This window comes from Fringilla coelebs (genome assembly GCF_963513975.1).
Source record: "Fringilla coelebs genome assembly, chromosome: 3".
NCBI classification, from domain to species: Eukaryota; Metazoa; Chordata; class Aves; order Passeriformes; family Fringillidae; genus Fringilla; species Fringilla coelebs.
Genome location: NC_140030.1, coordinates 55,313,998 through 55,378,786, shown reverse-complemented (window position 1 = coordinate 55,378,786; position 64,789 = coordinate 55,313,998). Strand labels below are relative to the sequence as shown.

Sequence of the window (64,789 nt, the reverse complement as noted above, 5' to 3'; positions counted from 1 at the left end):
GTAAAATGCTCATTGAGTTCCCTTCTTCCATGACCAGGGTACATCCTCTTGCGGTGATTGCTCAGGACAGGAGGTGTGTTGTGAGGAGCTACTGGTTGCCAAAACCTATTCAGGTTGGGTAAAACCGGTAGGTTGCGAGTTTTGCCCTCTGCTCATGTGGCTTCTGCTATAGTGCTTCAAATAAAACACGTAACTACAACAAGGAGTTGCAACACTAAAACATTGTATCCACTTCAATTTCCACACGTGGGCCCCTTGAAGGAGGCTACAAGGTTCTTTAATTAACGCCTCCACTTACCATAGTGGTATGGACTTACTCCCAGGTTGCAGACTTTCCCTTGGTTGGAAGACTGCTCTGCAGAAGAGGACCTCAGGGTGTTGGTCAACAGCAGCTGGACACGAGCCAGCATGTGCCCAGGTAGCCAGGAAGGCCAGTGGCATCCTGGCTGGGATCAGCAATAGAATGGCCAGCAGGACCGGGGCAGGGATCCTCCTCCGGTACTCAGCACTGGTGAGGCCACACCGCCAGTGCCCTGTCCAGTTCTGGCCCCTCACTATAAGAAAGACATCGAGGTGCTGGAGCATGTCCAGAGAAGGGCAATGGAACTTGGGAAGGGTTTGGAACGCAACTCTTACAAGAAACAGCTGAGGGAGCTGGAGGTGTTTAACCTGGAGAAAAGGAGGCTTAGGAAGGAAATTTATCACTCTCTGCAACTACTGAAAGGAGGTTGTAGCCATGCGGGCCTCTTCTTCCAGGTAACAAGTAACAGGACAAGAGGAAAAGGCCTCAGGTTGCTCTTAGGAAAAATTTCTTCCTCGAAAGTATTGTCAAGTATTGAGGCATGGCTGAGTCACCATCCTTGCAGGTATTTAAGACATGTACATGTGATGCTTAGGAACATGATTTAATGGTGTACTTAGCAGTCTTTTCCAAACTAAATGATTCTATGATTCTATTATTCAGGGGTATAATTGCTCCACTATGGACATATCAACAGCCTCAGACACTTTGGGGTTTACCTGCTCCAGCCTGGTGTTATTCAGAGCTCACCTGAACCTGAGTTCAGACTATAGTTACAACATGCCTACAGCACTACAGGAACAGCAGCAATGACCAGGTCATCTGACAGCCCCAGCAAGTGGCCAGTGGTGTTATCAAAATGTTCCTAGGCACAGGAAAGATATGATAAGCACTACAGCATATGGCAACCACAATCACTCCATTTTAATATAGAGCAAAGCAAGCAGGTCCTCTGGTGAGAGCAGCAGCCTGCCAATAATTAGCTCAAACAGCTGTAACAGCTGTAAATCCATTGGAGTGCATTCCTATCAAATCTGCCATTATCTTCAACCCCTCTGGCCTCACACTGGGTGCCAAAAAGCACACTCGTGGGTTAATCTGAGCAGGCAGCTCAGCCCCACACAGCCATTCACACAGTTCCCTACTGAGGGAAGCAGGGAAGAACAGGAAAGATAAAAAAAATGAGAAAATGTGTGAGTTGAGACAAAGACAGTTTAATAGGTAAAGCAAAGATACTCACATAAACAAAGCAAAATCACTTCATGGCTACTTCACATCAGCAGGCAGGCGTTCAGTCACTTTCAGGAAGGCAGAGTTCCTCCACATGTCATGATTACTTGGGAAGGCAGACACCATCACTCTGACCATGCCTTCCTTTTTTTTCCCTAAAGTTTTTTTGCTGAGCACAGCATCATATGGTGTGGAGTATCTGTTTGGTCAGCTGGTGTCTGATGTCCCAGCTGTGTCCCCTCCCAGCCTCTTGTGCACCCCATGCTACTCAGAGAGAAGGTTCTTGGTCTGTTTAAGCACTGCTCAGCAACAGCTACAAGGAACAGGATGTGATCTCATATACCTGATTTTGCTACTTTTACTGAATTTGCTCTAACTTGACATAATTTATTGTTCTCATGATGAATTACAACATTCCAGAATATTTCTCACCAATAAAATCTAATTATGAAACTTAATAAATATTAACCAAGAACCCAAATTTTCTGTTTCAAGATAAAGGGCCTCATATATTAAAAATACTTACTTTCATCCCTACCAAAAGAAAATTCACATTAAAAAAACCAAACAATCCATATGATCAATACATAAGACTAGAAAAACAACAAGAAAGAAGGAAATAATTACCCTTTCTGCTCCCACTTACTAAATCATAACTTTGAGTGACTGTTCTGTATACAGACTGACACTATACCAATGCAGAGTGAGGGTATGAAAAAACCCATTCCCCCATAGTTACACTGCAGTCCTCAGTTCATCTGACACTTTCAGGAAGAAGAAGGAGTTTTCAAAGAACACAGGCAGGACATGACCGCCATATATATGTTAACAAGCATGTCAGGAAAATGGGAAGAGTCATTTCTGAATAGCACTGTGTTGTGGACACTTTCAATTTTCACTGCTAAGAAGCTACAAGTCTTCCAAGAACTAGACAGTCTCTATACACCATGACACTAATTTGTCATCTGTCTTCTAAAATGAATGGCACTCACTCAGGAAAACACATTTCAAAATTTAACCATTTTTCTCATAAACGTTTCTTGTCACCCACAAGCATAAAATGGTTATTTTGTTGAAGGTGGTTTTGCTAGAGTAATATGATATTTACAATAATTTTGAAAAGTGCATTGCTTTTTCTGTGTCTGGGTGAAGAGGGTGACTTCATCCTCACCCAAATGCTGCTCTTCTGCCTTGTTTGGTGAGGTGTGTGGCTCTGTTACTCATTACAGAGTCTCATAGTGGTTCGTGCCTTGGCAGACACACCAGGGTGCAGTCACTCTAGGGTTAATTAGCTGTACTGTTTCTCCCCCTGGATACTTGGCTCCCTTAGGCAAAGCAGGATGAGCTTTGCTTAAGGCCTGACCTGCCCCAGCACCCCTTGCTCCCAGCTCCATGGAAATAACAAGATTCTCTGCCAAAGTGTGACCGAGATAAGTCAGTCAGTTCCTCAAATGTGCCCTTCCCCATACACGCCCCTCTCCTTTACAATTGTGTCCCGATGGGATATATGATTTGTCCTAAGATAAGAATACCGAGTGAGAATGGTGCTAAGATAAGAACACCCAGTGAGCATTCCAGGAGGAACTGTCTGGATGTTCCCATGTTGATGAATTTCAGAAACAGGGAGGTGTAATGATTTCAACTGACTTTGGCACACATCAGCCTGCAAAACTGTTTAAAATACTGCTGGAGACTGGGCCAACTGGGCAAACTGGTCTCCCAGGCTGCAGACAGCTTCCAGGTAGATCCCCCTGTCCTGGAACGGATGCCTGCAGGGTACATCCAGCCCAAAGATGAGGAACACTCACTTTTGGGCAGGTGAAAAATCCAGTCAGATAAAGAGATAAAATCCTAAAGCAGCTCCACAGGTGCTTTGATGCTTTGCCATTGTGCATTCTGTAAGGCTGTACAACATTTCTAGCTGGTTATAATATAAGCTGGTTATAGTAGGCTTATATATTATTACATGCTTATACTGTGTACTGCTTTGGCAATATTTAGATACTGTATTAGCAATAAATCTAATCATAATCATCTACATAATGTGCCATACTTCTTGTGCCTGACCAAGAGCCTTTTTTCTACTACTCTTCTACACAAAGGTAAGATCATAGGTAGTTCAGTTTTGTTAAAATGAGATCTGGTTAGACAAGATGCTCATTCAGGACAGAAATCACCAAATTGGGGGGTTCAAGGCTATTACATGGTTGAGTGGTTCAGTTTTAAAATTTGAAATTTATTATAGTATTTGGGACAAGTTGTGAACCAGGACCCTAACTAGGATTAGACCAAGTCTGTCTAAATATGACCAGCTAGATTTAGGCTTGCATGCTAAGTGCTGTCTAGAATGTATGTTGGCTAATGACTTAAAATCAAGGTAAAGTTTTATTAGGCACAAAGTAGTAGAGAGATTGTATGTTGGTACAGGTATGTATGTTGGAATTAGGGTTGGATAGGAATGACTGTTTGCCCAGGAGTGTGACAGAGCAGTAAGGCAGAAAAAAAGTAAGAAAATTAGACTGGTCCTCAAAATAATAATTAGACATTATGATGAGTAAAGCAACTCCTTTTTGGCTTAATTACCAGTCCTCTTATGGGTCACTGTGGGAATGGATTAGGAGCTTGGCACGAAATTTGAGTAGACTCTTACCCTTTGCATTGTCATTTTAATAAAATATGAGGTGGTCTGTCCAAGATGGACAAGTACTGGGTCTTGATGGGACACACATGGGCATGTCAGATTGTTGTGCAACATTTTTAAATAAACATACAATGAAGAGTAGAAAGCACAAGTCTTATAGAATTGTGCTTAACTCCATGTTAAGACCAAGGGTAACCCAATTCTAAGAGCAAGACAAGCAAGCACAAGCAGACCTTCAATTGCATCCCCTCCGTTTTCAATGACCATCTGTTACATGTATACTTAGGTAAATAATACACATGTAAGCATTATTTGTTTCCTAACCAGGTACTTCCCATTGCTGGAAAGAAAGTACTGACTTCACAGCATCCTGTGCCTTTTGGCTACAATGCACATCTCTGCTAGCTGTGCAAGCACTGATGCCCCATGTATCACTGCCTTCCGTTGTACTTCTTAAATTTACCAATACTATTTCTCATTGTTTACGTTATGTATTCTTCCAGGCCTATTTACACAAAAACTGTTTACATTTAAAACAAGTAATTGTCTGTCCAATTCTATGTGATCATTTCCCCCACTCTGCTATTTTGCACTCAACTCCAAGACTGAAAATGTTAATTTTTCACTGCTCTAAGGCCTCTAGTTATCAGCTTGATAGTTGATCAGACAGGGAGTTGATCAGCTTTATTTTTCTGTTGAAGACATAAGTATGTATTTGTTTACCAGCACTAGCTGGTTGTTTGCAGCCAAACATCCACAGACGGCTCAGAAAATACAGTGTTAGCATGTTAGCATCAAACACACACACAATTTTAGAACTGTCTCGATTTAGCTTTTTACATTTCTTTCTAGTATAAAAACCTCTGCATATATATATATATGTAATGCTTTCTGCCCGATAGAAGGCTGTGGACAGGTGGAGATCAGCTACATCTCCCAGATAGCAAGTTATAGGACAAAAGGAAATGGCCTCAAGTAGCACCAAGGGAGGTTTAGATGGGATATGGGGAAAAAATGTCACTGAAAGTGTATTTAGGCATTGAAACAGACTGCTTAAGGAAGTGGTGGAATCACCATCCCTGGAAGTGTTCAAAAAATGTGTAGATGTAGATCTTGGGGACATGATTTGGTGATGGGCTTGGCAGTTGGATTAGATGTTTTTAGAGGTCTTTTCCCACCTTAATTCTGTGATTCTAATGTAATACTATTGTATCATTTTTTAAATGCAATACTATTGCATTTTACTGCGTCCTGTTCTGGCAAGAGTGACATGGAGCCCCTGGAGTGGGTCCAGTGGAGGCCTGAGAGGATGGCTGCGGGACTGGAGCACCTCTCTTATGAGGAAAAGCTGAGGGAGACTTTTCAGCTTCAAGAAGAGATGACTGAGAGGGGACCTCATCAATGTCTATCAGTATCTGAAGGGAGGGTGCCAGGAAGATGGAGCCAGGCTCTCCTTGTGGTGCCCAGCAATAGGACAAGAGGCAATGGCAGAAACTGACGCATGAGAAATTCCAGCTGAACATGAGGAAGAACTTCTTCACTGTGTGGGTGACCAAGCACCAGAACAGATTGTCCAGAAAGGTTGTGGAGTCTCCCTCACTGGAGATACTCGAGAACTGTCTGGATGCAATCTTGTGCCGTGTGCTCTGGGATGACCCTGCTTGATCAGGGAGCTCGGAGCAGATGATCCACTGTGATTCCTTCCAACCCGACCCATTCTGCAGTGATTCTCTGTTCCTGGGTGTCTTTAGATAAACGCATTTTCAGATTGTTCTCTGACTTCATTACTCCAGGAATGAATAACTCCACAGTAATTACACCAAACTGGGGGCAGCTAGAAATAGGGAGAGTAGTGGCTGGAGATCAGCCCGGCAGAGAGGGATCTCATAAGAACGTAAGAGTGCTTGCCGGAAGAACCAGAACCAGCATTTCGACAAATTATTCTAAGAAAAGATTATTCAAAGAATGGATTATTCAAAAACCAAAGAAGCCTAAGCGAATATTTTTGTAAAAAGAAAAACAAAACGAAGTGACGCCCCGGTTTTAATACGCCGTTGCCTTCCCCCCGTTGCGGGCGGCGCCGCCCGGAACGGCCGGGCCGAGCAGCCGCTTCCCGGGGAGCGGGATCCGGCGCGGAGCTTCCGGCGGGGCGGGACAAGGCGGGGTGGGCGCCGCCGCCTGCGCCTGACAGAGGGCCCGGCGGGCCCGGCCGGCCCCATGGCGATCCCCATGGTGCCCATGGAGACCCAGCTGCAGAGCATCTTCGAGGAGGTGGTGGTGAGTCCGTCCCCGGAGCGCCGCCGCTGCCGGGGCCGCGCAGCGCTCCCTCTGGGGTGGGACCGTCCTGAAGGAGATGAAAAGGCGGTGCGAGAGCTGCTTTTGATTTTCATGGCGGTGGGGCCCCACCGCCGTTCCCGGCCGTGTTTGGCGCTGTTCCCGACGGTGGGGGAGCCGTGAGGGAAGGGCCCTTCAGGGCTGCCGTCTGCCCACGCTGGGCTTCACAGGAAAGCTGGGACAGAGTAGGACTGTGCGTGAAACAGTTTGCTTGGCCAATACCGAATTACAGAGTGCTCGGTTTGCTGTAAAATAACCAGTTTTAGGAGATTCGAAGGAGGTTAGAAGAAGATGGATGTCCCGAGCAGGCGAGCCAGCATAATGGCGTGATCAGATGGTGGGAATACATGAGCATGATGCTGCCTCCAAAACGCAGCACAGTTAGCTCAAAGGCCTCCTCCATTTTCCCTACAACATTCCTTCCAACACTTTATGCAGCTTTGCTGCCTATCCACGGATGCATTCAAGGCCCCAGAACTGCTCACAGTACTCGAGGTGTGGCTGTACCAAAGCTGAGTGCAGCAGGATAATCACCTCTTGTGTTTGAATGGTTGAACACAGGGTTTGATGCATCCCAGGTTGGGGTTTGCCCTCCTGGCTGCCCGGGCTCTCCCTGCTGGCTCACACTAAGCTGCTGCTGACCAGCACTCCCAGATCCATTTCTGCAGGGCTGGTCTGCAGCCACTCCTCTCCCAGTCCATACTTGTGCCCAGCATTACTCTGTCCCAGGTATAGAATCTGGCATTTGCTGCGTTTCACGCCACTGAGTCCTCAGTGCTCCAGTCTGTCCACATCCTTTTGCAAGGCCTCTCATCCCTCAAGAGAGTCAACAGCACCTGTCCATTTAGTAACATCAGGAAATTTGCTAATGGTGCAGTCACCTCCTGCACCATTATATAAATATATTGAACTCTAGAACTGAGCCCAGAGGCTCAGCCATCACCAGGCAGATGCAGACCCACTGACTGCACCCATTTGAGCCACTTCTTCACCCAGCACACTGCAAACCTGCTTATCCCACAGTTCAAAAGCTTGTCCAGAAGGTTGCTGTGAGGAAAGCATTGTCCAGAAAAAGTACTTCCACTGCCTACTCTTTGTCCTCTCTAGATGGGAGATCTTATGATAGAAAGATGAAGTAGTTAAACAGGACTTTCCCTTTGGGAAGCCAAGTCAGTGGGTCATTAATCACACTTGTGTGGAGCACAAATGAATGAGCTTCTTGCTAGATAGGAGACATTCACAGTTGGAAACACTGGGGTGACAGGAGCTGATCCTGAATGGGAGCCTGACTGACATTTCAGACAAAAAAGCTGATTGAAATGTCTGAAGTAGAAAGAATCTGTAGGTCTCAGAGCAATTGAAAATTATTTCCATGTGACGAATTTCAACCTTTCTGTTTTAAATTGGCATTATAAAATGCATGATGTACTTTTCTTTGTGTGGTGTTTGGTTGCTTGTAGCATATTAGTTGTCCACGCGTGACTGGTTTCTCATTTTGGCATTGCCATTCAGATTGTTTTTGCATTTTTAGCATTGTTATTTGCCTATGTTTTTATGTACTGTTATTTGCCTAAAATTCATAAGGAACATCAACAAATTTGTTCCTGAGAAAATTTCTTTGGTTTTTTTTGGAGCCATAACTGATGAAATAGCAACTTACTGCTGCTGGTATGGACTTGGTGGACAGCAGCAAACCTTACCTTACTTGCTGTGTAGATCAGATGAGTGTCAGCTTCTGCTTTGCTTCTTGAGTAGCACTAACAGACAATTCTGGGCCAAATGATGGAAAAGGAACACCAGCAAGCTGATTTTGTTACATGTTCTTATGTCTGTAACATGACAATGAAAATACATAATGGTCAGTGATAGATCACACCCGAATACAGTATGAAATTCTTAAAAAAGGTAGGAAAGGTTTTAGGATAATATTTTCGAAAACTTATTTGCTGAAGTTTTGGAATAATGATGTAGAAGCCTTTGAGCAAAATGAAGTTGAAAAAGGTGGGGGGGAGGGGATAAAGCAAGGTCTTACAGGAGATAAATTGAATATTCATGTTTAGTTTTTTTACCTAGTACAAGACCGTTACATTAGTCAATAAAATTTAAAAAGCAATGGATCTAAATTTGGATGAGAAAGTAATTGTATTTCATTGATTTGTGTAACTGAGTGTCACGAAGCATAAGAAGGGCAAAAACTTAACAGAATTCAAAAATACTAATTTTTCAAATGATGAGAGGAGAGCTGTAATAATACAACTGAACAACTTCTCCAGTTTTGAGAAGTGAATTAATCTCTAAGTGTTTAGAAGAGAAAAAAACAAAACAAAACAAAACAAAAAAACACCAAAAAAACCCACCTGAAACAAAGAAATAAAGCCTTAATCTTGATCCACAACTTTTATATGTCTGTAAGAAAACAAAGCAATTTCATCTTTGGAATAGTGTGATTTAGCAGAAGACACCTATCATTCTCTGGTACAGTCCCATAGCAATGTGACTTGGTCTTTTGTGCTTCATCCTGGGGCCATGATATTCATACAAACCTTCTAACAGTAGCTCACTTGGGGTTTTTCTCTTGCAGAAAACAGAAGTAATTGAAGAAGCTTTTCCTGGGTAAGTGTAATACTGCTTTATTTTGCAAGGTTTTATGTGTAAATGTATTTTTCAACTTGTTTCACTGGGTACTGCTAATAACTAATGTTCTTTTTTGCATTAGGATGTTTATGGACACTCCTGAAGATGAGAGAACCAAACTGATCAGCTGCCTGGGAGCTTTTAGACAGTTCTGGGGCAGTCTTTCCCAGGTTAACATTTGATTTGTTGCTTACGTCTTTGTACTTTATATAATTTTTTAATATAAAGATACGTTTTTTAGTAGACAAACACTTAAGCTGTAAGGTCTGTGTCCAGTCATTCAGAATCTGGTTTCAGACATGGCATAGTAAAAAATATAGGAAGACTTTGCAAGAAAAAAAAGGTAATTTTGAGATTTGTAAGGTTAAATAGTTGTTCAGCAGAGGTTGGTGTGGGGTGCAAATAAAAATTAGCAAATAGAAGTGTAACAAATCGCAAATAGAAGTGTAAAGAAATAAACAATAAAATTTAGTTTGTTACAGAATTTTTGGTAGAAGTGAATAAGTAGGTAAAAGAGGAAAAAATAAAATAAGATGGTTAAACAGTTTAAAAATCACCTTTCAAAAGCTAGATACCTTCAGACACTGTTCCATAATTGGAGGCCTATTCATCTTTTGTTTTCACTGAATTTGATTATAACTGTGAAAGGGAAATAGTAATGTATAACAGTTCTATTTTAATTTAGTCTATGCTAACTTGTGAAAACCAAAGTTGACTATAGAAATCAGTGGTTAAGCTAGGAAATGTTTCCTCTACTGGACAAGTGACCTCAACTTCTGCTGGACAAGTGAGCTTCATCAAAGTAAGATCAAAAGACTTGTAGGAAAAACTATAGGTTGGGCAACTGGATCACTTCTACTGATTTATAGTCCTGTTCTTGTGTTAGTTTCATTTTTTCATAGTAGCATACTATATGAATTTTATGATTTGTTTCACTACCTGTAAATACATTCTTTCTCCCCTCTGTTGTTTTTTCAGGAGTCCCATGAACAGTGTGTCCAGTGGATTGTAAGATTCATACATAGCCAACATAGTCCTAAAAGAATTTCTTTTCTTTATGACTGCCTAGCAATGGCAGTAGAAACTGGACTTTTGCCACCCAGGTGAGCCATGTTGGAGTAATTGGTTAGCTACATGGAAGATATTATATTGGAGGTATTTTTGCAATGACATTGTACAGTTACTGCTGGAAAACATGTGCTTATTATCTGCCATTCATTCTTGCATTGTCTTCTTCTGCTAGGATGGTGTGTGAATCTCTGATAAACTCTGATACACTTGAGTGGGAAAGGACTCAGCTGTGGGCATTAACATTCAAATTGGTTCGGAAGATTATTGGAGGTGTAGACTACAAGGTATCTTCCACTCATTCCTTTCTCTTTGCAAAGACATGTTATTTACTACCTTTGTTTTTATGATTTTATCTAAGAGACATCCAATTTTTCAAAGCCTGCTTTTCTTACAAAATTCAGTGAGCACTTTTAATGCTTTTTAAACTTTACCCTAAGAGATAATTTTGTGTTTACAGTGTGACTCTTCATACACTTTTCTGTACAGTCCCTTTCCTCCATTTTCAGTTACAAGCTAAATAACCCTAATGCAGTTGCAGAAGTGGTAAACACTGGAAAATAAAAACTATCAAGCATTAAGGCTGGAATTCTGTCATCTACTTTACCTGTCTTGCTACACAGCAGAAAAGCTTCTGAAACCTGAGTCCTTGGCATGGTTCAGCTCCACCTGAAGGAATAGGAGACCATGCATGTCTTGCAGAGAATCACCTCACTGCATTGTTGATGTTAGAGCAGAAAACACAAAATACAGCATTGTGCTCTGGTCAGGCTGCAGAAGGCTTTGTAGGTTGGATGTCTCTGGATGCACATCAAAATACCAACAGTTACTTTCTCTTCTGGAGCATCCTAAGACTGAGACATTCCATAAGGAATTTAATGTAGTTAGTGTTAAATTTTAATGTAATCAGCATTAATATTCTCAGTAGCAGTTTGTCTTCTGACGCTTAGCAGCAAGAACTAATTTTTCTGTCAAAATATTGTCTGACCATATTGATTGTGTAATCTTTCTGCCAGAAATAAAGGATATCTAGGAACATTAATTTCTGTGCTTTCTTTCAGGGTGTGCGTGATCTGCTGAAAGTCATCCTAGAGAAAATCCTAACAATTCCAAACACTGTGAGCTCAGCTGTTGTACAGCAGCTTTTAGCAGCAAGAGAGGTAACTATATGGATTTTATACCGCTACAGAGGAAGATAGGCCTCATTCTCTTGTTGTTAGTGAGTTTCTGGATGGTTGGGATAGCTCTGATTGTTGGTATAGTTCAACAGGAAAGTCTTACTCTTACTCTTTGTGTTCAAATTCTTTACTGCAATTGCAGTTTATGCAGTAAACAGAGTGCTTTTGTGGGATAGTAAGAGAATCAGGCCCAATACTTGACTTTCTTAAGGGAAGATGTATAGGATATAATAATGATTAATAGTTTTTCCTTAGTGAATCAAAATAGTAATTTTCTTCTGTACTTTATGGGCAGACATAGAGGCGTGATCTTAAGGCTCAAACAGTCTAAGTTATGCTTGTACAATTAAAAACAGGTTTGAGAATTATTGAAGAATTGCTATCAGAATACAACCTAAGAAAAAGTATTTTAATTCTTGTATCTGTTTTAGTAGGCTGTCTCAGACTATTAGACAACACATTCATTTATCCTATCCAGGGTCTTTTACACTGATGTATTTTTTTATTTATAGGTGGTAGCCTACATCTTGGAAAGAAATGCTTGTTTGCTGCCTGCCTACTTTGCAGTTACAGAAATCAGAAAACTATATCCTGAAGGAAAACTTCCCCACTGGGTAATGATATGATATAAAATAGTGTACCCTGGAATTTTGTTGCACATGGCAACTATATTTTAAAACAAAGTTCATATGAAAATTTAAAATCTGCTCTACAGTAAGCTCTGTGTTTAGTTACATAAATGAAGATACAGGCTTAATGAGATTGCAGCAGCAGCTACCTGTGTTCTCGCATGAAACTTATGACATAATTTTCACCTGTGGTCTGATGTTCAAAACTTTTGAAGCACTGAGTTGGTTTTGCTGAATACGTTTGGAAATGCAGGTCATGCATACCTACCACTGTGTGATTTCTCTATAGCTTCAGGATAAGAAAAATCACTTTAAATAGTTGACCAGTGTTTTCCATGTTTAAACTGAGTTATGTAGAGATATTTGGGGCTCTGGTGGAGTGAAAATTGTCATTGTTTCCAAAAAATAATGTAATATCAATCCAGTTTTTAATTTTGCATTCTGCTAAAATAACTAGGTGTTTGGAAAAGGGTAAAATCCCAACTCCCCTGTATTACTGGGAAAATTGTTTCATTCTTCTGAGAGGAGATTTGAAGTAGATTGTACTAATTTGGGTCATTTTTCTATATGGAATTGTTATTCAGTGGCAGAGATTTGTTATGAATAGAAATTATAGTTTAAGTTTCATTGTTTCTAAGTGTTTTGCATTCAAATAGCATAGTTGGCATAGGAGACACCTCATATAAACTCCTGCTTGAGTGCAAAAGGGGAAGAGTGCTTCCTGAGTCTCCTTTCTAATGCCACAGTTTTCATTTTGTGGTTTTATGTTCCAGATGATTTTTCCAACTTTTTGAAATAGGAAGCTAGTTACTTTAGCAGATTTCTGCATATTTTATTAAAATCCATACATGTATATATTTTTAAGTCTCAAATATTCCTTATCAATGTCTGGAACTTAAGCCCTAATTTTTTTCTCCTCTTCTCATCCAGTTACTAGGTAATTTAGTATCAGATTTTGTGGATACCTTCAGACCTACAGCAAGAATAAATTCTATTTGTGGTAAGACAATAACTTAATGAATGACTTTAAAATGAAATAATTTATTTTGGACTATATTTTTTTTAAAACCCCTTGGGACCTATATCAGCTAAGCAAAATAATTCAGATCTTATGTTTCATCTAGTACCTCTGCCCTTATCAGTTTGTTCTCAGACTTGGTTCCTTTCAGTTTTTGTTTTGACAGGGAAAGTTCACTGATGAGATCAAAATAATTCTTTGCTACGTTCTGCTAGTGGAAGTATGCTAGTTGTTACATGGTCATATGGTTTGTAACTACGGGTCACTAGTAGAGTAAGGAAATTGTAGGTTTTCTGTGTCCAAGTTAATACATATCCACGGGGGTGTTAGTCTTGGAAATGTTTTGACTTCAGTTTCCATTGGAGCTTTTGTAGCTGCTCAGCCTCTTCTCTGTTGTTGCTGGCTTCTGGGTGAACATTTCCTAGTTCAGATGGGTACGCGTTCTACTTTTCTGTGAAAGAAATGCTCATCTTCATTTATTATTAGAAGTCTGATGATCAAAATTTGGCAGTTTTAATGTGATTCCTGTTGCATTTTTCTTCAAAAGACAAAAATGTCTTCTGTTTGCTCTGAGAGCTTAATAGGAGCTGTGTTAGTTCTGAGCAAGGTTTATTGTGATGGATCTTCTTAGTGCAGAGATTAAAAATGTAAATTCATCTGTAATGCTCCCAAAGCATTTTGTTTCAGAAGCATCAGAAGTATTGAAAGTGTGGCATAGCTTTTATGTATATGGCTGATAGGGATCGCATTTTCTTTTTCCAAGTGTTGTATGTGTAAATGACCTGTATAGATAAAATTGAAGGGAAGAAATAGTATTTATTTACTTCTTGTTTTATCTGATGATAATATGGCCAGTTTGGGTAATAGAAGTAATGGAATTTGAACGGGAGAGAGGTCAAAATTGAGGCACCTAAATTTACATGCTGATATACAGGTTTACTTGGGGCTCAGTTCAGATGCTTCTGTTTAAGCAACTAAAGTGAAGGCTAATTGTCTAATCTACACTGACTAACAAGTGTAAATTGAGCCTACCAAACACACTTCATGTGATCTAGTCTCACTGGGCTGTGCTGCCTGAATAGACTGGATCTTCATTGACTTTAGTTGGAATACACACACTTGTGTTCGACTGCTTTACTGAATGCAATCGTCCCCACAGGGTCAATGAAGGGAAATTGAAAGACTAGATTGTACTTAGGTTTATAAGGCTATTTTTTTTGTGGAAAGGCTTAGTCTGCCAAAATCAAATCCCTAGTTCAAGCAATGGGAGGGGAACAATATCATAGATTGGGTACTCATAGATTGGTATTTGCAAATACTTTTATTTTTGGGGTACCCAGTGTGAATAAATGGGGACTTTATTGTGTAGATATTTTATTTGTTGAAAGTTGGCTAAAAAAATAAAACAGTTTGAAGCAATCCCTGTGGTAAAACCTTTAAACAGTGGAAATTTAAGGAGAGCATAAAACTGGCGAAAGCCAGTTTTTGCATCAAAATGTTTAGGCAGTGAGCTGGCTTCACTGGATGAGAATTTATGTTTCATTGCATATAGGTCGCTGCAGTCTCCTTCCTGTGGTAAATAACTCTGGTGCCATGTGTAACTCATGGAAGCTGGATCCTACAACCCTTCGTTTTCCTTTGAAAGGTCTCTTACCATATGATAAGGTACGCCTTATTAAACTATTTAAACCTGTTATATTCAGTAAAACAGAATTTCTATGTCATTAAATCAGGGAAAAATTTCAACTGTGAATATCTGTTCCAGTAGGCTAACTTTGAAGGTGCAGATGTTTTATATTTCAGTGAATTCAAGCTATATACAGAGGACCTGGAAAGTAGTGTTTGGCATAACTGCTGTCCAGATTGTTGAAGAACATGAGACATAATTTAATGTGCTTTGTGGGTATGTGCATGTGAGAGAGCGAGAGCAGAGAATTGATTGGAAAATTGTTTAGATGGAGGAGAATGGGAAGGTAATGTCTTCTTTTCTGTGCTCTTCATTGTCCCACAGGAAGGATAATTAACAATTCAAACTTAAAGTTTGCATATTTAAACTTAAAACTCTGAATGTGAAGTAGTGGTGTACTGAAAGAATTTAAAGGATCAGGACAGAAATCCATGTTGTCCTGCATCCCATTCCCCATACCTTAGATGTCTAAGAAAGGAAATACCGTATGTCTAGTGACAGGTATAGCGCTCACAATCTACAGCCATTATAATTTTGTGTGTTTCCTGACACAGATGTGGTTTCTCTGTATTTAGTGGACCTTCATCTCCCAAATACTTTTTCAGACTCTTATTGAGCCCCTTAAAGCGTTTAGTATCCTCAACATTCATTTGACAAGGAGTGCCACATTTCAGTTTAATGTTTCATGAGGAATCGGGTCCTTCTGTGTGTTTTGAACCCAACTCCAGATAACATTTTTATATGAAGTGATTCAGGCTGTGGGAAGATGCAGTGAGCAGTTTTTTCATATCTGATTTCTTCACATCAGTCCTGATTTTTATGCATTTTGGTGCATTTCTTCAGTTGTCTTACCTTGTTTCCTTTGAGTTCAAGGCCGTTGCAAGAAGTGTACCATCCTTCTATTAGATGAAGAATGTTTTACTCAGACCTCATAAAATCTGCCACTTCTTAAGAACTATGATTATCTTCTCATTTCTTTTAGTTACCAGGGAGCAAGATGATTTCCCAGATAATACATACCTGCATAAATTAAACATTCATTCTTACATTATTTATTCAGTTAAATGTAAGCTCAGTATTACATATAATCTTGAGGCAATATATGTTTGTATGTGATTGCTTGTTTCTTTTTCAAGGATCTGTTTGAGCCACAGACTGCTTTGTTGAGATATGTGCTGGAGCAACCGTATTCAAGGGATATGGTCTGCAATATGCTAGGTCTGAATAAGCAGGTACTGTACTGTGCTATAACACGTGATTTAATTCTGCATAGAATCTGCACTATTCTTTTTCTCTTTTCTTTGCTATAGCTAACTAAGCAAAACAGTTTAGGTACAGAGAGTGATTTTTTTTTTATGGGATCATATTAGGTTAATTGGACACTGTTATTTCTATCATTTGTATATTGCTTTACGAATGTTAAATTGAAAAGTAGAGATTTAAAATACGATTTTTTTTTGCATTGCTTTTTTTTCCTATAAGGCCAGCCTCAAGTACACCTTTGACAGACAGTAGGAGACTGGTTGTTTTTCGTTGGTTTTTAAAGCATTGTTGTACTCTGTTATATTGGAATGTTATAGTACTAGAATAGTTGGAAGCTGGGGTTTGTTTTGTTACATTTTTTTTTTTTGTAACTTTAGAATGGGGGGGCTTAGTCTGACTTGGGGATCCTTGAGGCTGGCCTCATAGTCACTGTTTTGTCTTTTCTTTTTTTCTTCCTTTATTTTTGTTCTGTCCTGTCTTGTCCTGCCCATCCTCCAATGCTCTAGACCTTGAACATTGCTCAGGTATGTTCACAACCTTACTGTTGTATTGTGACTAACGATACGCTGGCCGCTTTGTAGCCACTGATTCCAGGTAGAGAATACATGTACAGTCAGGGCTTGAAATTGGCAGGACCATTAGTCAAGGGCAAATTCTCACTACAATTTTCTAGAGATACAAGGGATATAGCATAAAGCTGGCAGTCAGTGGTCCTTTGATACTAAAATTTTTTCATGGAATGGACTGCTACCATTTCCCTTACCAGTCATAACTTCAACTTTGCTGGAATTTTCAGTTGAGGAGAGATTTTTAGTTCAAAATTTCTTTCCTTAATCCGGTGGAAAAAACATCCACTGGACTTAATTGTAAACATATAAGGCTGTAAATACATAATCTAAAAAAAGAAACGTTTACTAGTGGAATTTTCTTATCATTAGGAAGCTTCTGTAAAGAACTTCCCAACAGGCAATTATAATATTCTCCAATCTAGGTGAAAGAAGAGTAGTGCAGAATACCGCACAAAAAGTAGTTCCTTAAAATTTTGACTACTTGTTTAAATGAATAAACACCTGGGCAAGTCAACGAAGTGGACTTTTGCTTGAAATTTTAAATTATGGGTGTTATTACACTATTACACTAATAATTGCCACACCTACTTTAAAAAAGCAGTGTTTAAGATTTATAAAATAGCGTTGCTGTTTGCAATACTATAGTGAAGGTTGTGTCAGTGTTTCCATTTAAGAAACTTTTTTCAGGTTTGTAACTTGACTATAAAATTTACATGATCCTGAAACCTTGTGTACATTTCCCAATGTAATGGAATACACCAGTGCATTTTCTGAACTGGGACAATGGTTTTGAATGCACAGATTCCTACATCTTGGCTAACAGTACTCTGTGTTGTATATGACGATCTTTTGTACCTGAGACGTAAAGCAGCTGAAATGTTAAACTTTGGAATTGAGCTGCTAGGTTTACTGTTTAAATGAGTAGTATTTGTGTGTCTTTCTGTGTCTGCATTGAGTTGATAAACAAAATTAATCCTCTCTCCATCTTGTAGCTGGTAAATAAGACAAGATACAGACAAAAATTATGTTGAATCCATTTTATTCTTTTAACTATGGATGGTCTGTCCTTTTATGTAAAAAAATACCATTTATGTTAAAAATGCTGGGTTTTAACTCCTACTTCACCGTCCTCTAAAAGTAATTGAAGAAATAAAATGTATTAAATTATATTTTTAAAATTTGTTTACTAGTATAGGAATTCCTACACAAAGTTTCATCCTGGCGTGAACTTTTATGGCCAAGGAACAAACGTGAAGAATGTAGCTTATAAAGGAAATGCTGACAGAACATGAACTATAGCTGTGCTACTACAGTTACACCAGCATAAAGATGTTGAAAATTTGTGAGTTGAAAATATGTGAGTTGAAAATACAGATAGAGAGGTGGGTGGTACAGTGGTATAGAACAGGAAATATGTTCCATTTAAACGTTATTATACTCTGTATAAAACTGTGGAAAACGTTAAAATTTTACTTGTTTTTAGGTATAAATTACCTTTGTGTTACATTTCAATTTGTTAATGTAGCCACCTGACAAAAATAGTAGCATGCTTTTCAGAAATTGTGTAACTATATCAATGCTTTCAGTAAAATGGCTGATAATGTTGTATTTTATTATTAGAGAAATAACTTGCAGAAATTGAACTGTCACTATAATAGAAGACACTTAGAAATGCAAACAGTGCCAAGTTTGTTTCAGATTAAATACAGAAACACCTCAACGCAATGATCATTATTTATTTATGATCATTATTTATTTATGTGGAGTTGCTTGTATGCCCTGTCAACTATTTACACAGATCCAGTTGCAGGATTGGAGCCTTCATTTGAATCTTTTGGCATCACAATCTAGGTATGGTTCAGCCAGATTTGTCCTAGTTCTTGAAGATGAACAGCGAAATTTTGTGGTTCAGTCTTAACTAAGCAGATCTGTGTTAGAAAACCATTCACTCAAGCCATCTCTGAGTTGTGTAAAAAATGCACAAATCCAGCTGTCCTGTTAACCTTGCAGGGAGAAAAATGAAGGTAAAATATTGTATGTTTATAGATTCATGTGTTTCTTTCAGGATTCTAAGTTTTCTTGTGGGATGAGGTTTTCCAATAACCTTATCAAGTATATGGTTTTAAGTCCAACTGTAATAATATAGACTTCAAAATGTTTCTTTTGTTGGTGTCTGGGGACTCTGAGTTTTTGCTACTGTGTACTTTTGTGTGGGACAGTACATACTCTTGTATATCTGTTTGAATTGGCCTATAGGAAGTAAAGATTTAAATTGTATTTTATTCTGTGTATTATCATGGTTTGCAGTTGAAATCTTAAGGGTCTTTTGGCAACCTAAATGACTCAACAATTCTATGTCAATTTATATTGCCCTGCTAGCTGAGGTGTCAATTTCAGTTCTTAGTTAGTTCTAAAATATTTTTTTGAACCATATAACAAATTGGTTTTTTTGGAAAATTGTTCAGAGTTCAGAGTCATAGTGCACAGATACCACATTAAGGTTTGGTTTAGGGATCTTATGGTTGTTTCTTAAAATAGAGCTAAGGTAATGTCTTGAGGACATGAACCCTCTTTAGAGGTTTTGGTTTATATCTTTACCTTCTCTGTATGTACAGACTTGCATGAAGAATAAAATGCCATTTTTGCCTGCATAGTTGCAGTTAGGATCTTGTTGCAATCCTCTAATCAATCAAAAACTGTTATTTTGGGGAATATTTGGGAGAGGAGGTAATTTTCAGATGTCTTGTTTCTGTAATGTAAAAATGTTTAATTAGCAGCTATAGAATTAATGTTTTGCTCATTAAATAGTGTATTTGGCTGGTCACATTTTAAACCAGCAGTGATCTTATCTATGCCTTACTCTGTGCAGGTGAATGTGTAGTTGTGTTCTCTGCTAGCTACAAAGCAGGTTACTTAGCATGGGGGAGCTGTTGTAAGCAGAGCTATTAAGTGAAAGGAACGACATAATGCAATATTTTAAAATTGACTTCCACTTTTATCTTTAAAATTCTGGTTGGTGCTGGGATCCTACTGTCCAATTTTACTGGTGATAATGTGGCAAAGTACTTAGTTTAAGGGGTGTGATTATTTTCTATAGGTTTTTGATTGTAAGGGTGTGCATTGACAACACTCAAGTATATGTTCCTTGTATAAGTATAAAACTCCTTTTTTTAATGAGGGAAACTTGAGAATGTGCCAAACTTGGGAGAGATAATAGAAACAATAAGCTTTTAAGGTTTTGTGTCCTGATAGTGTACAGTTTTTGAAAATGGAAGTATGGGAGTAGTTCTGTCATGTTTTAACTACTTTAGGCATTTTGAGTTGGACTTTTGGAGACACCATTTACTCTTGTAGGGATCTTGGCCTCTGTGATTTGGTCTTCTGAGTCCATTTCTTAAGGGTAGTTATCTACTAAGTGTTATTTGTTTAAAATACTGAAAAATTATCATAGCCATCAGCCAGCCTTACTGACTCATTAAAATATTTTTCTTTAAGGAAATACTTTAATGCTAGCCATGCCCCTGCCCCACCCTTTGATACCTACCCTGTCTCAACATCCCAAAACAAGAAAGAATTAAAAATCCAAGCCCAAATTGGAACAAGAAGCCACCATCCAACTGAAGCTCTGATCCACTTAAGGAAATACCACTTAATCCATTAGAGGGCTGGCCTTGAGAAATTTTAGTGTCAAGTTGTCATGGAAGCACTTTTCCCCCCTCCTATGTCTTCATGGTTTAATAATATTTTCAATGAAATTATTTATTTTCAGATCTTTAAATGTTATTCTCATAAGAAAATGGAGAATGTGTTTGTACAACCAAATTGTGAAAATTAGAGTCATGTTTACTTTCGGGGAAAAGCACAGTGATCTTGAATGCTACATTTTTTCATACATAATCCAGAACAGCATTTGGAGGTTTTTTGTTGTTCGTTTTATTTTACTTAAAGTGTGCCAAAACATGAATTCCTACTTATTTATGAGGGTAATCAGCTCTCACCTCTAATTTTATTCATCTCAGTTTATACTGAGCTTTTCTTTCACTTATGAGCAATTAATAAAACAAGGGCCCAGTCCTGCAAATTCCTGTGCAGCACAGTATTTTATTTTCAAGAGTTCTGAAACTATAGATATAAGATCTTTGCAAAAATGTATATTCGCTGAAAATACAGAAAAGAAAAATTGCCAGAAAATTAAATTAATGAGGATAGAATGTGATGTACTGCTATTTTTCTGATGGAAAATTGTCTTTAACACAATGAAAGCGTGGTTTTTAGAATAAAAGCTTGAATTCATTTTTTTAATTTCCTGGCTCTTAAACTTTTCCCAGTCTTAGAATTATTCAGAATAGCAAAAATTCCTACTGGAAATTCTGGCTCTCTTTTTAACAGTAATATTATTCCTGTTGTATACTTTGAATAACTTTATTCCAAATTAATATAACCTAATGTGATTAGGTTTTTGGACATTAACCCAGTGCTTAGCAAACTATTAAATTTCAAGCCCTGTACATAGTTTTGCATGCTGGATTATAAACTAGTCTGTAGTGTTGTCTGTTGCACCCTGCTCTGCTTCATAATTAGTTGCTTTGGGAGGGGGAGAAAAACGAGCCACAAAAGACCCAAAGTGTTCTGAACGGATGGTGCCAATACTGCTCTCTGTAAGCTGTACCGTGGTTGGTCTGTGATAATGACATTGCGTACTGGGAGAAAAGGTATCATCGGTGCTTTCTGTCTTAGCTAGAGGTTTGTGTTAAGCATGCTTCAAGAAAGCACAGCTGGAATTGTAGCTTTCTGCAGTTTTGAGCTGGCAAAGAGCATGCAACAGGGGATGCTGTTCACTGTATTTTGTCAACTTTTCCAATTCTTGCATTCTATTTTTAATTGAAGAGAATCTCTTTTTTTTTCATAGCTAAAGAGTACCATCAATGAAGGTAGAACAAGCATCTCCTTTCAGCATCTCTCTTTACTTTTATTATATCTTTATATTAGCCTTTTGTTAGGCTGCCTGGCTAGTAAGTCAAAGAATTCATCTAAGGCATCCCTGAAATGTTTTATGAGTATTGGGGTGATCTTTTAAAACTTTTTTACATACACCTTTTTGCCTCTAGAAAGGGATAATGCATTTTCATTATTAGTGTTTGAGCAGCTCAGTTCCTTTTCTTTTGTATCATAAAGTAATAATTTTTTCTTTAAGGCTGCATTATGTTACAGGCATTAGGCCAAATTAAGAAATGAATAATTGTGACCATTCCTGAGTACAGATTGCATTGAAACAAACAGGTTAGATTATTTCCGAAGTGCTAACACTTTCTGAGATAAGTTAAATTCTCCAGGGGATTTTTTTCCTTAGTTGTAGTACATTAAATGAGTGTGACAATTAAATGCAGGATAATAACAAAAAGTTGTTGCACTGAAGATCTTGTAAGATATGACATTATACTTGGTAGTGTTCAACTGCAGATGTATAATCTGAGTTCCAAATTAACTGGTAGTGGACCTAGTTTATATACATCTGTACTAACAGTATATATCTGAATATATTATGCATTCCTTATTTGATCATTATTAAAAATCATCAGAGATGGTGTGTACTTTAAAATATTTCTGGGTTTGCATAGCTCAGTGTGAAGACTGTGGCAGTCTAACATCCAAGTGGCTCCTCACTCTGATGTGTAATTTCTATTCTATTTACAGTATGTAGAACACAGCTGTGATTAATTCTCAAGCCTTTTTGTTGTTCTAACCTGTGGTGCTATGTCAATAGGACAGCATCTAGTTATAGAGGTATTAACCAGACATTAATTCTGCTGCTAGTTGCAGGCAGTAGGTGAACCCAATATGAGAGTGAAAAAGAGAATAGTCATCAAATACCTTCATTATGTCATTATGTATTGGGATGCTTTCTCTGAATTTGATGGTATAATTCATACATTTTCTTAATGGTGATCCCTGCTTTTGAAATTGACTGAATGGAGAAAAGAAGGAATGAAAAAAAAAAAACCACCAGCAAAAAAACCCCAAACCAAATAAAAGAACCCTCACATGTGTGTTTAAAGAATGGACTTTGTTTTCTGTGAGTGTGCGATCAGAGAAATAACATTTTGCCTGAATATTCTATGAAACGCCAAAAAAAACCCGAAACCAGATGTTATCTGTGTGTTGATGAGCTGTGTTTTGGAACTGAGTAGGGGAATTATGGAGTAAATGATAAAATGTAAAAAATCATTGTGACCTGTAACATAATGCAGCTTTAATATACTGGCTTATCCTTAACTTAAGTTCAGACTTCATCTCATGCTTCCCAGCCTTCTGTCAAAATACTGTACTGTAACTGCAACTGTGCAAGTTCTGGAGTTAATGGCAAGGCTTTTGGAATACTGTATCTGATCTCTGCCTTACAGCACAAGCAACGTTGCCCTGTGCTGGAGGACCAGCTGGTGGATCTTGTGGTGTATGCCATGGAACGGTCTGAGACTGAAGAGAAGTTTGATGATGGTGGAACCAGTCAGCTTCTGTGGCAGCATCTCTCCAGCCAGCTCATTTTCTTTGTGCTCTTTCAGTTTGCAAGTTTTCCTCATATGGTCCTGTCACTCCATCAAAAGGTAAATTGTTTGTGTCGCTCCCACATGGTAAGAGGGATTTAAACAGCAAAACCAGGATTTTTTTCAAAAGTGTCACTCATCCCTGCAAGAAGTACCTTATGTATAAGAATTAATTAAATTTTTAATCACTATTCTCGCTAGAAGTCAAATTATCAAGTTATGGTGCTGTGAGCTAGGTGTGTTTTTAGTGTATTCATTTACAGAATGTTACATTTTATTTGGATTCAAAGTGTGCTAATACTAGAATAAAGAGATAAACTGGCATAATTCAGAAGATCTAAGTACTGTGCTGTTGCACGCATCCAGTTTACAAACAAGTTTTGAACAGAATGCCTTGTTCTGTTTGTGGACTAAAAAAACATGCCATGTAGGAACTTTCTGTTTGTCTAATCAATCTACTCAAGCAATCAAAGGTAATTTGTCCAATTACGGTGATACTGGCAATCACAGTTCCAAGTTATTATTATTTCCTAGTAATAATTCCATTTGAACTGATACTAGTATTTGCTCTTTTCTCTGGTGCTCAAGGTTATAGTTCTAAGGGTGGTGATGCCAGTCCTCCAGAGCTCTTTGCTGAGAGAGCTGTATGATGTTGATGGTAGGGTAGGGATGTTTTCTCCTTGCTGTAGGATCAGTTTGTGGCTATTTAGATGCAGTTTCCAACATACACAACACATTGCTCCGTCTTCATTTGTCTACAGTTCTATGTTGCATAAAAATTTATTATGCATGTTGTGTTCCACTTCTGATGGATTGTAGTTCTCTGCTGTCTTTGTTTTCCCTGAAATTAATTTTACCAGGGCTGTATTCCTGTAATTACTGTTAATAAACCATTGAAACAATAGGCATTATACAACACAATTGTAAAATCTAGTATAAAACTACAGCAAGCAAGAGAAGAGTAGCATATTAGTTATTAGAGAGTTTCTGTTACAGATAAAGAAATTAATCAACAAAAAAACCCAGGTGAGTCCAGATGAAGCAAAACTAAGTTGTTCTGGCTCAGGGACTTCCTTTGTAGGAGTTTATAAAACCTGTGGCCTGGCACTAGCAGTGGCAATACTGTACTTCACTACAGGGCTACAAGGTGACAATTTAAGACCAATATTTAAGTGTTGCTAGTTTTTCAAAGCAACGATGCTCTGGAGTTGAATACATTTTAAGTCTTACCATTAATTGTTGTGGCCCTCAGAGAGTCTGTTCATGTGTTACAACTAATGTACCTATTTCCCTTCTTTCTGAAAATGATGTATGTTTCTGCCTATGTCCTGCTGTAAAATTCTCTGCTGAAACTGTTTTAGTCTGCCCTTCTAATTTCATGAGAATCTTTGCAGTGATTTTTCTTCTGCATGCAGTATTTTTCTGTTACTGAGTGTTCTTGACAGTTGGCAGGCCGTGGTCTCATTAAGGGGAGAGACCACCTGATGTGGGTGCTACTCCAGTTCATCTCTGGCAGCATCCAGAAGAATGCACTGGCTGACTTCCTCCCAGTTATGAAGCTGTTTGACCTCCTGTATCCTGAGAAAGAAGTAAGTCTCTGATATTAAAAGTTTGTTGTTTTTAATTCATGTTGGGACCTTCATATGTCAGTACTGCTATCCTTCTTGAGTCACTGTTAGAACAGCGTGCTGCATAGCTGGGAGGAGATGTTTCATAAGTTTTTTTGGAAGATCCGTGTAACCACGTTTATTTTTAGGGGCAAGAAAGACTTGTGGTAACTCCTCTCTTCCTTAGCTTTGGTTTGACTAAGGTTTTGAAGAGTTTATTAAAGCACTAAGGAGATTGTAAAGGAATAATGTGTAATTCTATTGTTACATCTGGGCTGAAACAAAATAGTACTTTAAATTCATTCCGCAGGAGCAAATAAAATCATATCTATGCTTTGTACATCCTCTAGAATTAAAGTTTCTGAGGAAGGAACACTTAGACAAAGTTCTTAAACTTTAATTCCAGCAGCACTGTCAGTGTGAAATCCTAATTGCTTACTCTAATCATAGAGCTTTTTACTTTGAGTGAATGGATAGAAAAGTACAGATGTGTGATGTATCAAACTCATATGTAACAATTTTTCCCCCTGCTACATTAGTTTTGACCCACAGAAATTCTTCAGTACAATTTGTGTCAGAAGATTTCAATTGCTTTTGTCAGCATCAGATACCGGAAGAGGTATAGGTCTGCTTACTTCAGCTGTAGTGATGGCTCCAAGTTACTCTAATTCAAAGTCTTTGTTTGACTAATGCTTTTTAAGTGCTTATGAAACTGAATCCTAGAAAGCATTTTTTAAGATTCAGTTTCACAAGCACTTAAAATGTTATCTCTGGACAATGTTGCTCTTAAAAAAATTTTCCTTACTATCCTGTTGATGATGTATTGGTCCTGTCTCACTTGCACTGTCAGTGTGTTTGTGCAGCAGTAACTATCAAAAGGAAAGAAATGTGGATGTTGGCAAAAAGGGGAGAGCCAGAGTTCCTTTTCCAATAGTAGTACTGTAGCTAAGTCTGGATCCAAAACTTTTTAATTTTGGGTTGTATCTGTACCTTTTCATGAGAAGTGTATTAATGTTTAAGGATTAACTGTGACGCTGAACAAGTCAGATTTTTCAGAAAATACTGTTGAACCACTGAATACCTACTATTGAAGCAGATACCATAACTAGTTTCTGAATAATGTGTAAGTGTGAGGCTGAGAGAAAAAGCATGTGCTTTGTAACTATGTATGTCTGGAAACTGTATACTCTTAGGCATGAATTTCCTTTTGCCAAGGTCTTAGATAATTTGTTACAATTACTGAAAACCCAATCTTGTGAGTACTGGCTATCTAAGTTGGTTTTCTGCACATTAATCCATGTGGTATGTCACATTCATGTGTTCTTTCTTTAGTATATTCCTGTACCTGACATTAACAAACCCCAGTCAACTCATGCTTTTGCAATGACCTGCATTTGGATTCATCTGAACCGGAAGGCCCATAGTGACAACTCCAAGTTGCAGATTCCCATTCCTCATTCTCTTAAGCTTCACCATGAGTGAGTGTGGGGGTTTTGTTATGCTGTGGTTTATATTTAGGCATAATGAAATTGGCAGTTCCAAGTCTGTATTCAGAATTTGTTGTGTGATGGGAGACTATATAAAGGTTATCAGTAGAGTGACTTCAAAGTCATTCAAAAAGACAGAGCTCAAACTCAAAATATTTCACAAAAAGTGAACTGTTGTTATCCAGCTAACAGAAATTATATATTTTATCTCAGAATAATCAGTCTTTATTATTGATAGAGAATCTGAAAGTAAATGGACAATTTTGTTTTGTTATGCTGTGGTTTGGAAAGTGTGGATAAGCAGTATATTGGATTAAGTTTTTTATCTGGAAAGTTGATTTCAGCTGTGGTTTTTTTTTTCCTGAGTTGTTTCTCCAATGTAGAAAAATCATAACACAGTGAAACTGTGGCATAAGAAGCAGTTGTTTTGATGTAGTGCAATTAATAACTATTTTGATTTTTTCTACTATTTTATAATGTGCTTTATAACTGAGATTGTTGTAGCTGTATTCCTGGAATGCATGTATTCTTCTTTCTGCTTAATGTTTAATCTTTATGGCACACAGGTTTTTGCAACAGAGCTTAAGGAATAAGAGCTTACAGATGAATGACTACAAAATTGCCTTATTGTGCAATGCTTACTCTACCAATTCAGAGTGTTTCACTTTGCCAATGGGTGTGCTAGTAGAGACTATTTATGGAAACGGCAACATGAGGACACCTCTTCCAGGGACTAATTGCATGGCATCAGGGTCTATCACCCCATTGCCAATGAACCTCTTGGACTCCCTCACAGTTCATGCCAAAATGAGGTACAGTATATGCAGCTAGTTTCTCCTTTTTAACCTGTAAATCTGTATGTAGCTAATTATCATCAGAAAGGCTTCCTGTGGCTGGACATGTCATATATAGATCTATTAATTTACTTTGAAAATGTGTTACATTTCAGGTCTGTGTTTTTGATTCAGAAACGCTTTCTCTCTTTCCCCAGTCTGATTCACAGCATAGCTACAAGGGTAATTAAGCTGGCTCATGCAAAATCCAGTGTGGCCTTGGCTCCTGCTCTTGTGGAAACCTATAGTCGCCTGTTGGTTTATATGGAAATAGAATCCTTGGGCATCAAAGGCTTCATCAGTAAGAAAGAAAACCTTTTCCCCCCTTTCTTTCTGTTAAGTAGTATTTTCATTTAATGGCAACTGGAGATCATAGTAAAACTGAAAATATAATGATGCAGCATGTATAAATTAGTTTAATACAAAAGAAACTGTGGAAGTTGTCCTAGTGCTGCAGTAAATTCCAGACTAGTTATGCTGCTGTCCCTTTATGCCATCACTTGTACGGCCAGGACCTTTCCAGTTGTGCTGTGTTGTGTAAAAACATGCTTAGTGGAAAAGCATAAGCAAAGTTACTTTGAGACACACAGGGTACTTAATTGCTCTTGTTAAAATAATTTGCATGTCTGCTGTATGTGTTCATTCAAAAGATTATTTAGCTGTATACATTTACAGCATCTTCAGACAGCATTTGCACATATGCTCTTTAGAGGTAATACACTTTTCAAACCAAATGTCTGTGACTTACAGCCTAATAAAGCCAGTGTACTCTGTAGTTGTATTTCAAGGTGTGGTCAGTTGTAAAACTTATCTTTCAAATTTTTTTTCCATAAGGTCAGCTCCTGCCAACAGTGTTCAAATCTCATGCATGGGGAATTTTGCATACTCTGCTGGAAATGTTTAGCTATCGGATGCATCACATCCAGCCTCATTACAGAGTCCAGCTCCTCAGCCATCTTCATTCCTTGGCTGCTGTGCCACAAACTAATCAGAACCAGCTTCATCTCTGGTGAGTGACGTTTGCCATATTTGTCCATAAACTCAGATTCCTTTTTCTTCTTCTTGAAAGCTTCATGGGAGCTGTTTAAATGGCACTACCCAGTCTTACTTCTGTGACTGACTTGTTCTGGGATGTCTCAGCAGGGCGTGTTTCAGATGTACAGTTGGATGTTAGTAGTAGTGCTCTGCAGAGACACACGAGGCAGTGTCTTGCACACACACGGCAGCAGTGTCATGAGTCAGCACACAGGACAGTTCTTGGACAGAACTGTCATATCCAAGAAGTGCTTCTTGCATGGTAGATAAAGGGCAATGCCTGCTACTTGTAATCAGTGCTTGGCTTGTCTGTCAGTGAGACTGTGCTTGCTTCCTTCTGTGGAGGAAGATTAATTCCATTACAAGAGTTAAGTTGGTTCCAGTTATTTTTTATGTAAGTTTGATTTTCAGTCAGGTCAGAGGATTAATCTGGTTCACTCTGCATCTGAGAAAGAGTTTCTGCAAACCTATGGTGACTGTACATGAAGCTGAGTGGAGTCCTTCCTATGGTGTGTGTCATGATAGCCTAAAACAGTGGTTAATTTGAATACAAGAAAGGTGACAAAGCTGGTTAGAGAAGGTCTAGAGAGGTTATGCAGGTAATTCCGGGCAAAAGCTTTGAGTTTACCTGTTAACAATGTTGAAGAGCATGAGATTCAGTTTCCATGTAGAATCTGGGGCTTGTTATCAGAAAGTTGGGGAAAATAGTGTCCATTGACTCTTAGAGTACAATAAATCTTGTGGGAGTATATGAGACAGAGTAACTTCATTATTGCCAGTTCATATAGAGAAAGTCTAATTATACAGTAAATTCATAGATTCATAGGTTGGTTTGGGTTGGAAGGGACCTTAAAGTTCATCTAGTTCCAGCTCTTTTGCTGTGGGCAGGGACACCTTCCACTGGATCAGGCTTCTCAATTCATAGTCTAAATTGAAATTGCCTAGTTGCTTATCCTTTACCAGGCATAAAGAAAACATTAAGACAAGTTTAAATTCAAGGCCTTGATGTCTTTATTGACCTCAATGACCTCAATCTTGTTTTGTCACTTCGTCTGTAAAATACAGATGTTAGTCAATTTTAATGAGCACTGCATTGCAACTAGAATAAACTAAACTATGGCTTTGACATTTCAAAGACAATGTTATAAAAATCCTTCCAATGACTTCAAACTACCTGGTGTGAAAAGTGTTTCCAACTAAAGCACTGGAAATTAAAGTGCTTTTAATCAAAAGTTATACTTCCTCAGCTTCCTAATTTCTTTAATAAGGACAATTTAGTGCTGTCTGCTTGAAGATGGTAGTTAGCTTTGAAGCTTCCTATGTATTATTCATGCCTTTTTATTTTGGTTTTGCATATATTTATTTATATTATCTCCTTCAGATGAAGATGTGCAAAAAATAATAAGGGGGCACTAAATTGGAGATACTTGAGGCTCTTTGTCAGGGTCTCTGAAATTGGGTTTTTTCTAAATCTACTTTTGAGTGCTTTATTTGAAAATAAGGTACTGAAATAGTTGATAAATTTATTAAACAGTGGAAAAAGTGAACTTTTTCAAAAGGTTCAGAACATAATTTTTAAAACAAATGGAGGAAAAAAATAGGTATTTTTGGAATCCTGGAAGTATCAGGTTAAGTATTACTTGCTAACTGGACTGTTTCCTTCTTTCAGTGTTGAGAGTACTGCTCTAAGGCTAATCACAGCTTTGGGCAGCTCAGAAGTCCAACCGCAGTTCACACGGTTCCTCAATGATCCCAAAACAGTTCTTTCAGCAGAATCGGAAGAACTCAACAGGGCTTTGATCTTAACTCTGGCAAGGGCAACACATGTGACAGGTAATAGCAGTACATCCCAATAAAAGCTGTAGTCAAACTATTTCTCTAAAGTACTTTTCAAAAGAGTGTCGTGGTAATGACCTAGTCATAAAACATATCCCATGCACTTCTGGTTTTGAAAAAAAAGTGTAATTTTAATTTCCAACTACTTGTTTTTAGGCAAAAAGCTATTATTGAAGACACAATGAAACATTCTTTAAAAGTTTATTCAGAGGTACACTGTGACTAGGGTTTAAAGGTTTTTTAGTGTCTTATTTTAAGTTTCATTATTTTAAATCTAAACACTTGAATTGATTACTGATACATGCTATTTTAATAGCATGAAATACTCACAGCAACTGTGCTGATCATGCAGGAGCCACCCCCTCTATAGCTTGCATTTAAGAAAAAGTAGTCTGAATGTTGAGTTTCTTTTTTTGGGAAGAGAAAAAAAGAAGCTTTCATTGTGTCTTTTGAAGCTTTTAACAGTGTGCAGTGACATGGATCAGGCTTTTTGTTAGATTTGAGGGAGATGTTTTCTCTCTCCTTTTTTATGGTTCTAGTCTGCAGACACACTGGAGAGTTAGAGCAACTGATTCACAAAGACTGGAGGTGGATGTGATTTGAAAGGGAAAGAACTTCTATGTGTTGGTTTCTTTTTTTATTTTTTTAACTATTTCTCAACCTTTGATGAAATCAGCCCAAAGTTTGGGGGAATGAGGCTTTCATTTCTACAGCTTAATTGGGGCAAGTACTTCTGAGCAGCCTTTTTGAAGCAATATAAAATGTCATCTGGCAATTTCGCCATCATTATCTTCCTCAGGATTTTTTTCTAAAAGTCTAATCAGTTAATCAGCAGAAGCTTCTTTTAGTGACATTACAGGAAATTAAGTACAAAATGTTAAAATCATCATTGCTTTATTTCTAGCTCAAAGCTTATAAATAATTTTCTTATTGTTAATAGCATAAGAAAGGTAATATCCAGCATCTTCTATAGAGCAAATAAAGTTAAAGAAAGGGGCTGGGAGAAGTTGGACAAAAAAAGGAAACTGTGTTGGACTAGAAAAGCCTTGATGCATATGATGACAAAAGGAGCAATTCTAATACCATCAATCCCTTTTCTAGACTTTTTCACAGGCTCTGATTCAATTCAGGGAACTTGGTGCAAGGATATACTGCAGACTATCATGAGTTTCACTCCACATAACTGGGCATCACATACACTAAGCTGTTTTCCAGCTCCTCTGCAGGTAATAGTTTAAACCTGAAGACTTTACAATTGTAAATACAGTGCATTTATTCTCTTAACAAGATCCTTTGCCTTTTGTGGGTTGGTGAGGTTCTTCCCCTGTCTAGACTGCATTAATCTCAAGTCCCTAAAGAATGCAGCATGATTATAACATTGCTATTTCTTTAGAAATATGTTAGCTACATTCCTCTAGAGTATTCTAAAGTGAGATTAGGTCAATTGATACTTCTGGTGTAATGTAGATCAGATGGTTTAAAAATTAAAAATGAAAATTAAAAGTTGGAAAAGCCATTTTTTTTCTTGTGGCAGTTAGTCATGTAGCTTTGTTAATGACAAAACAGTCACTGAGGTATCACAGTGAAATAACAACCCTCCCTGGTAGGCTGTATACAAGCAAGTCAGAACCCATATGCTGCTAAATCAGCCAAAATTTCCCTGTTCAAATGTTTTACTGTAGGCTCTCAGTCACAGCAAAGCCTACTTTTTTCAGGTGTTCTTCAAGCAGAACAATGTGCCTCAGGAAAGCCGTTTTAATCTGAAGAAGAATGTGGAAGAAGAATACCGGAAGTGGAAGTCAATGACCAGTGAGAATGAAATAATCACACACTTCTCTGCTCAAGGTTCATCCCCGCTTTTCCTGTGTCTCCTGTGGAAGATGTTGTTAGACACTGATCACATTAATCAAATTGGTTACAGGTGAGCTTAAAAAGTGCTATTTCAAAATTATTACAGCTCTGAGGACATAATTCATAATTAACAGCTTGTCCCTTTAATTAATTTGGACCACGCATAGCATGGAAAAAGAGAGTGGAGCTAGGTAGTAGCCAGCGTGCCATAATAATTGTGTAGTGTTTAGGATTGGTTCCACCATGCAGTGGTCTGCAGTGCATGTTTTTCCTGGTAACAAACAAGGATGTGAGGTGTTTGAATTAGGCAGTTTACTTGTAATAACAGTGTTTCAAGCAATCTGAAAGGGTAAATTGAAAATAAAAAGCATTCATTTACTTAACGGTTATTAATGACTAAAGGACAGATATTTCTTTAGAAAACAAATGTTGTATTAAGATGAAGAGTAATTACAGAAGTAGTAATCATCTGATTTTTTAAATTTGTTCCTGATAGAAATAGCATCAGTTCCAGCTGTGAAAAAGAGATCTGTTTCTTTTCAGTCCTTCCTAGGTCTGCTGAAACAGTGTTTCTGATAGCATGTGTTACTCTAGCGTGCAGTGAGGAAATAGTTTATAATGCTATGGCTATATTAAAGTGCGTAGCGTAGGAAAATAAAGTTGAGTTACAGAAGGTTGTCCTCAGAGGTGTGTAAGTACAATTATATAAGTAAAGCATGGGTTCTGAGCAGAATACCACAGATTAAATCGGTGAACTTGAAGCATTTCTCCTAAATAGTATTTCAACTTAGGAGTTCTCCTGCTCTAAAGTTGGTGTTTTTTGCTTTGCTTTGGCATTTACTTCAGTAATTTAATAAAAGGGAGGGAATTTTATCTATTTTTTTGTTTAAGACAATTGTGTTAAAAACTGCTTATTCATATCAAATAGACCAGTTAGGAATGTGTAAGGAATTGTAACAATTTCTTGTTGCCTTTTTTTTTTCTTCCCTACTAGAGTGTTAGAAAGAATTGGGGCCAGAGCGCTGGTGGCACATGTCAGGACATTTGCAGATTTTTTGGTGTATGAATTCTCTACATCTGCAGGAGGACAGCAGCTCAACAAATGTATTGAGATTCTCAATGACATGGTGTGGAAATACAATATTGTAACACTGGATAGGTTGATACTCTGTTTGGTAAGTATCACTTCAGAAGATAAGGTGGCAGTTCATGCAGTCTGCTGTCGGACTCATTTTTTAGGAACAATCTTTTAAAAATGGATTGGTCTTAAATAGTGACTATTTGGTAAGTTAGTAATCAAGAAAATAGTAGTTTACTTCTTTAAGCAACATAAAATCCCAACTCTTACAGTTCTCTGAGTCTTCAGGGAAGCAGTTCTTGGTTATTCAATGGCAACCATTGAACTGATGTTATTAAATGTTGTGATTAGTGGTTTGAGTCTCTGACCTCAGAGCCTTGCAGTTATTTAGGCTCTGCAGAGGGATGTGGACAGGCTGCATCAATGGGCTGAGGCCAGTCATCTGAAGTTCAGCAAGGCCAGGTTCTGGGTCCTGCACTTGGGTCACAGCCCCGTGCAGTGCTACAGGCTGGGCAGTTCTGGGCCCCTCACCACAAGGCAGACATTGAGCATGTCCAGAGGAAGGGCTGCAGAGCTGGTAAAAGGTCTGAAGCACAAGTCCTGTGAGGAGCAGCTGAGGGAGCTCGGGGTGTTTAACCTGGAGAAAAGGAGGCTCAGGGGAGACTTTATTGCTCACTACAGCTGCCTGAATGGAGGGTGTAACCACGCTGGGGTTGGCCTCTTCTCCCGTAAGTAGTGACAGGCAATAGGACAGGAGGAAGCTCTGCTGGATAGGATATTGCGAAAAATACCTTCACTGAAAGAGTTGTCAAGTGTTGGGACAGGCTGCCCAGGGATGTGATTGAGTCACCATCCTTGGAGATACTCAAAAGATGTGTAGGTGCAGCACTTCAGGATATGGTTTCATGGCCCTGCTTAATTAATGGTTGGACTCAATGATCTTAAAGGTCTTTCCTACCCGAAATGATTCTATATTGTGCAATTCCTGCAGCCTTAAAAGGTAGATAGGATATGGCATGCTATTAATGCATTCACAAGCATATGGAAAATCTTGTAGTGATTTGAGTGTGCTTTCTTTCCTTAGAAAGCAGCCTCTTTCATCATAGTCAGACAGAAATGGCATTCTCTTGCTTTTCATGTTATCCTATAAAATAAAGCAGTACTCACCTAGAGAGAACTACATTTGCATTAAGTAATTGTCCTTTATATTTCGTTTTAAATCTCATCTTAATGTAAAGCTGGTTGTTTGAATTCTAATATGGTTTTCAGACTGAAGTCAAATCATGTCAATGGCCAGTTGTTAAAAGCAATCTTAATTTCATTGTCACTTAATTGGTTATTTTCAATAAGACAACTGACAGATAAGAATGAGCTAGAATTCCTTCAGAAAGTGCTATCACTGGGAGGTTTGTAAGACTTTCTGCCCATGGAACAGAAAATGAGGTAGGGATTAAACCTGCCTCTTTTTTTATGGCTTCACTTGAAAAACAGAGTTGAAAGACTATATATTCAGTGTGAATTTGTGTGCAGATGTAGCAAATTTGGCTGTCATGTTTTGGGGCTATAGAGCAGGCAGCAGTGTCAACTGTAATTTCATGTTATCTAATCTGTTTCACCTAAGGCTATGCGTAGTCATGAAGGAAATGAAGCTCAAGTTTGTTACTTCATAATCCAATTACTCTTACTGAAGCCTAATGATTTCAGAAACAGAGTGAGTGATTTTGTGAAGGAGAATTCTCCGGAACACTGGCTGCAGAATGACTGGCATACCAAGCATATGAGTTACCACAAGGTATCACAGCTAATAATATTCTTTTATTGTAATAATTTGGAATTGATATCAGCCATGATTTACAGGACAGGGTTATCAATTTTTGGACTTGCCTAATAAGCCATAATTTGTTTGGGCTAGTATGAAAATAATAAATCACATATGTAATGACTTTGAAAATATAATGCAGTGATATTAAAAAATAGGGGTAGCTTAAGAATTGGGTGGATATTCATTCTTGCTCATCTAAATTAAATAATTTTAAAATCTTGTTTATACAGAAATTCACTTAAAACAGAGTTTTTGTGCACAGGGAGAAGGTTTTTTTCCTGCTGTTTTGTGACTATACCAATAGTTAAACCTGCATTTTCTTCTAATTATTAAAACTTCTTCTGTCTTCTGGGGGACTAGAACATGATAGCCTGATGTGTTAGGGAAGAGAGTTGCTGAGATTTTAATGCTTCTACAAACATACTGGTTCCTGCTGACTAGAAAAGGATGTGCCAATGAGCTGTGCTGTCAAAAAATAAACAGTGAGATAGAACAGATATAAACAAGCTGTCATGTAACTCAGTACATGCCATCTAGTTTGATCCAGGAGCTGTTTGGTCTATATTAGCCCTCTGACTTGGCTGTACAATGTTTTGACAGTGCCTAACTAAAAATGTAAGGGTAGCAGGGAGGCAAATGAGCCTGGGAAGTGCTCTGACATGGCTGCACAGTCACTACACACAACCTGGCATATAGAAATTTCAGTCACAGGTAAAATATAAGTTCAGCTCTCAGCAGTTCCCATCTGTTTTTTGAGTACGCTACAGTTCTTTCCAAGGGAATTAGTACATTCATCCTATTTCTAGTCTTCTAATTCAGCATATCATGAAGAAAGTTCCAGTAGTGCTTATTTCCCCTAGGTTTTCTCTTCAAGCTCATGACAAAGGACCCTTCAGCACTGGCTGCTTTCAGCTTTGCTTTGGGATTCTTAATATTCTCTTATGCCCATTTTGAGTGGTGGTGACCCTTTGTTCTGTATTGTACGTTTGGTTTTTTTTTTTTGAAGATGTTATCTACTATTTTAATAATCCATTTAAGTCAGAGTTCAATTTTCTTCAGTAAGCTTAGAGTAAGCTTCACTGAATTCAAATGTGATAAAGAGGGTTCTGAAGTGTCTTTTTAAAGCAATGTAGATGCTGAATGTTTAATCCATTACTTATGAAGAAAGAGATTTTGATTTTGGTGGGTTTCTTTCCTTATAGAAATACCCTGAAAAGCTGTACTTTGAAGGCTTGGCAGAGCAAGTGAATCCCCCAGTTCAGATCCAGCCCCAGTACTTGCCAATTTATTTTGGAAATGTATGCCTGCGCTTTCTGCCAGTGTTTGACATTGTAATTCATAGATTTCTGGAATTGCTTCCAGTGTCCAAATCACTAGAAACGTTATTGGATCATCTGGGAGGTTTATACAAATTCCATGGTAAGTGTTCCATGAATACAGTCGGATATATTCCTGTTGTGATCATTATGTCCTCTTCACCGCTTTCATTCATAACGTTCATGTATTAGCACGCCAGTGTCTTATTCCTTTCCTGTTCTCTAAACCCTGTGTACATTTACACAGAGAAGTGCATTTCCTATTTAGTGAATTTCAGCTTAGTAACAGTGAACTTGTTTTTATTCAGGTATCTCTTGCTAATTCATGCTTCCTTCACACCTTTCCCTTCCATTCCCTTCTAGTAGTAAATACTTGGACCTGTGTCCTAACAAACTTTCTCTTGCCAACACTGAAACAATTGAAAAGCAGTTCCTCTCTCTATCCTTACTTAAGATTCTAATAACTTGACCTGATACTTGAATACTTTTAGAAATGCACTTTTATATTAGTTCTTTTACAGGTGTCATTGCTATGTTATGCTCAGACAATTTACAATAGTCTTTCTTTACTATGACTTCATATCTGAATTCTTCTTACCTAATACCTTGTATATGAAGAGATTATTTAGTCAGTTTTCTTACAAATATATTAATATTACCATTAAGTTGTGAACTGTTAGTAATTCTGACCCTCTTAGTTCAACATTTTTTGTTCTGCACAAACACTGAAGTATGTACGAGACAAAGGAAAATCAGTTTTGTAGACTATGTTGTAATAAAGAACATGAATCAATTCCATATGTGCTGTTTTTAAATAAATACAACTTAGTCTTGCAGAGCTCTTGATTTTAGTTTTGCTTGCCACAGATAGTGATGCAGTTATTTCTGGCTTTTATTGTTTTCCCTTTCTCCTTGGCAGACCGACCAGTGACCTACCTGTACAACACTCTTCACTATTATGAGGGGCATTTGAGAGAGCGCACAAACCTCAAGAGAAAACTTGTTCATGCCATAATTGGCTCTCTCAAAGATAATCGTCCACCAGGCTGGTGTCTGAGTGATACTTACCTCAAATGTGCCATGAATCCCCGAGAAGAGAATCCATGGGTTCCTGATGATGCTTACTATTGCAAGCTTATTGGAAGACTAGTAGACAATATCCTTCTAAAAGTTTGTTTTAGGCAGGCTGTGACAATGTCTTAAGCTTCATTTCATCAAAATAAGAATTTCCACTTCTTTAATATTCCAAACAGGGATGTGCTGCCCTAGTAGCCATCTTAAAAAGATATGGTGAAAGTGAAGTACGGTACAGCTGTATAAATATTTCACTGTTAAAGCATCACTTAGAAATGCAATTACTGATGTTTATGCTTTCTGAATTGAATTTTGATTGTCAAAAAAAAAAAAAAAGCTTTTTGCCAAATGTGAGTTTTAATGAATTTTTTGAAAATGAGATTACTGTTTTCTAGTGACATTTATTAGTATTACTGAGAATAAAATATTGAGAGCAGTGCCATATTTAAGATGTGGAAATAGTTGGCAAATTAGAGAATAGGAATCTTCTGGGACTTTGGCTTCTTTCTGGAGCAGCTTTACAAGAGTTGACCAATCTTCAGGGTGTTACAAATTCTTTCATTCCTTCTGAACTTCCCTTTCTTAATTGTGTAACTTGAAAGATGTCTATTTGGTGTCTCTAAAGAACACTAAAATTATAAACACCCCTGCTTTTATGCAAATGTTAACTCTGGAGAACTTTTCTGTATGTATTTCAAATAAATAAGTCTTGTTTGGGAAAGTGGAATATTTTCAGAGACTAAGCAGATACTCCTTTTGCATAGAAGTCTGCTAGAAGATCTAACTGGGAGGCAAATTAATGGTTTCTGAATATCAGCATAGAAAATTCCTATTATTTATATTTTCTCCTCTTGGAAGCAGATAGTGAATGAGGTGGTTGGTGTTTTTTCCACCTCTTCATCAGGAAGGTTTATCCTTTGCATGGCTTTGGGTGTAATATATTTATAGCTATGTATTCATGCAATTCTTCAATGATTATCAGTATCTTATATTCATACTTCTGTATGTCTTTCTTTTTAATGAAATGTGATTGTTCAACTTGTTTTCAATAATTTTCAGTTCAGTTTGGTATGTGGTATATACATTTATTTTTAATGACTGCTGCTTATGCTTGTCTATGTTGGGGCAGCTTTTTTTTCCTTAACCATTGCCACCTATGGCAGGTAAATCACCTGGTCCATTTCCAAATTGTGACTGGAGATTCAATGAGTTTCCTAACCCAGCTGCCCATGCTCTGCATGTTACCTGTGTTGAGCTCATGGCTCTGGCTGTTCCAGGGAAGGAGGTGGGCAATGCTCTGCTGAATGTTGTGCTGAAGAGGTATGTTGGCTTTCTGAAATGGTTTTCTGCAATATATCATACATAATTAGAGATTGCTAAGGTAGTCTCTAATACTAAATTTCTTACTAAAAAAAATAAATAAGTGTATATAGGTAACATTTTATATATAAAGTATCTTTGGGTGACAAACAAGGTGACAGGGATCAAGCAGAAAAATCATGTCTTAGATTCCTGTGGTGTAGTGGATTGTGTGCTTCAGGAACAGTTGACATGGCATGATGCCCATAAAAGTTAGAGGGAAGACATCATGCAGGCAAAGCTCTTATCCATTTGGTTTAGCAGGAAAGCCTGGAGAAAGTCTGTTATTCTTTTAGCTGTGCTGAAAGGAGAGCAGTTGATACCACAGCATCTTTGAGTGAAAAGAAAGAGACAGGAATCATTGGCAGGACTCTGAATCTTCCTGATGCTGGTGTAGATCAGAGGTACTTTGAAAGAGTCATATGCCAAGGCTGAGCTTTGTCACGATGCATTAAATTTGACCCATAGCTGCTTCTTGAGCAACCACTGAAAAAACTGCACTGAGAGACAGGACCCAGTATTCTTGTAGCCATTCAGTTGATGTCACTGAGCAGTGACAAACTGGAATTGCTTGGGTATAGCCTCATGTGGCTTAGTAATATATCATTGTTAGCTGTATTTGGGGCATATGAAGGTAAGGAATCAATAAAGGGACAAACAACCCTTAGGTGCTAAAGCTTAAGGAAAGAAGTTTGAAGCCTTTGAAGGAAACCTGCTGCTAATGTAAAACACACCGGCATCCTAATAGCATTTATACCATCTTCTGGCTCTGTAAATACCTGTGTGTGTTTTTGTAGTTCTCTCAACCTGACAAACATTCTTGGTGTAAGCACACCTGGTCTGTAGATTCACAAGAAGCACAAATTGCAGTTGTGTACTTTAGAGCTTTAGTTTTCTTTGTCTTTATCTCTAGTCAGCCCCTGGTGCCAAGAGAGAACATCACGGCTTGGATGAATGCGATTGGACTGATTATCACAGCCTTACCAGTGAGTCAATGTGTTGTATTTTAAAATAAAAAAAATTACTCTTCCATGAAACATTTATCATCTTTCTAGAGTACATTGTAAAAACTTATAGCCAACATCTGTAGATTCCACTGCAATCTATTTACAAGGCTGTGTGCATGTTTGAGAAAAGTCTGCTCCTCCAGCATAGAAAAATTGACCAGGTGTTTTGTTTTTCTGTCATGCTTTGAGGTTAGGATGAAAAGAAGTAAATCACTCCTGTTCAAATACATAGTTAAATGCCAATGTGTAGTATTTGGAACTGGAGCTATGTAATAGGAAGATCTATAAAGGTTCTCCTGCTAAGTTATTTTTTGATTATTGCTTGTGCTTTCACATCTTGTAGTTCTTAAACCATGTAAATGAGATGTGGCTAAGATTGCAAAAGGAAATGTCTGCAGTACTGCAGTTTGTGTATCAGTAGAAACTTTGATCTTCTGAATATCATGACTCTTGGTACTAGACAAAGACGGCCTGAGTAATTCTGATCTTGCCATATGTGGTACTTATGTGTGTCACAGCTTGTGACCTCTCTTCCCCAATAAAATGGCTCCTCTTCTTGGAGGGAAGCCAACATGAATTTAATCCTTATTATTTTTATAATGCTACTTACTCTTCCTGTTTCATCTCCTTGTATCTTCATCTATATTCTTTGTCTTTTGTACCTTTTTTTATTTCCTGTTTCTATCTTGGTTTTTTGGTCTGTTTGTGCCTTCACTCAGAAAACTAGATAATTCTCAGACCTCTTTCACTAAGACTTTTTGCCTTGTCTTTGCATCTTTTAGAGACCTTTATATCAGGTGATTAAATAATTAATTCATGAGATATGTCTTGATAATGCCACACCCTTGAGCATGCCATACCCACTAACATGGATGCTTTCTGTATCGTGTGTCTTTAATTTTCATCTTCATCAGACATGGTTATGAGCTACCATTTGTATACTATATGTCATTTATAACAGTTTCATATATACATATATATTTGTATATACACTTTTTAGAAATGCCTTAATAGCAGAAAGAGCTGAGGAAGCATTGTCTTAGGTGTTGTTCTTTTTATAAACAATTCTGAATTTTTGGGTTTGTTCTGTTGTTTTGTTTATTTCCCCCAGGAGCCATACTGGATTGTTCTCCATGATTGCATTGTGAATGTCATCAACAGTCCCAGCTTGACATCAGAGACAGAGTGGGTTGGTTACCCATTCCAGCTGTTTGACTTCACAGCGTGTCACCAGTCTTACTCCGAGATGAGTTGTAGCTACACTTTGGCTTTAGCACATGCAGTCTGGCATCATTCCAGCATTGGACAGCTTTCTCTCATTCCTAAGTAGGTGCAATGATATTTGATAATGTGATTTGTCTTTTAAATTCCACACATAATGTGGATAACAAAGCTCCACCTATAGCACTTATACCAGCAAATAAATATGTACAGGGGAGCTCTAAGACTTGCCAGATGGATCACTAGGTTTTTACCAGCTCCCTCTTCCATTGACATAACTCTGGTTGTCTGTAGGCTTTAGGGTTGTCATGTGGTGTGACTGCCTTTAATAAGCCTTTTTAAATCTAGATTAGCTTTTATCCTTTTAATAATTTAAATTTTTCTTAAAGCATGGACTGTAGAATGTTCCTAAAGCATCTGTAACTCTAACAGTAAATATCATTCTTAATTCTAGAGCTGCCCTATTTCGAATAGCTCATATTTCCAGAGGCACACTGTTTTTTCCTGAAATAAAGGTCTAAATCTGTGAGAGAGACTGTGATGTTTTGGCTAGAATTTAGTACAGGTGAAAGAAATAAAAAACCCCAAACAACCAAACAGCTGATGCAGTACATGTCTTGACTACTGCAGGTTCCTCACGGAAGCTTTGATACCCATTGTGAAAACAGAGTTCCAGTTGCTCTACGTTTACCACCTCGTTGGCCCTTTCCTGCAACGGTTCCAGCAGGAGAGGACACGGTGCATGATAGAGGTAAAGTCTGGTTCATGGTTTGCTTTTTACTGTATGGATTATTTTATCTTTGCTATTAACTAGTGAATCAGAATGGGATAGAAATCTGTAATAGATATTCAGAATTAGATTCTATACAGATTAAACAGTAATTGCAAGGATTTGAGTTGCTGAGTTGGTATTCACCCTACGCTAACTGAAATCTTGTTGGATCAAACACCTAGTACATTTCTTTTTAAGCAAGAAAAGAAGTAAACCCCCAAAAATATCAAGCAATAGATGCTTTCTTTGGCTCTCAAACTACTTGCAAAATATACATCAGACTTACTGCCTGCAGGTATGCAAGAGGCGAATTGTGAGGATGGAGGAACATGAACTATTTCTTACATTCACATCAGTGTGGATAAGGTTACAGGAGGAAAAAAGAGATGGAGCTCACCAGTAGGGAGATTAGCTAAAAAAAATGTCAGATATCACAGACCCTGCTAGAAAGAAGAGCTTAACTTCAGAATCATTTAGTGAAGCATAATGGGATGGCTTAAACCTGTCCATTCATCTGTGTAAGAAAGTAAATTGTTAGGAATCACAGCTACTTAAAAAGCAGTACATATTTATTGTATTTCTAATCTAAAGCATTTTAAAACCTGTTTTCATCTCGGTTGCTCTTTGTGTCTGTGTAAACAGATTGGAGTGGCATTTTATGAAATGCTCCTGAATGCAGATCGGTACAGCTCCCACCTGAACTACATGGATCCCATTTGTGATTTCTTGTATCATATGAAATACATGTTTACAGGTGACAGTGTGAAAGACCAAGTAAGTAAACAGTAGATATTGACACTTTAGTTACCTTTTTTCCCATATAATAATTTAATCTTCTTGTGAGCTATTTGTCATAGGTGGCAGTACAACAAATAGCTTAACAGTTGATTAGTCTTTATATACAAAGTAGAAAGTTGGTGCAGGAAAAGCGTCAGATGGAGTAGATTAGATATCTCAGATTGCAAGATTAATTTATGTAGTCTGAAATTTAAGATACAGCTTCAGGGTGCTTTAAATACTATTATTAGAGCTATTGCTAGAAATACAGCTATTGGATATTTCATACCTTTTATTCATTTAAATCTGTTTCTTTAAGTTTTACTTAATTTCTGATTCAGTGGTGTAACTTGACATGTGACAAAAGGAAGACTTCATTCATGTTCAGTGAAAAATCTTTCACTCAATTTATCTCTAGTTTATAACAGTAGGCACTTTAAAAAAGTGTCAATTGTGTGACTTGTTTTACAAAGCTTTGGTGCACAACTCTTACAACAGGAAGGGGTTTTTTAAGATTGGTTATCAGAAGAGGTCCAAAAGCTAGAAATATTTATGTAAATACCTCTATTTACTGTAACTTTTCCCATTTTCTGTTGTGCTAGTGTGATGTTTGTGTACAGTAGTGGCATGTAAAAATACTCCTGTTTTTTACTGAATGCATTTTTTTCTTTTTTTAAAACAGGTTGAGAAGATAATTTGTAATTTAAGACCAGCTTTGAAGCTTCGGCTGCGCTTCATAACACACATCAGCAAAATGGAGCCAGCTGCTGTTTCACAGCAGCCTCTCAGCAACGGGTCCCCAGCACAACAGCCCAGCCAAGTGCCTGTCAACGTGGCCTTGCCAGTAACCCAGTGAAATGAAGTGCTGAGCTGACCTCAGTATGAGGGCTTCCTCTTACTGACTGAAGGGAAGCAGCGTCTCATCTGAAATCTGGGATGCTTTATAAGAGGACTGAGAACCACACACAGACTTCTGCTTTGATTTCTTTCTCATCATGAAGCTGCCTAGCCCTGTGCATGCCAGTCTTCTTAGCTATTTATGCTAGACACTAGATAAGGGATATGTTGCCATTCTCTCAAAAGCACTGAGTAAAGATCCTCTGCAAGCAAATACATGGATTTATGAAGAGTTTACCATATTCTGCTCCCTATCCCAGGTTGAGTCATCTGGATTTTTCCTTTTTTCTGCCTGTGATATGAAAAGACACTCATTGTGTGTAAAGCAGCCTTTTAAAATTTGGGTTCTGCCTTATTAAAAATTTCTATTTTTTCATCCAGCAGGAGAATTTAAATCCTTTTTGTCTTTTGGGAAGACCGTTTAAGCCCTTATACAGAAACACTCCTAGACAGAGAGATTGCATCATTATTGAGTTAATGATGACATCTTTCCAAAAACTAAGAACAAACCTTTGAAAATATTTGTAAATTTTGTGTGTACAGATTTCATTAAACACACCTCAGTAGGTTTGATGTAGTGTCAGTTACTAGACTGTTGGCTTACACTCTGGAGGCTGTCTTCAATGAATCTATTGAAAGTCTGCATATTCACTTCAAGCTGTGCTGGTTCATATTTGATCTTTCCTGTTTGGGAAATGGTGTACTTTTTATCAAATCAATTACATCAATTTTACTGATCTTACTATATTTTGGATTTGTATAATATTCTGCTTAAGGGTTTCTCTGTACTGGGCTCATCAGGTTTTGATAACAGAATTGAAAGGCTCAATGTTTTGTAAATACTCATCTTTTTGGACAAATTTGTAATTAAAAAACCCCACAGTTTAAAAGTCTATATTAGTATTGTTAAATTTATTTCTTTTCCATACTCATTACCTTAAAAATAAGGATTGACCATAGTGAGGATACTTCCTTGTCCCAAGTTCTCTATCAGCTTTGCATTAATGACAGTTTTAACATGTTACAAATAGATTCCAGGTTAATAAACTCAGGTCTGATCTGATTTATATCTCTCTAAAAATGTAATAGTTGTGGAAAGAAGTTGGTGACTCGGTGGGTGGAAGTTCTTTAGTCTGCTTTTTTGCTCTTCTTGTACTTGGATCCTAAATTCTGCCAAGTGTAATTTGAGTAACTGTGAGTGCTCATTAATGAACTTGCAGTCTGACAGAAAACCACATTTATGCTGATCCTTGCTAGTCACAAGTGGTTTTCTCCAGGGCGTGTTGTTGCGGCCAGTCCTGCTTGGTGTCTGTACCTGTAATCAGGACAAAGAGATGGAGGCCACCCTGAGTCAGGTCACAGATTGACACCAAGTTAGGGAGGACACCTTCTGGAGGGCAGGAAGGCTCTGCAGGGGGGTCTGGACAGGCTCAGTCCATGGTCTGAAGCCAACTGTATGAGGTTCAGGAAGGCCAAGTGCCGCATCCCGCACCTGGGTCACAGCAATGGCTGCTACAGGCTGGGGCAGAATGGCTGGAAAGCTGCTCTGCAGAAAAGGACCTAGGGGTGCTGGTGACAGCAGCTGAACTTGAGCCAGCTGTGCCCAGGTGTCCAAGGAGGCCAATGGCATCCTGCCCAGGACTCAACAGGATACTGGGGGATACTACAGTGTCAGCAGCACTCAGCACTGGGGAGGCCACAGCTCAAATCCTGTGTTTGATTCTGGGCCCCTCACTACATGTTAGACATTGAGGTGCTGGAGCATGTCCAGAGAAGGGCAGTGGAGCTGGTGAAGTGTCTGGAGTCTTAAAGAGCAGCTGAGGGAGCTGGGGTTGTTAACTTGGACAAGAGGAGGCTCAGGGGAGACCTCATGGCTCTCTACAACTGCTGGAAAGGAGGGTATTGTGTGGTGGGGATTGGTCTCTTCTCCCATGTAACAAATGACAAGACAAGAGGAAACGGTCTCAAGTTGTGCCAGGAGAGGTTTCAAGTTTCAAATTTGATATTAGGAAAAATTCCTTCACTGGAGGGTTCTTCATGCATTGAAATAGACTGCTGAAGTGGGATCACCATCACTGGAAGTGTTTTAATAAGCTCATGGGTGTGGCACTCAGGGATGTGGTTCAGTGGTGAGCACAGAAGTGCTTGGTCAAAGGTTGGACTCAAAGATCTTAAAGGTCTTTTCACCCCTTAATAATTCTATAATTCGGTGTTGTATTCTATGATTCATCTTGTATTCTATTCCAGAGTCAAGTCACTCTAGTTCCATTGGGCTCCATTTTGATAACAAGACAAACAAATTGGTTAAACAGTTGGTCTCCAAAAATCCAGTGAACTGTTCTGTGCAGGCCTTCCCAAAGGCTTTCTGGGCAGACTCAAGAAGCAACATTTTGGTTCTGGGTTTGCAGATTTTTTTTGGCAGTGAGACTTCTCTTCCTTAAGCACTTTTTGCAGCACGTGAATGGAAAAGCCTGTAGAGTGTTATGTTGCTATTCTGCATTCTAACTGTTCTGAGCATCTTCCTGTTTTGTCTTATTTCATATTGAAATAGTTTTCGTGCTTTATGCGGCACGCAGAGTATCCCTTTTAATGTTTAAACTAGCACGTGTTTTCAGTCACAGGGATTTCAGAGAGTGTACTGAGGACGTTGGGTAACTCATCAGCTGCAAATCCTGAAAGCTGTTGGAATTTTTTAAAGCTCCCTCATTGTGCTCTGTGTCTTTGCCACATGTGCAGTTATGTTAAGCTGACTTTGGAACACTGGTCTGGCACTAGTGGGGTGGGATTTGCCCCAACTGGACTGGCACTGGCAAATCAATGAAAAACCTGGGTTTCATCAGTACTGGACTAGATTTTGACTTTTGTCCCAGAGCTTAAAGGCTGTGCATTCTACTAACAGTGCTGTGAACTGGGACCCTTGCTTACCTAGTAGGATTAGGGGTTTACATGTTCTATATGTTGCAAAATGCAAAGGGAGACCATCTGTTCTTCCCAGCATGCACACTTTCTCTCTGCAAAAATCACCAAGTTTCTGAAGGTATTAACCCTTGCTAGTTGGAATAAGGTATCTCTTCTGCAATAATCTACTTTTCCATTTTTAGCATCAGTACTGGTCTAAAAAACAATCCTTATTGACGCTTGCTATTTGAGTTAAACATCTTGCCCTTTAAAGTCCAGCTAACCAATTTCTGAAGTGCTAGCACAGCAAGACAAAATTCTGGTGTAGTTACAGACATATGTTTGTTATTGATTATGGCTGTCATATGGCTGGGTTTTAAAATTCAAAATATGTCCAGCAAAATTTTTCAGTCTGCTGAACTTAAAGTGGTCGAGAGTAGTGAGGAGTAACATAAGTCTGAGGTTTGGGGTTTGACTTTTATAATCAATAAAGAAATCATTATTAAGAATGATACTGTGATTATAATGATAAATCTTACCATGATTATAAGACTGGATGGAGAAGCACAGTGGTATCTCTCTGATTATGGCTAACAGCAGGTGCACAAGTGAATAAATAGTGGGGTTGGATGGGAACCTCTGCATGTTAGCTTTCTGGATCCTACCAGAGAAAGAATCCCTCCCTACTGCGCTTGTATTTGCTGAAGGAACAAAGGCACAGGGAAAGCCAAAAATATTCACCACTTTTAGATCTGCAGAGACATTACCCCTGTTTGGTTCGCCTTCAGAAAAGGCTGCATGATTTCAGGTACAGCCTGCCAAGCCACAGATATCCATTTATTTCCTAAAAAGCCTCCATGCTAACAATCAAGCTCAAATTCATGGTTTCATGGTTGTTATCTGCTGCTTTGCTGCTTTTTTTTTTTTTTTTTTTTGGTCATGAAATCTTGTAGCCGTTGAATGAATCAAGTGATTGGCTTTTATAAAAAAAAAAATCTGAGACAATTCTGAAAGACTAAAAATCTTTGAATTTGTTTGGAAGATTTTGCAAATCCTATGGCTCTCTGGGGTCCTCCAGGAAGCTTTTGAGGAAGATAAATTAAACAAGTTTCAAACATCAAGGACAGCAGTGTAATGTGGCCTATATGCTGACAAATCTTCAATAAAAATGTTGGTAGATCTGAGGAAGATCTGAGTGTTCAGAATATTGTATTGTGCTCAGAAACAGTTGAAGACAGATTATATTTTTTGAAGAAATCTCCCTCTGGTGGCTAAAAAGGGAATTCTGATTTTTCCTGACCTAATTTTTCCTGGCCTAATTTTTTTTAGCCAGTCACATTTTGATGGACTTTCAAGTCCTGCTCTATGAGAGTCAGATGGGATGGAGGAAGTCTGATACTATTATGTCTCTTCTGTAGTGGCTACCTGCAATTTGAAATATGAAACATGGAAGAATTTCCTTTCAGGAAAGGGAATGAGGTCTTGTGATTTCAATGAGGATCAATTGGGCAAGCTTTGGGCCATATTCCTGCACTTCAGGTCATCCCATTGGTTTTTCTTGTTTTCACATCGTAGCAGGTTTTGGTTTATTTTTCCTTTTGAAATTTCAATTCTTCTGTTTCTCTTCTCTTTGTTTCCCTTTCTTTCCTGATTTTAGGGATTTCAAAGGGAATAATCTGGGCAAGTTTTGGTCCTTTTCCCTGCACCACATTTCATCTCAGTACAATTGGTTGTAGTCACTCCATTTCAAATTTTTGGGATTTTTCAATTTCATTTTTGATGGACCATGTGTCCTTTCTGGAGTGTTTGTTCAACTCTGTCCCCCGATTTGAAGATTTCATTCCCTTTCCTAAAAGGAAGAATTTCTTTTATTGATATAATCATTCCTATAACATAATCATTCTTACAATAATTTCAATTTGAAGAAAGGTCTTTGTCAGAGGAGGTGAGGTTGATCTTTTTTTTCTTGGTTTCTCTTACCTTTTTTTTCCTTTCCCTCCGCCATATATCTGTTCTGTATAAGCTCTTGTGAGGTGTATTGCTGCTCAGGTCTGGTCCTTCACCTCGTTAGTGTTTTCGCACAGAGACTGCTCTACGACTTGGTGTGTGCATCAGATGTCAGATTCAATAGGAGTGAGTTGTTTCAAAGGTAAGCCAGCACCCTCTAATATTTTTCTCCTGAAATGTGAGAGAATCCTGGGTCCTGGTGAGAGGAACGCAGCTGGTTCCTCTCAGACATCAAAGGCAGAGGATCTATACTTCAGTCTTTACCCCACTTCAGCCTTGAGCAGGCTCAGGCTGCTTTACAGTTTAATTTTTAATTAAAAATCTGAAAAGTCCCTCCATCTAATTGCCCCCACATCAGTGCTACATGGGAAGTTCTTAAGCAGCCCAGGTACCTTTGAATCAAAAAGCTTCAAAATACTGCATGAAGGAGGAGAGACTGAGGGAGGCCATGCAGGCAAAGGAACAAACCCCATTATTAAACTATTATTAAATAGTTCCTAGGTATATCATTTACATGTTGTGTGAGGCTCTGACCATATTGTTGTTCTGAAAAGAAATTGAAACTTTGATGTTCCAGATTTAAGGTAGGATTCCATTATTGATTTAGCTCAGCTCAGCCTACAGTGAAATCAGCCTGCACATCCAGAAGAGCCATTGTCACAGTTACTGTCTCTCAGGTGCAATTCTTTCCTCACATGTACAAAATAACTTTCATATACGTTCTGTTTTTATGGTCCTGCTGATGGGACATATTATCTAGTGAGCTCTAGGGCATGTTAAGTACTGCAAAACAAGCAAGGAGAGGACATGGAAGTGTCAATGAGTTATGTCTCACGTCATTATAAACAGATGACACGTGGCTATAAACAGTGAAAAATGAGCAGGCAGAAAGCACTCTGACAGTCCTGCATAACATTTGTACTGAGGTGGCCTGTTCCTCGCTGATTTGACGGCTGTATCTGTCATGACATCAACAGCAGGTATTTTTAAAGCTAGAAAAATTCTACTGAAAGTTGTTTAAAATAAAATTTGCGTGTTCTGTGTGAAATGACAGGATAGCATTATCTGTATGATTTGAGAGGAGTTGAGAAATTCAGTGGCAATTCCCACAACAGCTATAACCCAAGGCATGCAATTATTTAGCAAATATGTCAAAGTCAAGAGCACAAAACAAGGTCCTGAATGAGCCAGTCCCTGCCCTGGGGAACTTTCAACCTATAAATGACAGTGTGCAGAAAGAGAAAAATTATATACTTGAGGAAGAAAAACTTTGTTGGGTTTTCCTATTAGAATATAAATTTTCCTGTGAGTGCTGCAAGAGCAGCATCTATGTGTGATACTTTTGAATGAATTTATGGAGGTGTTTGGCAAATGATGAAAGGCCTTAAGAGGTGAGGATGAGATGAACATGGGAATGGAAAACTGTTAATATTTTCTGAAGAGTTGTGAGGTTAAGTTCTCTAAGAAAAATCCTCATAGGTTCTTTCCTTCCTTGATTCTGTTTCTGCAAAGATGTAATTTAGAAGAAAGGCTGGAGCTTATCACATTAATATCTTTTCTGTTGTGTGTTCATATTATCAAGCCCCAGCTGAACCAGCCTTTAAGGGCCCTGAGAGGAGTAATTCCTCTCTTTTTTTGCTGTCTTCCTTTAAAAGATTAGATAAAATGATTAGAGTGTAGATTGACTCTATGCATGATAGCAGAGCAGATTCTCATCTGCCTTCAGCAGGAACTGCGTCTCTTCGGCAGCAGCAGTTCTCTGACTACAGATAGAAAGAGGAAAGTCAGAGAATGTATCCTCTCTACCACTGCAGAAATAGCATTGTTCTGTAGGTGAAACCATGGTAAACTACATGATAAAAAGAGTTCAGCTGCAGCACTATCTTCTGCTTCTCCCTTCCCACCTCTTCTATTCATTTGTGCCCCCAGTGGCTCCTCTCCTCCCTAACTGCAGAACTACCCTGTGAAAATTGAGATTGGTTTTCTCTTTTGGGAGTGAATCCTGTCTGGGATCCGGCGTGGGAGGGGCTGGATGAAGACCAGGGCCTGGAGGAAGAAGAGCATCATGAGCATCTCCCAGCCTCCATGCTGCAGGAGGTGCAACATGGGATGGAGGTGCTGCTGGAGGACTACATCCTGAGTGTGGACAAGAAATGTTTGGGCTACTCAGTAGCTTTAGCAGGGACAGTGGGGGGGGGAAGCCCTGTGAGGCTGGAAAGGAAGTGTGAGTGCATTGCTGATCTAACTAAGCCACAGCACAGACTGGTGCTGGCTTGGAATTACAGAGGACCAAGCCCACGCTGGTAATGGGTCCCTCAGCCTGCATGTGCCCACGCTTTGGAAGTGCAGGTCACACATCAGCCATGTCACCTCCTCTTCTTTGGTGGCTTTGTGCCTGTTCTCCCTATGAGAGCTTGCCTGGTGAATCAGATTTTCCAGAGAAATTCTAGGAGAAGCTGTAAACAGAGTCTTCATTTTCTCTTTCCTACCTATGATCTCAGATTGAAACTTGTGATGCCTTGGGATTATCATAGCATTCCCAAGTACAGGACAGGATGGATTTCACCTCTCCTGCTATCTCCTGGCTGTTGGCCCATGCCCTGCTCGTCCCTCAGAGGAGCCTGGCTGTAGGTACAGGGAAGAGGGTGCTGAGGGCTCACGTGCTGCAGGTTAAGCTGAATTTAGATAGTGCACTACAAAGCCTTTCTGAGCCTTCCACCTCTAGAATTAAAGGAGCAACTGAGGGAAGCCTGAACAGCACCCAGATCCTGTCTGGAGTCCTGTGGGCCTCAAATTTAATATGTCAGAAACACTGTATGCGCTGTACCTAGCTGAAGAAGCAGCCTTAAATCAGATTATTTCATTATGTTATGGCACACAGCTATCTCGATTCTTCAAGTGGAGAGTGTTAAACGCTCTTTATTCACTAGGATAAGTAAAATTTCCCCACTACAGATGAGAGAGAACAGGCACCATAGTAATTTCATTTTAACTTCCCCTTTTTTCTTAATAAAAATGCATTCTCTAATATTTAGAGTCAGTTTTATATGTTTTAATAGCTGCTTCTGACCTCTTTGAGGTTTGAGGTTTGGAGAAACAAGCTGGAAGAGAGGAGTGATATGAGATACCGTGGAGGGGCCTGATTGTCCTGAACACTGGGCAAAACTTCTCATGTTCCCCATTCCCTGCCCCGCCCCCATTTCCCCAATCAACCCCTGTGTTAAATTCAAAGCAAGGACAATTGTGAAAGTTCAAAAAACGTCAATCCTGAAAGAAATATTTATAAAAACTCCTTCTCCTCCCACTATAAAAAAACGTGGCTGAGAGTTTCCCGTATTTTCCATGAAGCTCTGGGGTTTTTTGTGCAAAAGGAACAAACAGCCTTGAAGAAAGGTCACAGCCAGTGGCAACTCAATCATTTGCAGCCTCACACACTCTGAGCAAAAGTGTTTCTAGGTTGGTCTGGCAAGCCAGAGCCGCTGTTTATCTGCCCCTTGGAAAGAGGAGCTCCAATTACTCCAGCTCACTGCTTCAACTTGACACTCATTTTGACACCTGCAACAGAGGTGAAGTTGCTCTAAGAAGGAATGTGGGGTTTTTTTCCCATCCACAGGAAAAACAAAAGCACAAACCCGGCAGCAGCTGTTACTGCTTTCTTGTCCTTGGGCTTTTTTGCCAGGCAGCAACTGTTCTACTCTTTTCTTAGATTGTCTTTTTGCAGTCTTCATATGACTGAAAAGCCACTTTAGCAGATTTTAAAAAATATGTGCTCCCATGACGTGCAATGCTGGGCAGCACCTCTTGAGTATCTTTGAAGGAAAAATACATTCACAGATTGTGATTCATGTTGCTATTTATAATTTAGGTCAAGTTTCTTTTTCTCTTGTTTCCTTTATTCTTTTTCCCCCTCAACAGCTCCATTTTACAGTGGATTTAGGCATTTGCTTTAATAAGATGGATGACCCTTGACAGATAACAAGTCTGTCACCCCTGCACTCTAGCAACACTTTCAGATTCCCTTTGAGATTTCCTTGGGGATTTTCCTGTCTTTATTTTTTCACTTGGCACTTTCTGTAGGAAAAGATTCACAAAATCAAGGCCAGAGGACTTCCGTGACTCCCCACAGCATTGCTACATATCAGAGAAAAATTCCTGTGCTTCAGTGTTTGCGAGAAGCTCTGCCCCAGATGTGGGGCACAGCTGGGCGGGCACACCTGGGGAGGGCTCTGCAGAGCAGGGATGCAGGGCACCTTTCCATGCCTGCCTCCCAGGCTCCCCTGCATTTGGATCTTTCACCCCTGAGCTCTCTCCTCTCTCACCCAGTGAGCAACTGGAGAGGTTCCAGACCAACCCACGTAGGGTGGCCGTACCATGCATGAGCCACTGCAATGCAGTCTCCTGGTTTTCCGCATTCTCCATGCTGGCATTATCCCATTTCCTTCACTTTTCCTGCTCTCATTGCTGCCATCACAGCTTTCCTCTGCAGAATCTCAGTGGCCAGCAACCACAACTTCCCCTGGATTCAACCTCCCCCAGCTCTGAGCTGCTCACCCTTGTGAGCATGGGAATCAGCCAAGAGCTGAGTATATATATTGCATATAGTAGTAACCCTTTGGTGAAGAATTGGCACTTTGTGTCTTTAGAAGAGGACAAGAGAAATTATAACAATCAAGAAAATAATAGATGCATTAACTGTAATTTCTCATTATTATTTTCAGAGAAAATATAAAAATCCCTTGAGAATTCTGGAAAAATGCAATGACCCATATTTGGCATGAAACTTTAATAGAAATGTTTTATTTCTTTGGGTTTTTTCCTCTCTCAGTCACCATAACATGTGAGTAGGAACAGGATATTTGCCACCTGGAAAGGAATGTCACTATTTAATCTTATTTTCCATAGCTTTCTAAGAGATGTGCCATCACATGAGCTGTGGCAGCAGTCCAACCTCCAGCCTGCAAAGAGTTTTATTGAGCACATTGATGGTGCTCCCAACCTCTCTCAGAGGCAGTTTGGGCCACCTCTTTCTTCTTTTCCAAATGAGCACTCTTCACCAAAATGAAAATAACAGAGTGCTGTAATTATATTCTCTTTTTCTCTCAGTGCGTAGAATTAACACTGGAGAAGATGTTGGCTTGAGCACATTTCCAGCCAGTGTGCAAAGCAGAAGCTGCAGCACTGCAAGCTGTGAAACACATTTATTTATGAATGTTCCTGGTCTGGGCCTTACATTGGAAACTGTGTGCAGAGTGTTCAAGTTGTCCTGCACAGGAAGCTTTTCTAATTTTTTATCCCAAAATACCAGTACAGCCCTTAGGACAGTCCTTACTCTAGGCACCTGCCCAGCGTTTGGGCTCATGAAAGAAAGTCTTGAGGTGAAGAGATTGATCAGATGTCTGCTCCTTTGGGTCCTCTGTCAGCCAAAGTGAAGCCTGGGGAAATCCTGTCATCACTTCCCTGGGATCTGGATCTGTGGTTTGCCCTTCTCAGACTGGCACACACAGCTCAGTCACCAGGTTTGACTGCTGGGGCTGCTTGGCAGCTACCTGCAATTGAGTGAGGGTCCAAAGCAGGTTTTGTGGCATAAATGATTGATTTAAAGTTTTCCAGGTGTGCATTACATCAGCCTTAAACATTTAACCTGTGTTTCTATAAACTTATTTTTTCCAGATTAAAGTGTTGGTATGTACAGTATTCAGCTACCTCAAGGAAAATGCAGGATGGGTTGTTGTATGAATTAAAAACAGAGATGGTCCCCTAGAGCATATGCAATGCTTCTGAAGTGGCATCCTGTGTCAACCCTGTCAGAGAAAAGAAAACCCTTTGAAGTCGATGGGGGACAATAAAAATCCAATTTCTATGATCTGTCAGCAAAATATTTCTTCTACTCCAGTAGATGACACGCTGACAAAGCTTGTTTTAGCAAACATTTCAGCATGCTTAATAAATTATAAAAGGCAGCTTGCAAATGGCACATTTCATTTGCAGTGACATAAATCCCAAACAGATTTTTCAGTAGTGTTACGAATTATATAAAGTGATTTATAGGTTTCCTTGGCATCAGTTGTCTATATTTTTCCCTGAAATTAGACAAACTAAAAGACGGAAAAGTAGGACAGCATTAAAAAAGCATTAGGATGAAACACTACAGAGTGGGAGTATTTGAGAAATTAAAGTATAAAATGCTGACAACCAAGGCTCATGGCCGAGGTATGGGAAGGAGCTGCAGGTTTGTTCTGCTTCTCTGACAGAGTCTTCCCAAATGAACTTAAACAAAGCTTTGGAATTCACTATTAAAACTTGGCAAATGATGCTTCCTTACATCCCGGCTGGGCCATGGAGTCTGTAAAATATTCATGTACATAGCAGTAATTCAGGCCCTCAGATGGCCATAGAGAAATAACAGCAAAAATCATGAGGTAACTGCTAAGTGCATCCTTCCCCTTGAGCCTGATACTGTCTTCTTTAGCTTCTGCAGAGGTTCTCAAACTGGTGCTCCTGTGCTGTCACCACTGCCACTGTCAGCTGCTGCCCTGGTTCTGCCTGTTAGCAAAAGTTTTCAGTTGTCATTTCTGAAATCATGCTTAAGTGCCCTGTTGGAATATTAGGCATCAAAATTCCAACAGTGCCCCACACCGAATCTACCACAATTCAGGTAGGTCAAAATCTAAAATGACCATCAAGATGGAGGTGGGTTTTGTTTTCCTCTGAGGAAGAAGAGTAGAAAAAGAAGTTTTAGATAGAGACATAAGAGTTCAAAGGACAGGATCATATTTCTTCTATGTATTTTTCACACACCCCTTGTTCATCAAAGTGAGTGACATTTCTGACTGAAATCACTGCCCACTATCCTATTTATCACCCTCAGGACATGTCCCACCCTCTCCAGCCTCGGGCCATGGCAAGAAACCCCACTCAGCCAGAGGAGATGCATGATGGCTCCCTCACTCTTGACCTTTTCATCCTGCAGCCAGGTGACAGAGAGAAGACAAAAAAATTAATGACAGTATTTAATGGGAAGACTGTCGACAACCTCTCTACAACCAAACAATTAAAATTATCCCTCTATTAACTTAGTCAAGTTCTTCCAGAAAGAATTTGTCCAGAATACAAGTGAGAGCTTCTTTATAGCAGAGCTTGTTTTGCTCAGCCAGGCTGATGTGTTAGAGTGGTGCAACCCCATAGCTCATGTAGTGGATGATATATGCTGCCCCTTGTTAGGCTCTTCCACCTTGCAGCGAGATTGCTGTCCTTGTCCTTCCACTGTCCTTGTCCTTCCATGCGCAGTGCCAACGTGCTTTTAAACTTCTTTAACCTCGTTGTTTACAAACTGGTAAAGCAGCAGCACAGCTACAAATGAGGAAAAATTGGACACTCATAATTTTCTTAGCTCTGTATTGAGCTGCTTTTCCTGTGAACAGCACTTCTGTGTTTCTGCTAGGAGTCCAGTGAACAGGATGAACAAGCAGGCAGATATGAACTGGGAGCATGAGCAGACTGTGACTAACATCTCTCTATGGTCTCTGCCTGGTGTCAGGCTGGGTGGGGACAGTGTGATGGCTCTGGCTGCTGTCAAGCGAGTCATGACAGGATAACATGGATATCTACTGTTCTTTCAACACAAGAACATGGATTCTTTTCATGGATTATAATAGTCCTTGCTATTTTCTCATGGTGAAGAAGCAATTCAGGGGAGGATTTCTCCACCTGAGCCTAAGAGGTAGCAGGGATCATGTCTTAGGTTGCACTGTCCCTGTTTCTCAAACCAGCATTTTTTCTGGGCAAGTATTTCCTAGCTGAGCCCTGGGGGAAAAAAAAAAAGCCTATCACTTAATTAGCCTTTCAAGTGAAAGGTGGGATTAAGACACTTATCTTCCCCTTTTCCCTTCTTTTTCTCCTTTTCCTTCCTCCTACCCCTTACACAGGTAGAGCTCATGTTTTCCCACATGCAGATATGCAAGACTACAGTGACTTGAAGAGCATCACTCTGATCACATGAAGAGCTGAGACTTGATTTCCCCAGACTCTGTCATCTCACTGTTACCATTTGTTCATAAACAGGTATCAATGAGAATTTGCTGTCAGAAGCTTTCTAATCTACCAGCTCTCCTCCTCCCCCTTTCCTCCTCTCCCTTTCATAACAAAGACACTTCCATTACTTTTCTGAACATTCAGAAGAAGAGTTCATTGGCAGAGTACTGTAGAGCCTTGACAAACTTGCATCTTCCAAAACCCAGCTGCTCATATCAGCAGGTAGAGGAGGGGAAAAAGCTTAGAGCAGTGTCATACAAATGTTGTGTGCAGGTTCAGGAGTGTGTGAGGGAAGACAGATAACAGACTGATGCTTTAGAAGTCCCAGTACTCACATGGAAATATTATGCTCAGCTTTACTATTCCCCTCAGTTTACAAGTAAGATATTAAACTATCTTTCAACTGCAACTCGTACTCATACTAAATGATCATTTTACATTGGCCAAATTCCCTACATATTTCGTGTGTTTGTCCATTGTGTCTCATTTCTGTCCCATAGTTCCCTGGGACAGAAATTCTCTTTCTTATTGCATCTGTTCTCAGTAACTTGTAAAGCAGAGCTTTAATTCCCCTCAGCAGTGCTTTTAGGCACAGCTATACTGTAGCATTAGGTGCTTGAAAACCCAAGACCTTCAAAGATGTAGAAATATGCAGATTCTGACATTTCCCTTTCCTCGAGATGTCTGCACAGCACCTCTCAAAAGCTTTGCTCGTCTTACTGAGAATGCTATGAAATAGTCATCTGCTGTTCACGCTTTTAGCTAAGAGTCTTGAAACCAAGTCCATAAATTGAAATTTAGAAGGATCTTTTATAGCTTCCAGAAGAGGGGGAACTAAATCCAGGTATTTATGCCAGCATAGCAACCTTCATCATAATGATAATGCTGCCGCTTCAATAAAAAGCCTGATTTTCAGGGGAAATGGATTTTACCTCACAAAGAATATTTTTGAAGAATGAAACTGGGTACATGCTCCATTTCAGAAGCATGCTCTTTCAAGGTGTTATATCCTTGTCATATAAACCCCCAGCAACTTATAGACGTCAATTTAGTCATGTTTTCATTTTATATATTCCAAAGATCACTCATCCAGTCTTGGGTGTTGGCCTTTATATCAAGTAGTACTCTGGGCATAAAAAAATCTTGATGCCATGCTGTTTCAAACCCATGTGGAATTGGTTTTAGCAAAGTAGAAATGCTGCAAGTATTCAGTAACATGCAGAATCGTAAATTTGTGCATCACAGTAAATTTTTTAAAACTCCACAAAAGTTGCAAATGAAAACCTGGAGTTTATTCAAACAGCACAGTTCTCACAGTTTTCCTCCAGAAAGGAGAAAAGTCAGACACATGTGTTGAACAGCAGACAAATTGTGACACAAATGCAAAATCCCACATTAAGGTAAGGAAGTATATGACATGCAAGGTTTTATGCTCATCAGTTTCTTTTCTTGGGTTTATGTTAGCAATAAAGATCAGAGATGTTCCTTCATTACTTCTCAGCTAGGGAAAGACTATTACAATTTTTCCAACTCATAAACACTGTGATAGCACAGTGGGGGATTCATGAGTCGTTTGATTAGGAATTAGAATTGCAAGGAAATGAAAAGGAAAGCAGAAGGTAGTTCTTTGTCAGTGTGGTTTAAAACAAAACAGAAAGGAAGATAAGATGTACTGCTGTGTTTTCATGCTCAACAGAGAGTTTTCCTGTGGTGGCTGGGGGCCAGGAGAGCAAGGTGAGTAGAGCAAACCCAACAGAGCACTGGAGATTCTCTGGGATAGTCTGTTGTCACCTGAACACTGGCTGGTCTGCCTGAAGGGTTTCTCAGGCTGAGTGGGCTGTTGGTGGGCAGGACCTTGTCTCTGAGTGGCACAGGGACAGGCAATGCCCACCAGTCTCCCCAGGTAAGACAAGCACGGTGAGATGGCTCCAGAAGAACTGGGATGAGAGGCCAAAAAAGAGCCAAGACTGGTGCTGGTGGCCCACACTGCTGTTCCTTGCAGCCTAAGCATGGTGTCACAAGTGGCAGAGCAGGGAGGGCAGACCTGCAATGCAGCAAGCACTGTGGGCATGTCTAGTCACATCCCTGGGACCTGCCACGCTTCAGGCTGGTCTGAGACCACAGAGCACATTGCCCGGTCCTGCCCATGGACTGTGAGGTCTCAGGGCCATGCTCAGCGTGGTCAAACTGTGTGAGCTCAACCAGCACACCTTACATCTTCCTCATACAAACAAGGAACATTTGCTCTGACAAATGCGATGTGGCTTTACCAGGAGCCTTTTCTGCAACATGCCACTGCACATTTCCCATTTCCGTAAACACTTCCCTTGTCAACAGAAAAGCTGTGGAAGGCAGAGTATGGAAAAGCTATTTGAGAGCAAGAGAAATTTCTGGACCATGTGGTAATAGAGCAGGTCAGCAGGTCAGCGCCAGAATCACAAAAGCCATTTCTGGAAGGATTTTTTTTCCTCTACCAACAGATGGGCCAAAGTCAGGGTTTTTAATGTAGGCTTCTGTCAGACTGGGGAAAACAATCAAGAACTTAGTAGAACTGAAATCCTGGCAAAATATTTTATATTTGCACTTAAATAAAGTAGAAGAGACTGAAATTAATCCAGCCTGCTATAAGATGCAGGGTTGACTTTTCAAGCTATAAATACTTTTCTAATTTTAGAGTTCAGTTTTAAATTACTCAGAAAACACAAGAAAAGGAAAATACCACCAGTCAGCATTTATACCTAATGTGCTTTGTGAGCACACTGGAAACACACTTGTCTGAAATTCTTGTGCAAAGCTCTTTTTGTGTATTGTGAGTGTGACTATATATGGGCATCTTTCTCAGACTGTGTTTTTGCCCTCCTTCCAGAGGAACAGCAACTTAGAGTCCTTCCTCTGAGGCACCTCTGAGGTCTGGGTTGCAAAGACCATGATTCCTGCCCCAAACCTCCCAAATATCCCTCTTCCTTTCCCTCCATCTAATCCTTTCCCTTGAAGGGCGCAGCACAGAGCTTGGGGAACACAAGGGCAGCATTATGGCTAGCACTTAATTTCATTTTCTCCCTGATGCAGGGTGTCTCTGTACTTTCAGCATTGAATGGGAGTCCTACTATCAATGACTTCTTTCCAATCTACCTACAGAAGCAATAAAAAGAGAAGCAAATGGTAAAATTCAGTCCATTCCTCAATGATTCATGTTTTTTTTTCATATTTTCTCTCTGCCTTGATAGTGAGACAAGGGGTCAGTACTGCCAATTGTCCTCACCATATTCTGCCAGTGTTACCCAAGCCTTTTGTAATCTGAAGTCAGTATTCTTCTCAACTTTATTAATGATAAATTATTGTAAAAATGGATACCTAAACCATAATAAAAACCTGAGAGTATCAAGTAGGTTTTGCCAGGGAGCAGAATGGTCACCCTGTTACCCAGGAGGAGGCAGACAGAGAACTGCTGAGCTGCTTGGATGTTCATAAAGCTTTGGCAGCAGATGGGATCCACCCCAGGGTGGTGAGGGAGCTGGCAGATGAGCTGCAAAGCTCCATCATGAGCCGCAAGCTCCATCATTTACCAACGGTCCTGGCTCACTGGTGAGGTTCCAGATCACTGGAAGCTGCCCAGTGTGACACCCATTCACAAAAAGGGTGGGAAGGAGGATCCTGGCGATTTTAGGCCAGTTAGCCTGACCTCAGTACCTGGTGAGGTTATGGAGCAGTTTATATGGAGTGTCATCACCCAGAACTTGCAGGATGGCCGGGGGATCAGACCCAGCCAGCATGGCTTTAGCAGGGGAAGGTTTAGGTCATATTTGACCAACCTGATCTCCTTTTAAAACCAAGTGACACGCCTGGTGGGTGCAGGAAAGGCTGTGGATGTCTATTTGGACTTCAGCAGGGCCTTTGACACTGTCTGCCACAGCACACTCCTGGAAAAGCTGGCAGCCCAGGGCTTGGCCAGGAGCCCTCTGTGCTGGGCTCGGAACTGGCTGGATTGGCCAGCCCAGAGAGTGATGGTGAACGGTGCTGCATCCAGCTGGGGCCAGGCTGCAGTGGTGTCCTCAGGGCTCTGTGCTGGGCACAGTTCTGCTCAAGATTTCTATTGATGGCATGGATGAAGGGATTGAGTCTTCCACTAGTAAATTTGCAGATTATAAACTGGGAGTGTGTGTTGATCTGTTGGAAGGTAGGAGGGCTCTGCAGAGAGACCTGGAACGTTTGGATGGATGGGTAAGTAAGATGTCCAGTAAGATGAAGTTTAATAAATACATATGCTGAGTCCAAAAATGCATTTTGGCCACAATAACCCCCTGCAATGTCATAGGCTGGGGACAGTCTGGCTGGGCAGTGCCCAGGCACAAAGGGACCTGGTGGCTCTGGTGGCAGCCTGCTGAACAGGAGCCAGCAGTGCCCTGGTGGCCAAGAAGGCCAGTGGCTCCTGGCCTGTGTCAGGAACAGTGTGGCCAGCAGGAGCAGGGAGGTCATCCCTGTTCTTGGCACTGGTGGGATCACACCTGGAGTGCTGTGTCCAGCTCTGGCCCCTCAGTTTGGGAAGGACCTTGAGACCCTTGAGCGCATCCAGAGGAGGCAACGAGGCTGGAGAGGGGCTGGAAACACAAACCCTGTGAGGAACACTGAGGGAGCTGGAGGTGTTTAGCCTGGAGAAAAGGAGACTCAGGGGTGACCTTATCACTCTCTACAGCTCCCTGAAAGGTGGCTGTAGTCTGGTGGGGTTGGTCTCCTTCTCTGGGCAACAACTGACAGAACGAGAGGACACAGTCTTGAGCTGTGCCAAGGGAAATATAGATTGCATATTAGGAAAAAGTTTTCTATGGAAAGAGTGATAAAATACTAGAATGGTCTGCCTGGGGAGGTGGTAATCAACCCTGGATGCGTTTAAAAAAAGATTGGGTGTGGCACTCAGTGCCATGGTTTGGTTGGTTAGGGCATGGGTTGGACTTGATGATCTTAAAGGTCTCCTCCAACCTTGTCATTCTGTGATTCTGTCATTCTGTGAGGTTCTCTATCCCTAGTTCCAGCTGTCAAAATTTGACAATGCCAATATGTAAATGCACAGTTCTTCAGAAGTTTCTACTGTTGCCTGTTTCCTTGCATGTGTTAAATAATTTTTAGAGAAATTATTCAGCTGAAAACTTTTTTTTCCATTTTATAGAGGAGTTGACTCCTTTTTATTTGTGTAAATGTTCCCCTCTACAGATGAGAAGAAAATGCAGAAGAATTTTTTCTTACTGAGAACAAATATTAATAGTTCGGGATGATTTTGGCTTGATGGTTGCAAGAGAAAAGTACCTGGCAAAAGCTACCTTACAACACACTTTTTTTTGTGAATATTTCCACTGCTTAACATTCACAGTGTGAATTGTTCTCAATGGGAGACGGGAGGTTGGTTTCCTTTTGACACTGGCAGTGGCTGCTAACTCGCTGATTAACCAAAAGCAATAGCATTGTTGCTGAGTGAGTCATTAGCATCGTCAGTGAAAAGCATTAATGAGGAGGGAAGAAAACCCCAATTGCTTAGAAAAAAGCACAAAGCACATGATGGAGTATTTTAATTTGTTCAAAAATAGTTTCTGTTCCTCTGCTGGTATAATTAAGGCTTCATTAATTTAGAATGGGAACAGATGAGAACATGAAGCTTTGTGTGTCTGCATCAGCTCAGGCACAGCGCATAAGCTTGAAGAGAGGCCACCAGGAGCCACAAGCTTTCAGGGGCAAAGGGTCCTTCATGGTACAGGCTGTGGGAGAAGTGAATATCAGCCTCCTCTGAACTGATGTCTACTCCTGTATCAGATTTTTGCAGCATGCCCATATGAACAATGGACAGACTTCAAAAGTGTGACTGTTTAGTCATGTTCAATGTAATTTATTTTCTGTAGGCCTCCAATAAGAACCTACAAGTAACATGCAAAAGAGGCAAAATCCTACGCCTCTGCACGTAAATGGCAATGGGCATTGGAGTACAACCAGGAGTTCATCCATAATGTATTAATGTTCCAGCAACAAATTTAGCATATCTGTGTGGAAATTGCCTCCACAAATTCCTCAGTCAAAAAGCCAGTGAAAACTATGATAAACTCATATTTTGGAATTATTGAGGTCTCTTTCAGGCTCCAAGCCTCATCTTGGAAATCCAGACTTGGAATCTAATTTAATTTTTTAACCTTCAAAAAGTCTGGATCAACATTCCACTATTATCTGCAGGAGTACTGCACAGAAATTCAGAAATTAAAATTTTTCTGATTGATTCCTCTGAACATATTCAAAGAAAATAAAGCATGTGCTTGTCTAGATCCTCCACTTGTATCTGTGGACACTGAAAGTGGAGTGTGTTCAACACATCAAGGAACCATAGAATCGTGGAATGGTTTGGTTTGGACAGGACCTTGAAGATCACCTAGTTTCAATTCCCCTGCCATGAGCAGAGACACCAACTAGACCAGGTTACTCAGAAAGGGATCAAAACAATTCATGACCAAAGAATGAAGGCTCTGTGTGTCTTGGAACACAGACTCAGAAAAATCACAGAATAATTTAGGTGGAAAGGCATCTCCTAAGGTCCCTTCTACTCTGACCTTCTACTTGCAGTCTAGTCAGATTACCTTTTCCAAGGGTTGTGTCCAGTCAGTTCATCCAAGGATGGAGGTTCTCAAATGTCCCTGGGCCCTGTTCTAGTACTGGACCATCCTCATGCCATAAAATGTTTTACTCATATCTAACAGGAATTTCTCATGTACAGTGCACTTGACTCCTACAGATCTGCACTGCTTCCTAATATCAGGCAGAGTTCCTTGCTGTGGATAGCCAGACCGTGACATTACTCATTTCTACCCACTTTTCTCCTCTGTTTGTACCAGGTACCCTGTCTCTCTCAAAAATGCTATTTTAAGGGAATCATGTCTTTTAATCCAGTTGCTGGCATACCTCGCTCTACCCACAGGAAAGCATGGCAGCCCCTGAGACAGGCACAGAAAAGCTGTGCCTACCATTCTCACCCTGCATCCGCCTGTGGGAAGGTGTTCCACTCCTGTGCACACAGGGTTAACACCTGCAGAAAGGCCCCCCTGAACAGAAGTGGGATTTGACCCCAGCACTAGGTCCAGATTTAAGAAGCCAAAAATCTCTGTATATTGACTACTATACTATGTGAATCCAGACATGCTGAAATCTCAGTGCTGAGATATTACAATATTATTTGAGGATACAATACAAAATAAAAATGAGAGAAAAAGGGGAACAACAACAAAGTGTAGATGGGTGTTTGCAACTTCTTTATTTTGCGTTTCGTTACTAAACAGCAGCTGAAAATAAAAGGTTGGATAGCCCAGCTATTTCCCCATTTATCTTCAACAGAAATACATTTTTTTTTACTCACTATTATAGAATCATAGAATCTAAGGTTGGAAAAGACCTGCAAGATCATCAAGTCCAACCTTTGACCTAAGTTTGCAAGGAGATTTGCAGGTGAGTCCAGGCAGAGCTCTTTTTAGGGCCTGGCCCGTGTAGGCTTGCTTTTCAAAGCCAGTAGGGTAACATGGCAAATAGGATTCATGCAGACTCCCCAGGTGGGGCCTTTGAGCAGCATTGCTGATGCTAGAATGACTGACCTTCCAAGCATCTCTTTGATGCTTCAGCTCTGGGCCCACAGAGCTGAACTGGATGTCTGGTCTGTGTGAGTATGGAAGGCACTGAGAAAGCTCCAGGCTTCACTGCACGTGATGAGTTTGCATTAGGATCTTGTTCTCAGCACAGGTGTTGCAGTTGCACAACAACTAGCTAAACTTAGTGTAGGAGATTGGACTAGGTGACTTCCACCCTAAATTCTACTGTGATTCTGTGAAGTGCCAGATTGAATGTTAAGACTTTTCCCTCCCCTCTGAGGTTTTCCATAACTTGGTATTGCAAAGGCTGATGATTCAAGGATGTTGAAAGAATGTTTCAGATCCAATCTTCCCTGAAGTTTTTGAGGCTTTCATATCTGATCCAACATTCAGGTTCACATGGCCCTCGTGGGGCCTTTTAGAAAGCAGCAATATCACACTTTTAAGAGCAGCTCTATGTAAGAACACAGGTGGAAGTGGGCACCTACAATATTCCTGGACAACAGGACATTGCAATATCTAATTTTTACTCGTGTCCCTCTCTAGGCCATTGAAGTCCTGATTGAATTCACTGGGGTGATTGAATATCTAAGATCTAGTTCAAGGTAGTACAGAAAGGAAGATGTAAAATAGCGAATGAGGGATATTTACAATTACTCTCTCCATGCAAAATGGTGCAGCTCAAACCAGAAGGCTTGAGGGGCTCTCTGGTAAACTGCAGAGGATCTCACAACTGTTATCCACAACTACAAAGAAGATGTGGCTCTAACATGATGTAAACAACAAAGAGAATAATCTTGTTCTTCCCGTCTCAGGTGAGACTTTCAATAAGTGATTAAGGCAGAAAATAGGACAGGATCCCAGCTGTGCAATTGCTCTTGTTCACCAGATGTGACAGAGTGACTATACAAACCCCAGCAGGTGCCACAGCAGGAGCAAGGAGGGAAGGGATCTGCCTGAGAAGGGGATTTGTGGGGCTTCAATTCCCCAGGCAGGAATCCAAGGAGATTTTTAGAGGGAGTGTCAAAACCCAGGAATGGCTGATGCTTGGAAGGTTGCAGTGATCAAGGTTTTGAAGGTCATATACATTTTAGCAGGCAGTTAATACATCCATGAAATCAATCTCCTTGTTTGGAATTGATCCTGTTTATTATATAAATAAATAGATAAATAAACA

At 39.5% G+C, this 64,789-nt stretch overlaps 1 protein-coding gene across 2 annotated transcripts; it reads left to right on the top strand.

Annotated features, from left to right (window-relative positions):
* Positions 1-6,326: 6,326 nt before the first annotated feature.
* Positions 6,327-44,040, top strand: MED23 (mediator complex subunit 23). 2 transcript variants are annotated; one of them, XM_084201501.1, is made up of 30 exons: positions 6,327-6,449; positions 9,088-9,119; positions 9,223-9,310; positions 10,119-10,243; positions 10,384-10,495; positions 11,270-11,368; positions 11,899-12,000; positions 12,946-13,015; positions 14,586-14,698; positions 15,857-15,952; positions 16,490-16,507; positions 22,954-23,154; positions 24,540-24,683; positions 26,034-26,179; positions 26,755-27,000; positions 27,180-27,322; positions 27,856-28,030; positions 29,726-29,889; positions 30,994-31,118; positions 31,608-31,813; positions 32,738-32,918; positions 34,443-34,613; positions 35,846-36,062; positions 36,879-37,115; positions 38,188-38,353; positions 39,306-39,378; positions 40,511-40,725; positions 41,251-41,371; positions 42,035-42,166; positions 42,852-44,040. In XM_084201501.1, exons 1-30 carry the CDS (start codon positions 6,390-6,392, stop codon positions 43,023-43,025), a joined length of 4,152 nt encoding a protein of 1,383 aa, XP_084057627.1. In that variant the 5' UTR covers positions 6,327-6,389; the 3' UTR covers positions 43,026-44,040. The 2 variants fall into 2 exon arrangements, with proteins under 2 accessions (XP_084057627.1, XP_084057628.1); XM_084201502.1 differs by lacking the exon at positions 16,490-16,507.
* Positions 44,041-64,789: the final 20,749 nt, after the last annotated feature.

What these genes read in the sequence shown, in the direction of transcription:
- MED23 (XM_084201501.1), top strand. Translation starts at nt 6,390, where the DNA reads ATGGCGATCCCCATGGTGCCCATGGAGACCCAGCTGCAGAGCATCTTC. An exon ending in ATTGAAGAAGCTTTTCCTGG is followed by an intron (nt 9,120 to 9,222) that starts GTAAGTGTAATA and finishes TTTTTGCATTAG; the next exon opens with GATGTTTATGGACACTCCTG. An exon ending in AGCATATGAGTTACCACAAG is followed by an intron (nt 34,614 to 35,845) that starts GTATCACAGCTA and finishes CTTTCCTTATAG; the next exon opens with AAATACCCTGAAAAGCTGTA.